The 72089-nt window shown below is 39.5% G+C and overlaps 1 pseudogene; it reads left to right on the top strand.

Annotated features, from left to right (window-relative positions):
* Positions 1-36631: 36631 nt before the first annotated feature.
* Positions 36632-38123, top strand: LOC148523832 (uncharacterized; annotated as a pseudogene).
* Positions 38124-72089: the final 33966 nt, after the last annotated feature.

Below are 72089 nucleotides of genomic sequence, written 5' to 3'. Positions count from 1 at the left end.
ATCCCCAGTGGTCCCCAGTGATTTATAGCCCTCTATTGTGGGAGGGCATTGCATATGGAGCCATTGGTATAGCCGGCTGCAGTGCAGCTGCTTGCCACGCAGTCATCAAGGCTGTGACTGACCCTGCTACACACAGGGGATCAGGGCACACTGCAGTTGGCAATGCACTACTGGGTGATAAATCCCAGTAGTCTATGCAGAGGGAACAGAGGAGCATGTGCTGAGCTCTGATTGAATGAGCACAGCACATGCTTCTCTGACCTGTGGAGACCAGCACCAGCATAGGCTCATGTGTGTGACTCATTGTGAGGCTGTGACTGCTGCTCTGCCAGCTCTCTGATCGTGCAGTGTACCTGTTGAGTACACTGAGTGGTCATTACAGTGTAGCATGATGTGTGGGCACTACAGTGTGGCATAATGTGTGGACACTACAGGTGGTATAATGTGGGGGGAACTACAGTGTGACATGATGGGGGAACACTAGAGTGTGGCATAATGGGGAGCACTAGAGTGTGGCATAATGTGTGGGCACTACAGGTGGCATAATGTGTTGGCACTATAGTGTAGCCTAATGTGTTGGCACTACAGATGGCAAAATGTGTGAGCACTACAGTTTAGCACACATTGGGGAACAAAAAAAATATATTTTTTCTTGCCAAGGATTTAAGATCGGTTTGAGAGTACACACAGGTCCTATTTTTGCATTAGATCTTCGCTATAGCTGAATTGGCTCCAGTTTTTTAAATTAATTAAAATTGATCAAATTTAATTATGTTCTCCATTTGAAGTACCTTACTAGTCTATGCCTGCTTTACTTAACAGACTCAACTTAGTTTTGCTCTATTAACAACTATCCGCTTTCAACAATAACAAGACTTTGTTTTATTTGTGATAACGTAGCTGGAAGTCACGTCTGAGACTCATAACGCATTCAAATCTCCTCACTAATGCTGGGAGGAGGCATGGTAGTGCACTGCTGAGCCTGCTGGGACATCCTCAGACCACAGCCATGCCCCCTCCCAGCATACAGAGAAGAGCAATGGAGAGGACAGAGTCACACAGTTAGCACACCTCCTGTTCCTTTGTTTGGCCCTCCCTCTGTCCCACCACAACCAATTTAACGCTGTTTGGGCTTGTGTTGTTCAGTGCATCCTCAGCTTTTGTTGGGAGTTAACACTGAAAGCGTGAAACAAAACATTTTTGCCATAAAAATTAGTTCTTCTCAGAGACAGTGTACTAACAACCCTAATGTTTTATGTTATATTTGTGGAAAAAATAGTGTTGCAAAAGAAAGAAAATATATAACTGTATTCGTAAAACAAGCATATCAGGCTTATTTTGGATGTCACATAAGCCAGCAAGACACGATTTGGGTGCCTCACAAAGTTTGTAATACCTGCGTGGAATCAGTCCGCAATTGGACTAAAGGTGATAGAAAAGGACTTCTTTTCAGCATACCTATGATGTGGTGTGAGCCAAAAGATCAGTTGAGTGACTGCTTTTTTTTATTCTGTAAATGTGAAGGATATGAATCAAATTAAGAAACATGAATTCTGCAAAACAACCGATACAACATAGCGAAGATTTAACTGTACCATCATTCAATTCTTTATATGAAGTTGTATGTGATGATGTAGAAATGTTAATTTCATCCAGTGCAAGTGACAACACAGATGAAAATTAGTTTAAATATTGTTCCTCTGCTCCAAACAAATTTTCTCAAAAGGAACTAAATGATTTAATTTGTGACTTAAATTTATCGAAGAAAAGAACTGAGCTTTTAGCATCCAGACTTCAAGAAAAGCACTGTCTTGAGCTGGATGTTACTATAACATTGTATTGAAATAGAGAGCAAGCCATACTGACTTTCTTTAGCCAAGATAACAATCTTGTGTATTGTAACAATATTCCAGAACTTCTCCAGATGATGGGCTTACCAGAATATTGAGCAGAAGACTGGCAGCTATTTTTGAATAGTTCTAAAGTAGCTTAAAATGCATATTACTGCACAATGGGAATAAATTTGCCTCGATTCCTATTGGTCATTCAACAAAACTTAAAGAACAGTATGAAAATATCAAGTTTATCAGCATCAGTAGTTTGTTTGCGTCAATTTAAAAATGGTAAACTTTGTTCTTTGGCAGGAAAGTGGATATACTAAGTATACTTGTCACACATAATTATGGGATAGTCGTGCAAAACATAAGCACTGGCAGCAAACTGTATGGCCTCCAAGAGAAGTTAGAACTGTAGGAGAAGCCAACATCATTCATGAGCCTTTAATTGACAGGAAAAAAATTATACTGCCGCCTCTCCATATCAAGCTGAGTTTAATTAAACAATTTGTAAAAGCATTGGACAAATCAGGCGATTGGTTCATCTTTATTTGTCGAAAATTTCCATCTCTTAGTACTGAAAAATTAATGGCTGGAATTTTTGACCGCCCACAGATAAGGAAACTGGTGAAGGATCCAAATTTTACCACATCTATGACTGAAACTGAATCTGAAGCATGGCTGAGTTATGTGTGTGTCATTCAAAAATTTTTAGGCAATCACAAGGCAGACAACATCATGAATTAGTCCACAACATGCTAAAATGTTTCGAGAATGTAGGTGTCAACATGAGTATTAAACTAAGTTTTTTGTACAGCCATCTATTTCACTTCCCGTCCAATCTAGGAGATGCGAAGAACAGGGTGAATGGTTCCACCAGGATATTCAGGTATTGGAAGAAAGATATCAAGGAAGGTGGGATCATAACATGTTGGCCGATTACTGTTGGAGTCTGCAGAAGAATTGCCTGCAACAAGAATACAATAGAAAATCCTACAAAAAACGGTTCTCATAGCTTCCTAACACTTATGTATGTAATTATCCTGTGTCTTTTTATAAAATTTTACAAATCAAATTTAAGCATAGTAAAAAAAATATCTTTTAACTATTTTTAACATTGATTAATTAATTTTTCATAAATATTAAAGACATACAGTATGCTTATCTCAAAGACTAAAGCCAACTGAAAAATAAGCATGGCATATTTATGATCAGGAGCACAAATTAATTGAAATCGACTCTTAAATCCCTAGCAAAAGATTATCTTTTCCCCAGTGTAATGTTTGGGCACTACAGGTGGCATAATGTGTGGGCGCTACAGGTGGTATAATGTGTGGGCACTACAGTTTGGTATGTGTGGGTACTACAGTGTGGTATAATGTGAGGGCACTATAGTGTGGCATTATGTGTGGGCACTAGAGGTAACAAAATGTGTGGCCACTACAGGTTGCTTAATGTGTAGATACTACAGTGTGGCATAATGTGTGGGACACTACACTGTGGCATAATGTGTGGGCACTATAGTGTGGTATAATGTGTGGGCACAATATTGTGGCATAATGTGGGGGTCACTACAGTATTGCAAAATGTGGGAGCTCTACAGTATGGCATAATGTAGATGGTCTACACTGTGGCATAATATGGGGAGCTCTAAAGTGTTGCACAATGTAGGGACACTACAGTGTGGCATAATGTGGGGGGCACTACAGTGTGGAATAATGTGGGGTCAATAGAGTGTGGAATAATGTAAATGCACTACACTTTGGCATAATGATAGTGCATGTGTAGTGGTCTTATTTTCCCACAACTGACAAACATTGAAAGGGTTACTGGGTTGCTCACCACTATCTCTCTCACTCTTTCATGCTTACCACTATCTCCTTAACCCCTCCATGCTCATCAGTACCTATCTGCACTATCCCCTGACCCCTCCTTATCAAACACTATTGCTCTGCATTACTTACCTGAACCCACCATACTCACAACCACCTATCTGCACTACCCCCTGACTCCTCCTTACCAAACACTATCTCTGCACTACCTCCCTGACCCCTCCATACTCACCACTATCTATCTGCTCTATTTATTTGCCTCTACCATACCAAACACTATCTCTGTTGTTTGTACTATCCCCCTGGCCCCTCCATAACTGACTGTCATGCACAGGAGTAGATCAGTGATGTTTCCCACTAATATATATATATATATATATATATATAATTACACAGCATTTAGCCAGCACTCACCACACCAGTATGACAGGGCCCAGGTGCTCAAACAATAAACAGCAAATACACAATCCATGGGATGGCACTCCAGGACTTTAAAGTAAGCAATTACACAGGATGATGTCAGCAATGTTTCTGTTTAATCAACAAACCATCATCAGGCAACAATAGAATATACAAAACTCTTACCTTAAATACCCCAATGTGCTAATGATCTCAGGCTGATGATGGAGCTGCATGCTGCTGGCGCTGATCATGATGATGTCAGAAGCACAGCAGCACCTCTTACTGATGTCAGAGGGGCACATACAGCACAAGCATGCATGAGAAAAAACATAAGTAGTGAACAACCCATAACTAATAACCAACAAAAAAGAAAATACATAAATTCTAAGGCATACATAATGAACCATGAATATATAAAGGTCACAGCAGGTGAATGAAACAAAAAGTTACATTTAACATAAACAGGCGAAATGCCACAAGCCAGAACTTACCCTCCTATAGGGCACAATGTGGGTTAAAAACTATGACTCCAGGCAGAATAATCTACAAGAGAGCACTAGTAATAATGTTTAGTCTAAGGAAACATGCCACAGTAAATGTGTGTATGCAAAAAAATCTTCCAAAGAGTAATAGTCTTAACTACCTGAGCAACCTGTGCTCTACTGCTAGAAATATATTGCACAGATGTATTTATCACAAACAGCAGCTAAGGGAGAGTGACTGATTGAGGCCAAAATGAGTATCCACCTGGCTTCAAGGCGCAAAAGGGCTTTAGCCCTATTCCCACCCCTCCATGAGAGAGGAATACAATCAATGATTTTATACTTCAAGGTAGCCAATCCATGAGCAAAAGATGACCTGTGTAACCTGAGAAATTACATGGATATTGTCATCAGGAAGGCAGACAAAGGGGGCTGCATAGTGGTACAGGATTTATCAAAGTACAAAGAGGAGATCCACTCCAAACTAGCTGTTCCCCAAGTATACAAATCTTTGCCATCAGATCCCACTTTGAGTATTAAGAAAGAAATAGATGGAATTTTGGACTTTGTGGTACAAGACATCAGCCTTTCATCTTCTCTAGCTAAATCATTACAGGAAGATCACCCAAGAGTGCCAATTTTTTACACTATCCCAAAAATCCGATTATTTTGGTTGGGGGCTCTTTGTATTATAAGATCTCCCAATATTTGGATTACTTTTTACAGCCTCTTGTGCAGGCTGAACCTACCTTCCTTCAGGATACAACTGACTTTTGTGAAGAAACTCTGGAGTGTTTCCCCAATTCCGATTAAAAGCTTCTTGTGCACCCTAGCAGTGGCCAGCCTTTATACCAAAATACCCCATGAAGCAGGACTTGAGGAAGGACGCCGCTTTGTGTCCAGCAATGGATTGTACCAAGGCCCGGATATTTCAATATTTATTGGTCTCCTTGAACTAACCCTTAAAACAAATTATTTTCTTATTGATGACTGGTTTTTTCTTCAATTGCTTTGTTGTGCAAAGGGTTTGGGCGTGACTACTCCTTTGCCAATATTTTCATGTTTCAAACTGATAGAAACCTGTTCTTTGAGGACCACACTATTGCACCGAATATCTATTTGTATACCCGCTACATCGACGACCTGTTCATTATATGGACAGGGTCTGAGGAGTGCTTTAAAGAATCTGTGAAACATATTAATAAACAAGATCCTTATATTAAATTTAAATGGGACATAAATCCATTACAAATTCATTACCTTGATGTGCTGGTTACCAAATCTGAATCTTCTTTGAAGACTACCATTTGCAAATCAGGAATATGCTCCTTTGGGCAGAGAATAATCATCCCCAATCTCTGAAACAGGGGCTCCCTTTATCTCAACTTCTGAGGGTCCACAGAATAACAGATGATCCCGAGGTGGCCCTCAAGGAGATGGACCTGATGCGTGCAGCTCCAGCATCAGCCTGCGATCGTTAGCACATTGGGGCATTAAGGTAAGGGGTTTGTATGTGTTGTTGCCCGATGATGGTTGTTGAATAAACTGAAACGTTGCTGAAATCACAGTGTGTATTAGCCTACTTTGAAGTCTTGGAGTGCCACTCCCATGGATCGTATATATATATATATATATATATATATATACCCTAGTCAATTATGATCACTAGTCCACGTTGTGTCAGAAAAAAACATACATGCACACTAAATAAAATTGCTAATTGCAGTTGAAAAAAATAAAACTTGCATTTATACTGTATTAACCTTAGAGAAATGCCCTAATTAAGGAATTGTATTAAATAATCAGCATATACCGATGGTTTGTAGTTTTGCTACTGCTCAGAACTGGAAAAAGAGATATCTTTAAAAAAACTAACAATTAATTTGGTTTAGCTTAACATTATTTATAAAAGAATATAATCTTGTGGCAAAAGTAAACAAAATGTAAATATCCTGAATTGTTCCCTGCGGTGGTCTTGGGTCTCCCAGAATTAATTAAAGTACTAAAAGCTCATGATAGACATCTATATGGAGAATTACATTCATAAGCTTTTATGTCTTTCAGTACAATAGCAAAAAGGCTAATATTGTAAATTGAATATGTGTTCTGAATATAAAGTTAATATCATATTGTCAGAATGTACTTTTTGTATTTATATTATTATCTATCCCTTACTCTGCTATTGCTTTTTGTACTCTTATCCCTTTTATTTACTTTTGAAAATCAATAACTTATTTACAAAAACAAAAAGCAAGGAAAATATTATGTATGGAGGTGAGATGAATCTGAAAAGTACTGGGATAAAGTGAAATGTGAGCCAGTAATCACGAATGAGCAACTGAGTCACCATGTCTTTTGTACTAGGTCTGGATTAAAAGATCTACAGTGTCTAGATAGTCACTGTCTAGATCAGCTGGTCGACAGGCAATAGGTAGACAGGGTCAAATTGTTGACAGAGTCTAATGGTCGACACAAAAGGTTTGCTAAAGTTTTTTATAATTTTAACTCTAAACATCACCCTAATCCTCCCCCTACATCCTATCCCTAACCCTCTTCCTGGAGCCTGAGCCTAACCCTAACCCTCCCCTTGGTGCCTAACTCTAAGCAGCCCCTCCATAGCCTGTCAACTAGGTGACTAAACCTAAAAATCATTAAAAATCATTTGTCGACAAATTCAGTGTTATCCATTTGTGTGTCGATATTTTGACCATGTCAACCTTTTAACCCTGTCGACCATGTGGTGTCGATCTATTGACTATCTAGTTACTTTAGATCTTCCATCCGGATACCTTTGTACTGCAATATTGCCACAAATTGAGTTTAAAAAAGTAGTCAAGTAAAAATCTTGGACTTAATTCAAGGGGTGAAATGTACTGTCTCAAATCTTATTTAGTTAGTAAGTCAGAAAAAAAATTGATATACTGTAATGGACATTATGGCTTCCCACTCGACTCTCAAATTCTATAACCAAAATTCTGTGACAGCCAGCCCAATCAGAACAGGAAATGCAGCTGAAGTTATGACCAAAGATATTGGGGCTAATGTGCATTTGGTCGAAAACTCAATTTGGGCTTTTTGTTTTCTGCAAATTGGATTATTTTCAACTGTGCATGTGCACCCTATATTCTTATGCATCCTAACATTTTCCACTGATAAACCCTTGGGCTATAAAGGACAGAATAGGGAATGAAGGGAGAGTGTACTCATGGCCAAAGTGCTGTAAGGGTATCTTCACACCCAAATCTTTCAATGCTAATCACAAAAAAGTTGTATATGAACCTATTAGGAAGTGGTTCACTTACAGATGCTTGACCCCCTGCTGAAAAATACAAATTGAATATGACAATGAGCGGCACTTCTGATTGGCTGAATGCATTTGAATTCCTTCCACATGTGCTCTATAGTTATGTGGCTGCTGCAATATATTTGCATTAATGCAGTGATATTTGCAGCAATTCACATCATTAAAGTATATTTCAATTTGATCTTTTAAAGTGGATAACTCTTTTTTCTTGTCTTTGCAAATTCCAATTTTAAAAATGTTAAATGCTTTTTACTTGTTATTAATAACACTTGCAGATGTTCTATATGGTGTCTGATTTGTGTACTGTAATTTTAGTATTTACTATTAACACTATGCAGCCACAGCACCATGAGTAAACCAAGAGCATAAACTACTGTTCAGTTCAGGAGTAAACCAAGAGCATATACTAGTTTTGCTGATCTGGATGCATCTTGCTTATATGACCAGCTCTGCAAATTAGGCTTTTTTTGGGGACACATTTTTGTACACATTGTTTAAACACAAGTTTTGCCTATTTCTCCATAAGGACAATTATACAGTATGTCTAATTCAATTTTAGTTTTTTATAGATATAGTTTCAGAAATTTGTCTCACCTTCCTTGGCTGATGGCTTTGTCCATGTTGTATACCTCACACATTGCCATGCTCCAGAGTTTTGTATAACACCATCTGAGGTATTACATTCTTCAACTCACTTCTGTGTCCTAGTCAGACACCTGTGTGTTTGCTCAAGCATTCATGTGGCACCTTTTCTATATTGTACTCCAGTATTCCAACTGAAGCAGATGATGGAAATTAAAGGTTTAAGAGCAGCATATAATGTAAAAGGAGGAGCACTACAGGACAGGTATTGTGGAATTGAAGTAGTACTGTAGTCAGAGATATAGCAATTGAAGATGTAAACTCTGAAGCTGAAATTGCTGATACTGTATAGGAAGAATACTGAAGTCAGCATAATCAGCTACTGGAGAAACAGTAAGTGAAACGATGCTGCAGTGTAGAATGCTGAGACCGTTGCCATTGCCTGGGCCCAACCAGAGGAGGCTGCAATCTGGTGAACTCTGCATGACAGAGAAGGGGAGTTAATCACCTTCTGGACCCAGGTTGAGAGGACCACAGTGCAGCAAATCTTTACAGTAATAAATCAAGACTGTGTATTATCAGCCAGATAAAGAGGTAAGAAAGTACTGCTCACATACATACTGTACAGTTTATAGGAAAATATACTCTTTTGTATCTTGTGACAATTTGAGCACAGAGAGTGGTAGGCAGATCAGGCTACAGCTCATCACTCAGCATTTCAGCAGTATCATCTCTTTTTTTGGTAAAGTAACCTAAACCTGTTTTTGCCTTAATAATGTAATATCACCTTGAGTTTGTGTATTAATGTTTTCAATACTGTTCACATGAGTATTTGGCCAAGTCATACATCACAAATGTTTTGTGTTCACCATGTATGCCCCATTAAATGTGACAACATAAACTTTTGTTGGGTTGCTTACTTGCCTAGGCCTCCTGCAAAGATATTACCCTGTCTTTGAAATAGCAGCATTGTTAAATACTTCTATTATGGCACAATAGGTTGGCTAAAAACATTTGGATGTGTCCTTGAACTAGGTTTGTGTGCATTTAAATCTATATAGATCAAGTAGTATGCATTGTGGTACCCAATATATCTATATTAAAAATAACTTAAGGCAAACCAAAACAAGACCTTGGTCAGTTCTCTTTATTGCAAATGTATTTTTGCTGATACTTTACCAGTTTGAAAATTGTCACATACAATACAAAAAAGATAATTATTAGTCAAGTGGTGCGAATGTTAAAGGGACAATATTGGCAACATTTTTTGACATAGTACATTATTTTATCAAGAAGGTTGTCTTTATGACTTAATCTATGACTTTTGATTCAAAATGGATGCTTAATAATATAAACATAATTTTATATAGACATCATTTTTACCAATCTTTCCCACAGCAATATGATTTGCAAAAAAGGTACATTTGTACTGGTTTACACCATATTTAGGAGGTTTTGTGCCATAAAAACCTTTAATTGCTATTTGACTGTTCAAAGTTTTAAGCTAACTTATTGTAAAATGTGTTATTACAAAGGGTGTGTGTTGATTAAGAAAGCTACATGTACCCTTTCGGACAAAAATATTAATCACAACATTGTGTACACTCACTATAATGTGGTTCAGATGTACACATAAGTCTAATTTGATACCATTAAAAAATAGTGTATATTCACAAAATGAGCCACAAAAAACATTTACATGTTCCCTTTATGTATGTGATACACATACATATACAATCAGAAAATGTAGACACAATAATGTGTTAAAATTATTAATCTTACAAATATGTTATACTCTCAAAGTAAAAACTGGAGATGTGCGCTGACCCCTCACCTCCATGTTTTGTTTTCATGTTTTTCTTTTGGATCTGGATTTTTTCTTAAAAAAAAATAAAAAAACAGCTAAAATCACATTAAATGGGCTTTTTTTGTTCCTACAGTATTAATAACCTCAATAACATTTATTTCCACTAATTTCCAGTAAAGTTTGCCCACCTCACAGCTCACAATATTGATTTTTTTATCTAGTTAAAGGTCCAAAAGGTTGCATCCAGCTTGCTAGCTCAAAACTGATTGATATAATTATTAATAGAGTTGAGGACTGTGCAAAGATGATGGTTGGGATACCCTTGATGATTGAATAATTGATAGTTGGTGCAGCCCCTGGCTGTAAAATTGATACTAAATTAATAAAAAAACAATTCATTGGTGCAGCCCCTGGCTGTAAATTGATAATAAATGAATTAAAAAAACATTTCATTGGGTGCAACCTCTGGCTGAATAATTAATAAAAATAAATTAATAAAAATAAATTCAATGGTGCAGCCCATGGCTGTAATATTGATAATAAATTAATTAAAAAACAATGCATTGGGTGCAGCCTCTGCCAGTTAAATTGATAATAAATTAATTGAAAACAATTCATTGGGTGCAGCCTCTGGCGGTAAAATTGATAATAAATTAATAAAAAAAATACATTGGGTGCAGCCCCTGGCTGTTAAATTGATAATAAATTAATTAAAAAACAATTCATTGGGTGCAGCCCCTGACTGAATAATTAATAAAAAGAAATTCATTGGTACTGCCCCTGACTGTAAAATTGATAATAAATTCATTAAAAAAAATAATTGGTTCCTAAACCAATTATTTAAAATGTCAGGCAGCAATGTCCCAACCAGCAAATGATGGAAAGGAAAAAGGTGCAAGATGGAATAGTCCTTGGGCCCTCCCACCCACACTTATGTTGTATATAAAACAGGACAGTTTAACAAACCAATCATTTCAGCGACAAGGACTGCCAATTGTGGCTGAAATGATTGGTTTCTTTGGAACCCCATAAAACAAGCTGCCAATGTGCATTGGACATGGAAATGAAAATGATCCCATACACAAACTGGCTTTCCATTACAAGTTGTTGTCGTCCTCATCATCCCCATCAGTGTGTACATCCTCTTCTTCACACAATATTAATTAGTCCCCGCTGGAATCCACCACAGGCGCCTCTGTAATTTTTTTATATAATTGTTGGTAGAGGTCTTTCTCGTGGAATTTGTAATTCATTTTAATGAACATCATATTTTCCACAGTTTGAGGAAGTAACCTCCTATGCCGATCACTGACAAGGTTGCCAGCTGCACTGAAAACTCTTTCGGAGTACACACTGGAGGGTGGGCAACTTAAGTAATGCAAAGTCAGTTTGTGTATGGGACTCCAAATTGCATCTTTTTCCTGCCAGTACTGAAAGGGACTGTCTGACATGCCTATTAGGATATTATCTCTGAAATAGTCCTCCACCATTCTGTGAATGGAGACTGCATCACACATAGTCACAGTAGAAGACATGTCACTAGTAGACAGTTCCATCAGGCCCAACCAGATGTCATTATTTGGTGAACGATCTGCATGACCAGCAGGCATTCTGTAAGGAAAATTGAGTTTTTTCCTGGCAGCTGCAGAAACTGAAGGAAGAGATGATGGCATTTCACGTGCAGCTGCAGCTGACAATTTTTTGACCAACAGCTCTTTGCATTGTTTTAGATTTCAGTCTGTTGGAAAAAAACCCACAAGTTAGGACTTAAACCTAGGATCCAGAATGGTCACCAAAATATATTTTTCAGATTTCAATAGATTGACGACTCTTGGATCCTGGTGAAGTGAATCAAGGGCTTGATCCACCAGTCAGACATACTTTGTGCAATCACTATGTTTCAGCTCCTACTTCAGTTTCTCCAGCTGTTTTTGCAAAAGCCTGATGAGGGGAATGACCTGACAAGGTTTGAGAACCTTGCACAACACGGAAATTATTCTTCACTAAGCTTGAGTAAGGTGCATTCCCCCTCCACGGCCTATGTTATAGGCCGTTGTATAGCCCTGGATGGCCTTTTGCTGTTCCCCCATCCGCTGAAGCATATAGAGGGTAGAATTCCACTGAGTTACTACCTCTTGCTTCAGCTGATTGCAGGGCAAATTTAATAGTACCTGCTGGTCATGCAATCTTCGACAAGTGTTTGCTGAATGTCTAAAATGTCTGGATATTTTGCGGGCCACCAAGAGCATCTTCTGCATGCTAATGTCATTTTTTTAAAAAAATTTGCACCAACAAATTAATTGTGTCAGCAAAACGTGGGATGTGTTGGAATTCACCCACATGTAATGCTCTCACAATAGTGGTGGCATTGTCTGAAATCACAAATCCTGAGGAGAGTGCATGTGTGGTAAGCCATTTAGCAATGATTTCTAAGAGGTTCTCAGTGGTATGCATCTTAGTGAAACCAGTTATACAAAGATTAGCCTGCCTCTGTATCAGCTGTCTTTTGGGAGATGTTGCTGTTGTAGGCAATACACCAACCCAGTTGGCTGTCACAGTCATGTCATACTTAGTTTGCCCTGTCCCACTTGTCCACATATCAGTGGTCAAGTTGACAGTTGGTACAACAGCATTTCTGAGGACATTAATAAGGATTTTTTTAATGTCCTTGTACAGACTTGGAATTGCTGTTCAAGCGAAGTGGAATCTAGAAGGGATCTTGTAGCAAGGACACAGGACCTCAATTAACTGTTGAAAACCCACTGCAGTAATTGCAGATATTGGACACATATCTAATACCAGCATAGCTGTTAAGGCATCAGTAAACCGCTGTGCTACTTGGTGATTGCTGTCATACTTCTTTGCCCTTACAAATGTTTGTTTGAAAGTTAATTGTTTTTTGAGGATGCGCTACAAGTAGTCTTCCTCCTGGTCCCCTTCTGGGATGAAGATCCACTCACAGCAACAGCAGCAGCAACAGTCATAGTCATCAAGGTTCCTTCTATGGAATCTCTGATAGGAGAGGAGTCAATCATGCTTCAAAATAACAACATTGGATGCAGCAGGACTACTCCCGATGATGAATGAGGATGTTGATGATACAGGTGTTGGTGTTGGAGATCAAAGGCACTTGGATCCCACAGAGAGGGAGGAGGTAGGTGACACGACTTGTTATGTTTTGAGTTTTGGAACATGGTGACATACACTTTGACATTTGATGAATGTGCTCCAAGTGACGTAACAAGGAGGAGGTTCCTAGGTGGTTTAGGTCCCTCCCTCTACTCACTTTTGCTTTGTAATGGTCACATATGGCTTGACAACTGTTGTCCGGATTGGGATGGAAATAATTCCACACGTGAGAAGTGGATTTTTTTGTCTTTTGCCCCGGCATGACAACAATGGGCTTTGGCTTTTTCAATCCATGGACAACAGCTGTTGCCATACTTACACAAAGGACATCCTCGGCATCAACATCCTAATTACCAACATCTTCATCATCAACATCCTCATCACCAACATCTTCATCATTAACATCCTCATCATCCTTAGCACCTTCAACTACCAAAATATCCTCCTCCTCCATGTGCAATTCCACAGAAACATCCTCGATGATTACATCTACACGATGTTGACTGCCCTTCCCCACATTTACAGAGGGCACACAAATGTTGGAACTTGGAGGATCCTCCAGTACACTAGTATTTAGGTTTGGCTCACACATAACAACACACTTGCACTCTCCTCAGGGAATTTGTCATTTTGATTTCTCAGGGCACACAGTTTTTCCCGGAGCTGTCTTACTTATCTTAAAAACTTTCAATTTTTTAATGGTACCACCACCACTACTACTACAAGCAGAAGTGATATCAGAATCAGAACCAGCAGTCTTCCTAAAGAAAGGCCAAGGCTTTATCCTTTCCTTGCCATTTGATGTAGTGAATGGCATATTGGCAATTTTTTGTTTATCTAAAGGCAAATTTCCTTTCAATTTTTTTTTCTTAACTTCAGTAAAAGTAGCTTTACCATATCAATGGTGTGACTTAAGCCCTCGGGCATTGGCCTTCATAGAGGAAGAGGAAGTTGATTGTCTTGCACTGCTGGTGGCAGCTACAACTTGTGGTTCTTGGCCTTGCTCTCCTGTCATTTGACAGCCCTCCATAGTTTCTGCAGTCTTGAAGCAGTGTCACAAGCACCAATAGTGTAGCCAAAGTGTGGTTACAAAACTCACACATGTACATAAATAAAATAAAAAAAAATTGACAATATATATATATATTTTTTTTTGATGGTCCAGAACTTGGGCCCAGAGCACCGATTGATGATGACTGGAGTCGGGCAGCACTAGGTTGCGTTGCTGTATCTTGTGCGGCTAAGCCTAACACGCGCACACAAAGAAGATAAATTGACAATATATGTTTATTTAATTATTTTGACGGTCCAAAACTTGGGCCCAGAGCACTGATTGATGACGACTGGAGTCAGGCAGCACTAGGTTGCATTGCTGTAACTTGTGCAGCTATGCCTAACATGCACACACGCACAGAAGATAAATTGACAATATATATTTATATATATTTTTTTTGACGGTCCAGAACTTGGGCCCAGAGCACCGAACATGCCTAATACACACACCGATTGATGATGACTGGAGTCGGGCAGCACTAGGTTACATTACTGTATCTTGTGTGGCTAAGCCTAACACACGCACACACACAGAAGATAAATTGACAATATCGATTTTTTAATTTTTTTTGATGGTCCAAGACTTGGGCCCAGATGGACACAGCAGACAGCACAGCACCAGCCCAGTTGGATCAGAACCAGCCCAGATGGATGCAGCAGACAGCACAGCACCAGCCCAGATGGATCAGCAACAGCCGAGATGGACACAGCAGACAGCACAGCACCAGCCCAGTTGGATCAGAACCAGCCCAGATGGACGCAGCAGACAGCCCAGATGGATCAGCAACAGCCCAGATGGACACAGCAGACAGCACAGCACCAGCCCAGATGGATCAGCAACAGCAGATAGACACAGCAGACAGCACAGCACCAGCCCAGAATGGATCAGCACCAGCCCAGGACACAGCAGACAGCACAGCACCAGCACCTCTCCCAGCCCTACATTACCCACCCTCCCTATTCAGTCTCCACAACTGGAATGAAATTACGTCCGCCGCGTGGTCCCTATATACTACATATATCATAGAGACGAAAGCTCACGAGTCATGACATTTCATCTCTATGATTTTGCCTCGCATTGAGATCTGGGGCCGGTGGAGGAACCGAACGCATGTTTGGTTCTCGCCCCGGATCTCAAAATTTGTGTGGGTTTGGATCTCTGGGATCCGAACCCACTCATCTCTAGTAAAAACCATACCTATAAATTTGGAAGCCTATAACAGTTTAGACTTTATACATAGTAATTTGTCTCTAAACATTTTTAGTCAAGTTGTAAGGCCACAACAAGTGCACATTTACATGGTTAGGGCCCAAAAAAATTAGAAGCAGGAAGACCAACTTACACACAATAAATAATGTATTTGGTTTGTGCCTAACTGTTCTTTTTAAAAACCTATCCCTAGGTGGAACTTTACCACCCCGAGCCACTTGCATTCCACCTCTAGTGCATGGTGTCCATCTCGGGGGTGTGCCTGCAGGTGTATTTGTCTGGGATGTGCTGACTCCCAAAGTGCGTACGTTTGGGTCAGGTAAGCGTCCTAAGATTTGTGTACCAAAATTAATCATTGTGGCATTTATGTCATGCAGAACAGTGTGTGCTGGTTCTTCAGCAAATGCAAGATAGTTGCACGAAAATGGTTGTTAGCTTCCTGATATCTTTCTTGTTTTTTCTGCATCATTAAAAGGTACTATTCCCCTCTCTAATTTGCAGTTGGCCACTCGTGTGTGTTGTACTGTTTGTCCTGACATGGACCTATTACACCTGTGTGAATGTTTGTTTAACATATTAATTTGGCTAACTTGGGTGGTCAGCAAATTGAGCTGCTGCTTCTGATACTCTAACATAGCTTTTTAATAGGGCAGGTTGGGCTGACAAGGAGGAGGTGGAGGTGAAGTAGGGGTTGGCAGTAGTTGTGGTGTTGAATAATGTTCTGTATGCTGAGTTTGCATGGATGGAGTAACAGGTTGTCAGAGAAACCACATCCTCATCTGCCCCTGCAGGTTCCAAATTACTTCTGTCTTCCACCAGATCCGCAGGTGTGTCATGCAAGCCTAACAAAGAGTTTTGGGTAAGTATTGCTTGCATCACACATAATTAAGAATAATACACAATGCTTTTAGACATAATTTTGCACTGCAAATCATAATTTAATGTTTCATCCTATTTAAAACACCACTGTGCTGACAATGGGCCTTATTCAGAGCCAGACACTCTGACCAGAGCGCTCGCTCTGAATCAGGGCCCTCCTCCATGAAAATGGAGCGTCCTCCTGGACGCTTGTATAGCTGTGGGTCACCACCCACAGCATATACGAGCGTCCACAAAGATGGTCGCGTTGGTCTTGACCATCGCGACCATCGGACTTGCGACGGAGACCCTGCGGTAGGGTCTCCCTGCCACAAGCCCTGGAGTGATTTTGGCTCTATCAGAGCCAAAATCACTCCCACTGACATCACTAGTGATGTCAGTGGGGCCGGCTTCAGATGGTAGGCATTCCCATGGGAATGCCTCCATCTGGCAGGCACGCCCCCGGCACACCCACCAAAGAGGGCATGCTGTCAATCAACATAGACAGCATGCCCCCTTTGGTGCGAGACCCGGAGCTCCCTCCATCGTGCGCATGCGCAGTGGGGAACATTGACCCACTTGCGAGCGTAGTTCCGCTCGCGAGTGGGTCTGAATGACCCCCAATGTTCTTTTCAGCCTTTCTTTTCTTTAAAATTCAAACCTAAATCTAGAGGCAACAGTTAACTTACAAAACAACAAATAAGCACTACAACACACCAAGCAGCAATCGAAGTCACTAGCATAAAACTCTCCTACACCACTAAACAAACTCCTCAATGTCCCTTTGCAAACTCCTACCAGCAAAACCCTGAAAGGTGTGTCTGTTTGGTGTGTTTCTATAGGAATCAGTATGATTCTGGCGGTTGGAATCCCGACACCAGCATCCCGGCAGCAGTGTAAATCCCGATCGTCCTCAAGTAAGTAATAGCTAACCTAATTCTACCCCATAACCCTAACCTCCCCCCAAGTACCTAACCCTAACCCCATCTCTAAGTGCCTAAACCTTACCCCCCTTCCCAACTCCCTAAACCTAAGTCCCCCTGGGGGGGTGCCTAACCCTAACCTCCCCCCTGGCAGTGCCTAACCCTATCCCCCTTCCCCTAGCCTAAACCTAACATTCCGGGGGGGTGCCTAACCCTAAGTCCCCCCTGGGAACCCTAAACCTAACCCTCCCCCACAAGGCTATCCACTCTCGGTGCCCGGCGTCCCATCGATTGTGATGCCGGGCGTCAGGCTCCCAGCATATGTCTAATGACAGGCATCGGCATATCGACATCTGTCTTTAGACACTTGCTGGGATATGACAGTCGTTAAGCCAGCTGTCGGGATTAGGTCCCCTGGCTTCCTGACTGCATACCGTTTTTATATGCATGACAAGTGTGTATATGACATGTGACAGATTCAACAATTACAGTACTTTCCTAGTAAAATGCATGCATTCTCGCATGTATTTTTAAAACTCACTTCTGTTCTCATATGTATTTCGTCTCGCATGTGATCTAAAAAACCATGGACATTTGTGCACGAGATTGTACTCGTGCAAGTTTGTACCAAAGTTTCATGACAAAACTCGATTATATACTTGATTTGAGAAAACTCGCTTCTTAGTAAATTAACTAATTTTGTTGGGGACAACTCGTGTGTGTTTGTGTGAACCTGTTCGAGTTTAAACTCACCAAAACATGATTCTTAGTAAATTAGGATCTGATTTAGATTTGCACACTTTTAGCATTACTGCTGTGTCCTTTGATGTAGCAGTGCTCCTAACCAAATGGTTGCAGACTGTCATATATATATATATATATATATATGTATATATGATTTTTTTTTAATTATTATGCTAATGCTGCAGCAGATGGGATTCATAAAGAGATGCCCAATGGCTGTGGCACTAATATGCCAATTTGCGTATATAACGTTACACCATCAGCCACACATTGGTTGCACCATTCAATTTTACACCAGACCTATGTAGGTGCTGAATGTCAATCTGAACATGGCTGCCAAAATTGGTGCAACTGCTGCAGTTGCTAATGTGACATGGCCACATCTGTCTAGCAACCAGTGGAGGCTCCAGAAGTGGGGCTGCTGCACAGTCCAAAATTAAATCAGGTAAGCCACACCAACTGCCAGTGAGTCCCAGCTGGTGATGTTTGGCAGCATTTGTGGTGTCAGTTGGTGTGGCTCCCCTATTTGATTTTTTGGACTGCACTGCAGCCCCACCTCTGGAGCCACCGCTGCTAGCAACCCCTCTATTATCACCCATGAATGCATACTTATATTGCCTCTCTCTGCATTTGGTTCTGCATCTTTTGATGGTAACCATTAGGATGCAAGCACAGACTAAAAGCATCACCCACCTTGCATGTGACATCAACTTAGTATGCATCTCTGAATCAGGCCCCTGTAGAGATTAACAGGATGGTTCAAGAAATTGATAAGCTTGCCTGTAAAAGGGAGTTTTTGAAGACCCCTAAACCCTTTGGAATGTGAGGGGTATTCCAAAGAATTGGTGAAGCCCCAAATAAATCATGTAACCAGGAATTGGAGCAAGTAATGAGTGGATGAGAAACAGATTGTGAGCAGAGAAGAAAGGTTGAGTTGGGAGACAAAGTATAATAGATGCTTTAGTAAAGTTTCAGTGGAATTAAATCTCAACTTGGAATATGTAGGAACTATAAGGTAAACTTATTAAATGTTGATTTTTGTTTTTTGGTTGATGTTGCAAATTAGAGATTAACTAAACTCAAAAAAGAGGGAAAACTTACCAAAGAACCTGACTTTTGACCAAGTTCAAACATCGAACCAACATCGATTTTATGTACATAGAAAATTATAAAAAAACAGAGATCTAGTAAATCCCAATGCAAAAATGATGGCTAATCCCTGTGGCAGGTGATATCCCCCCCACCCTTCACCATAATATAAAACCAGTCTCAAACTTGTCACCCCAGGGCTGGAAATTCTTGAAATGTGGGGACCACAAATATAAAATGGGGTCCCCCTCGCGAGGTTCAACTAGCCCTGGCCTGAATGGCAAAGTGTTTATTGGCTAATAGATGAACAGGTTCATATGGCAATAGCTGACATTGCCATAGAAACCATCCATCTCTTATCCAATAAGTGCTTTGCCATTCACTTCAGTTACAGTGTCCCCAGAGTGACCTGTCAGGACAGTCCATGGGAATGAATGGCTGGTTGTTTTTTCCTAAAGACCAGTGGACTACATTGTGGAATGAAGAGGACTGAGCACAGCCAAGGAGTTGAGAAAAGTATAAAGTGTGTGTTTGTGCGGGTTTGTTTAATTTTTGATAAAGGATTAACCCATTTGGTGTTTGTATCCTGTCATTATTTTAATATTTTCTTTACAGGTTGACTATATGTGCCAACAGGCCCTTAATGTCTGGACATGCTGACACTTGTTATTACAAAAGCCTGCCAGTGCAGGCTGGCTGGTACCTGTAGTCCATCTGTAAATAATAATATTAAAATCTATATTACACCCTTAACCTTGCACCCACCGCATCCAGGGGTGCATGGAAATGCACTTGACTTTCATTCCAGGGCAGGTTGATCCTCAGAACACCACTTTCTGAGTATTGAACTGACCAGTATGAGTCGGGTTTTACATTATGGCATGCTATGTATCTCTCTGCTTTATTGTAAGCCCCTTGACTGGTCCCGTGCTGGTTTTTGGAGATCCCACATCAGTTGTTCCCCTAATTTTCTGTTGCCAGAGCAGGCTAAAAGTTGCAGGGCTGGTTATGGATTTAGGGGGTACCCCACATCGTTTTTTCAAAACTCTTCTTTACTTGTAACGCACAAAGCCTGCACAGATCATAGTGATCTGTTTAGTGCAATTTTTTGGACAGGTATGCCATCTTGTTTTAGGTTACATTTCTTATTAACTTTGAGCTGAAATATCAAAACTAATTGAATTTACCTTTCAAAATCCATCTGATATCAACATCGGATTTCAATTGAAGTTGAAACCCACCGGATGATAAATATACAGATTTTGCCATTTAAATCCCGTCGCTGTCAATTGGTTTCAAGTGATTTTAAAAGCAATCTAAAATTGACATTTAGTAAATTTACCCATTAGAATCAAACCAAAGTGTGGCTTCAATCTTGAAAAACTATTTACAGATTTGACCTTTTCCATCTTGGTCAGCACTGCTCATGCGCAGCGTTTGCACCTGACATTTCATATGATCATATGTTTTAGGAAACTGTTCCTGAGGAGAGCTGGAAAGACAAACTGCAGAGGTGAAGCAAGTACACAGAATGACAAACAACACATAACATGTGTAAAAAGGCTTTAAAAAACAGTAGAACAAAGAAAAACAAGCAGTCATAATGTAGGATGACAACCAACCATGGAAGGTACAACACCTGGTGGGCATCCAGTATCCCCTGTGGAATCAGTGAAAGGGATTTATTGGTAAGTACCAAAATCCTGTTTTCTCCTTCATCCACTAGGAGACACTGGAGGCTTCATGACAGTGGGGATGTTCCAGAGCTCCCATCCCGGGCGGGAGAGCGGTTAGAACCCGGCAAAATAGCATGGCCATATTGCGAGCCAGAGGCCGCGAACATATCAAAAAGATAAATCTGGACAAAGGTATGTTGGCCCAACCAAGTGGTCTCTCGACAAAGTTGAGCTATGGAAACCCTGTGGTCAGCCACCCATGAGGGACCCACTGAGTGTGTGGAATGCTCTTTGATGGAAGCCAGAGGTTCCTTGGAGGAGGCCACATAGGCCTGCCTGATGGTCAGATGGATCCAGCGTGCAACAGTCTGCTTGGAAGCTGGCCAACCAGGATGAGCAACATCATTCCAGACAAACAGGGAATCTGTTGTCCATAGAGATGCTATCCTATCCACGTAGATCCTGAGAGCTCTAATGACATCCAGAGATCTGGAAGCTGGTGAGTCCTCTGGATGAACCGGCACCACAATAGGCTGGTCTATGTGGACCGCAGAGTTCATCCCTATCCTCATGGAATACCAAGTATGGAGAATGACAAGAAAGAGCCCCACATTCTGACACTCACCTGGCTGAAGCCAGGGCTAAAAGAAGTACCACCTTCCACCAGAGGTACTTAAACTCAACCGTATGTAAAGGTTCAAAGAGCGAAGACTGCAAGAAGGAGAGGACAAGATCCAAATCCTACGGAGCCATGGGAGGGACAAAGGGTGGTTGTAAATGGATAACCCCCTGCAAAAAAGTCTGAACTTCCAGGAGTAAGGCCAGTTTCTTCTGGAAGAAAATGGACAGTGCTAAAACCTAAACTTTCAGGGATCCAAGACGGAGACCGACTGATAATTCTGCCTGCAGGAAAAGGAGGTGCCTGGACACCTTGAATGTTGTAGGGGGCATTCCCCGCTGTTCACACGAGATCACAAAAGCCTTCCCGATACAGTAATAGTGTCTGGAAGTAACTTCCTTCTGGGCCCAGAGCATTGTAGGGATCACAGTAGATGGGATACCCTTTCACCTTAACTTTCCCCTTTCAATAGACATGCCATCAAGCATAGCCGCCTTAAGTCTAGACAAAAGGACCCTGCTGCCAGAGATCCTCTCACAGCAGTAGAGACCACTGATTGTCTATGAGCAGTAAATGCAGGTTGGAAAACCAAGCTCTGCAGGGAAATTCTGGAGCCAATAACAGAACCCTTGCCCTTTCGCTCTTGATGCATTGCAGAAGCAGAGGCAGAAGAGGAATTGGCAGAAATAGATAGATGAATCAGAACTGCCAGGGTGTTGTGAGTGTGCCTACTGCCATGGCCTCTGGGTCTCTTGTCTGAGAGCAGTACAGAGGCAAATGATGATTGTGTCTGGATGCCATGAGGTCAACTTGTGGAAGGCCCCTCCTCTGAATGAGTTGTTGAAACACCTGGGGATGGAGTGCCCACTCCCCAGGATGTATGTCCTGATCACTGAGGTAGTCAGCCTCCCAAATGTCCATGCCAGGAATAAATATTGCTGATATTGCCACAGCAAATTTCTCTGCCCACAGTAGAATGAGGCTTACCTACTTCATTGCTATTCAACTTCTGGTGCAGCCTTCTCAGTTTATGTTTGCTACCACCATGTTGTTGTCTGACTGGACCCTGACGGCTTGACCCAACAACAGGTGATGCACTAGTTGAAGAGCATAAAACACTGCCTATAATTTGGGGAAGTTTATGGGCAGTCTTGCTTCCTGTGGAATCCAGCAGCACTGAAAGTTGTTCTCCAGAGTCACTGCCCCCCACCCCCTCTGACTCACAGCTGTGGTGAGGAGAATCCAATCCCATACTTTGAACCTCTTGCCCTCCAAAAGGTGAGAGGAACTCAGCCACCAGAGAAGAGATATCACTCGATGGTGAAGGAATAGATGGGATTCCAACCACTGGAAGAAAAGGTCCAGTTGAAAAGGCCTAGAGTGGAAGTGGCCATATGGAATGGCTTCAAAGGTCACAACCATCTTCCCAAGGAGTCATATGAACAGGTGCACTGATACTCATCGATGAGCAGTACCATCTCCAGAAAGGAAGTTGCCTTTTTCCTGAGGAAGGAAAACCTTCTGACTTACCATGTCCAAAATCATCCCCAGAAATTGAAGCCTCTGTGTTGGCTGCAGATGGGACTTGAGAAAGTTCAGGATCCACCCATGTCATATAAGGAGCCTGTGAGTCACCAGTATGTTTTGTAATAAATGGTTCCTGGAAGGAGCTTTCAGGAGGAGATCATCCAGGTAAGGGACAATCATGACTCCTTGAGTCCGAAGGAGAGCCATCATCACCACCATTACCTTGGTGAATACCCTGGGAGCCTGAAGATAGGCCAAAGGGTAAAGCCTGGAATAAAAAAATGTGAGTACCAAATTACAAAATGTAGGAACACTTAGTAAAACAGTCAGATGGGAATGTGTAGGCAGGCATCCTTTATATCCAAAGACACCAGAAACTAATTTTCCTTGAGCCCCACAATGACAGATTGAAGGGACACCATCCAGATTTTGAAAACTCTCAGATAGGGATTGAGATCCTTCAGGTTCAGAATAGGACTGACTGATCTGTCCAGCTTTGGAACCACAAACAAGCTGGAGTAGAACCCTTACTTTAATTGATGTGTGGGGACCTGTACCAACACTCGTGCATTCAGAAGTTTGTCTATAGCTTCTTGTATCATGACCCTTCTGTCCTTGGAACCTGGCAAACATGTGATGAAAAACCGAGAAGGTGGTTGGATTTGGAAATTGAACTTGCGCCCCTGAGTGATGAGGTCCCAAATCCAGGCATGTGGAAAAGATTGTGCCCACACTGCACTGAAACCTTGAGGATGAGCTCCCACCCTGGGGTCCCCCAGGTGAGAGGGAAACCCGTCATGTACTGGGTTTGATGGAGGGCTTATTGTCCTGGTGTGTAGAAGTTGCTGCGGCTCTACCCCTACCCCTGGAACTATGAGAAGTGGTAGGTCCTAGTCTGAAACAGTCTCTAAATCTTCCTGAGGCATGAACATACTGAAATAATGGTCCTGAATAAGCCTTATGGGAAGCCGGAGCAGCTGAGGGGACATAAGTAGATTTTTCCCTTGTAGCCTGGGAGATCCACTTGTCCAGTTAGGGTCTGAACAGGATGTCACCAGTAAATGTAAATGCTTCCACCACCCTCTTTGATTCTGCATCAGCCTGCCACTGTCACAGCCAAAGAGCTCTGCGGGCTGATATTGCAGAAGACCTAGAAATGAGATTACATACCTCTTTTGAAGCCTCGCCAAGATAAACAGCTGATTTCCCAATCTGTTCTGCTAAAGGAATAAGATCCTCAGCTGGGAGTCCCATCTGTAATCCATCAGATAGTTGTTTAGCCCAGGCTTCAATCAATTATTGACCCAGCAGCCCACTAGAACAGGATGAAGAATCACACCTGCTACTGTGAAAATGGACTTTAGGGTATTTTCCAAATTCCTGTTGAAGTCTCTTTTAAGGAAAAGACCCCTGGCACTGGCAGAACCATCTTTTTGGACAGAGGAGACACTGAGGGATCTACCGAGGGTGGAGTCTCACATAGCTTCCTGCATTCTGTTGGGAAAGGGTAGGAGGACAAAAGTCGACAGGATACCTAGAATTTTTTATCCGGGTGTTTCCAGTCAGTGGTCAGGATAGAATCCATCTCTTCAGATTCTGGAAAGGAGGCAGCCTGTCTTTGCTTTTTACTAAAGATAAATGGCTGAGCAGAACCCTGGTTCTCTTTCTCCACATTTAATACCTTGCGTATTGCTAAAATCAAAGCTTCTATCCCCTGGGACAAAGGTTCTGGATCCTCTGGGACCTGTTCTTCCCAAGAATCATGAAACTCTCCCTCCTCTAGTGGGGGCATATGCACATCCTCAGAGTCAACTGACTTTTGGACTAAGGGTAACAGCCTCTTCTTGGAAACCTGTAGTGAAGTCCCCACGGAAGGGGCGTGGGATGTGGTCATGGCTTTTGTGAGCCCTTCCACTGACTTAGCTAGGGAATGAGCCCAGGCTGGTTCAGGGGAAGAGATGGAAGAACTCTGAGATCTGGAAACCTCTCTATCCTTAAGAGAGGCCTCCAGTTTTGTAGACAGGTGTGACATAACAGAAGTGAACTGCTCTGCCCAAGATGGTGGTTCCTGCATCTGGTGTGAACCTTGAGTCTACTGCTCTGAATCACAATTATAACACAACAGGGAGCTAGATGATTGTCCCTGTGTAAACTTTTCTGCGCATTTTGTGCAAGCAAAAGTTTTCTATGAAGCTTTAGACCCTCTTCCAGCCATGGTACCCAACACTGACATACAAACAATACAGTAGTGTAGTGGACAGTGTAAGAGTAGATACTTAGAAATATAGCAGGAGATAAGGTCAGAGAAGGAGGTGAGCCACATCCGCCCAAACAGCGCTGTTAGCAGTGCCAAAAGTGCTATGCATAAGCCACAGCATTATTTTACACTGTGCTTCTATAAAGCTATAACCCCACTTTAAAGCCTAAGCCCACTGGTAACTCACAAATCCCGGGGAGGATGTCTCAGCACTGTGAGAACAATCAGTGCAGTCCAGCAGCAGCAGAACTGTAATGGGAGCAAGGAGCGGACCTCACTGATATTCTACCCCCCTGCTATGGCACCCACTTTTAATTTTATATGGCGCCCATGGACTGCCACTGCCTAGCAAACACCACCTTTTGTGTGCCTGGCAACCCCGCTAATCAGAGAGCAAGGATAATACTCATAATACTGTAACTGCCGAGGCTGCCGGTGTGAACCGCGATGTGCACCACATGCAGCACATCCTGGTCTACCCCAGAGACAGTGGTCTCTGTAGCCAAGGACCCATGTGCAAGCAGCTGGGTCCCCCAGCAGCTCCATCATCACAGAAAGGCAGGGGCAGCCAGCTGCATGTCAAGTTCTTAGTGCTTGAATAGTATCTTCTCTAATAACCTGTCTGTTAAACTAAACTATGCCCTGAGGAGAAGCCCAAAGTATGACCAGCTCCCTTGGGCACAATACTAAGACTGGCTTTTAGGGGGTATAGAGGTGAAGGAGCTAGTCACACTTTCTAAATTTAAAGTGCCAGCTCCCATTAAAGTGTTAGCACATATCTATACCCCACTGTCATGAAGCCTCTAGTGTCCCATAGTGGATGAGGGAGAAATATATATATATGCTTAATTTATGAGGGGTTTGAAGTCTGATGTTTTTTTAATAACTATAACTATTACTTATTGTTAAATACTCTACAGCTAATAAGTGTTAAACAGTTAAAGAAAATCTGGTACATTTGGGTTCTTAGACAAACACCCACATAGCTTTGCCCTGCGCTGCTCAAATGTTGAAAACAACTTAATATCAGCCAAGAATGTATTCAAATATAATAATATAACTTTCTCTTTTTCTCATCACTTCTTTATACCCTATTTTTTTCTAAGCTACAATTGCAAACTACACATTAGCATAATGTACTGTGATATACACCTTGATAAGTGACAAATGTGAGTTGTGTAGTTAATATTTTGCACAGGCACAATAAATGATCCTATTAGCATTTGATGAATGATCTGCCTATGCTGCCCTTTCATATGTGCCTACAGAATTTTGTGCTTCCTGTAATGGACCACGACCCCTATTTTGTCCCCTGCTAGCTTGTTAATCAGCCTGTATTTTCTGGGAAAGAAATGTAAAGGTTGAAAAAGGTTAAACAAACAATTATTGAATATCCTGGTGAAAATTACACAGTGAATTATAAAAATAATATCCTTGATCATCCACATCCTTAAATCAAGGTTTTATGCTAAGCAGAAATTACAGTAGTGAAATGTGGAGGGCACTGAATTATATTTAAATTCTCATTGAAAACACTTTCACACTGTGTTTTAAAAAATGGCATCTTAAATTGCCTTCTTACTTTGAAGCTGTGCTAACTTCCAACAAAACTCCTTTACACTCAAGCACTCATTAATAACAAAAATCACAGAAAAATACAGATTAGATTTATTTGTTGTCAAGCCATGTTCTTCTGCAATTGCTTCTCACATTAAATGTTTGTGTACTGCATTCAGCTTTTCTTAAGATTTTGTTCTCTTCCTACATTACCATTGTTAATTTTGCTTTCACATTGCAATTTTTTACTTGGTAGAAGTGCCTTAGATTACATGATTTATTTGAACTTCACTTGTTATAGCCATTGAGTGTTACTGAATGCATTTTATTAATTATGACAGTCTAATGAGAGCCACATTAATTCATAAATTATTATTTACTAGTCCCTATAAAAACACAACATACATACATATTATACAAATCCAGAGACCTGCAGTGAAAGAAAAATGTCCTATTGTTTCAATAATTATGCCATGAGTGTTTCATAGAAAAAAAGTTCAATTGTTGAGCTTAATATTTCGAGCTTTGTGTGCTTCTATAGCAGGTAAAAAGCTATTTTCTTTCCACCCACTCCTTGTAGTTGAATTTCTGCTTTATGCTTCTGAACTCTTACATGCGTTCTTTGTATTTATAACAATTTCTGGAATTCATGATTTAGACTTTAATGCAATGCTCTTTTCGTAATAATCTCCAAAGAAAATTCTAATGTAATTTAAGGCAAAATGTCATTTATTCCACAGGAGAATTTCTTCTCTCTGTAAAAAGGGACTAGTATGCCTTGCAAAATATATTAATGCACTCATAGGTGATGAAATCCATGTAATGTAAAGTTTTTACACCTCTTGACCTATACAGTATTGCTAACTGAAATTTGATTTGTATACCAATTTCTGGTATAGATTAATATGGTAGACAATAACACATTTCAGAAAACAAGTTGCTTTTATGAAAAAGTGTTTTTTTTTCAGAATGAGCCATGTGGCAGAACATATAAAATTACTAGAGTACATATAAAACTACATATAAATTAATGTGTATAGTTGTAAAGAATATTTACATCATCTAAGATTTTTGGGGGGCCAATGATGAAGGAAGTTGGCTGTAGAAGTAATAAAAACAACAACAACATTATTATTATTATTACTATTATTATTATTATTATTATTATTATTATTAGTGTAACAAAATGTGTGTGGTTGGGGGAGTAGACTGTAGGAATTATAGAATCACAAAGGGGCATTTTTATAAAAAAAATATTTGCAGGCAAACCCCTGAAAACAACCATTTTTGGGGGTTACCCAAAAATACTAAGGACCCCCTGGATGTATGTAAGATGGACCATAGCACATATTTGACAAATCTGCTTCGATCCCCTATTTTCATTTGCAAAATCAGCCAGCATAGGTTTCTATAGGTGCTGCTAGATGTCAGATTTACCAAGCCCTCACCTGGTAGTTAGTGGCTTCTTCATATTATAGAGACCAAGAGCCAGTAATTCATAAATATGTCCTTAAGGCTGGTAAAAGCCAGCTATGATTGGTCTCACAGGGTGGAGTAGGGAGAAAACAGCACTCAATAAATTGTGTCCACTAAGTAGGCAGACAGAGAAGATAAGAGTCACAAGTGGTAAAAATGGAAATGGAAACATAATGACTGGGATAATGCTAGGAAGATAGAATTAAGGGACAGTCTAAGAAAGATAGAAATAACCAGTAGAAAGATGTCTCACTAATGTGGTATTTAACAAATAAAATCAGTATCAGCTAGTTCTTTCTGACCACAGTGAAGTTTATGTCAGTTTAGAGAGTCAAATTATATATGAACATTTATGAATGGGATGACAAACAAAACATAAATTATTAACAATGCTCTAAAGAGTCTGTTATTGGTGTTTATTTTTCATGTTGGTTGTCTGTCAGCCTATATGAGAAATCTTTTATGTAATTGGAACAAAAAAAAATTACATTAATTTAAAAATTGTTCTAATTACAACTTTGACTTTCAAGTTTCAATGTAAGTTTATGTTTTCCTACAAGCACATTAACAATGCGTATTTTAGAAAAAAAATTATATTTACCTATTCTTATTTTTATTATCATTGATTTGCAAGGTGCCACTTTGCTAAATAGAGTCAGACAATAGTGAAAATCAGACATACACAATATTGTAGAAGGACATAACAGCTATTTATTTATTTATTGACAGTTTCTTATATAGGAGCAAAAAAGGAAACAAGTATTGCCTTTAGTACAGTGCACTAAGAAGGGTAAATATAAATATAAAATGTAACTTTTGTTGATACTTTAATACCTAAAGGACAGCAAATATTAAAAGATAATTCCTCAGAAGGAGGCCACCCAAAGATAGGTGTGCCAAGCTAGTGGCATCATATTCAAAAAGACTTGAGGCTGTAATTGCTGCCAAAGGTGCATCAACAAAGTATTGAGCAAAGGTTGTGAATACTTATGTACATGTGATTTCTTAGTGTTTTTTTTTTAATTAAATTTGAAAAAATCTCAAAAAAACTTTTTACACATTGTCATTATGGGGTATTGTGTGTAGAATTTTGAGGAGAAAAATGAATTTATTCCATTTTGGAATAAGGCTGTAACATAACAAATTGTGGAAAAAGTCAAGCGTTGTAAATACTTTCCTGATGCACGGTATATAGGTAGGAAGGCTCTGCTCACAAGCTTACAATCTATAGGGAAATAGCCATTGATACACAAGGATTGGTGCTATATATTGCATTTTGGTCCAGACAGAATGCAGAGTTTCTTGGTGGGCTGCATGTCCCAGTCACACAGGAATGTCGGCCAAATATCAGGAAGATGTGAAAGAAAGACAACGTGTGAGGTTATATGTGAACTGTGAAAGGGGATGTAATTAGCTATACAACATACAGATGTGTCCTCATACATCTTTTCTTTTTTGCTTAGTTTGGCATGAGATGCCAGCACAGCTAGGATACTCCACGACGTGTAGCAATGGATGGATCCAAAATGTTTCCTGCAAAACTATTTGTACAAAGTAAAAGATTTAAATAGTAAATTTTAAGAAAAATCACAAGGCGTGGCTAAGACGCAGATTCAATGTCATGGCAAATTTGGCCATATTGCTAGATTTTAGGAAAGGTGTATGTGGACACATCTGTAAATACAGTCATGATTACAAAGATTAGGGAAAGCCCTGTATATGAGAGATTTACATTTAAATTAAAGAGCACATAACTGAAACAAGTGGGGTGTGCATTTTTGAGTGGAGCTTGGGAAAGATGGGAGGATGTATTAGTATGTATAGTATAGGTCAAAGTACAGTAAGCTTTAATAAATATATTGTTTTTTAAGAGAGCATTTAAACATTTGCAGATTGTGGGAGAGTCTGATTAGGACTGGTATATAATTCTATAAGGGAGTAGTGGCATGGGAGAAGTCTTTTAGGAAGCACTGAGATGTGGTTACCAGAGATGAGGCAAAAAACTGCTCAGTGGAAGATCTAAGAGGGTAGAAGGGAAAGTATTTTGATAATAAATTGGAAATGTATTAAGAGGCAGGGGCATATCTTGCTATTGGCCAGGATGGTACTCGCCAGGAGCGCTGGCCAAGCGGGGGCACCATTGCCACCTGGCTGTGCCACCCACACTCAGTTCTATCCCTTTGTGGGACACTGATTACCTGCTGCCTGCCCCAGTGATTTCTTGGTTACCCGGCGCTTAGTATAAACATACACAGTGAGTCTGTCACAATCGCTACAGAGTGACAGACTCAGTCTGAATTTGGCAGAGCTGGTGGCCCTGTGACCCCCTAGTGACTTGTGATGTCACACACCATGCGTGCTTTGATAGAGAGAACACACCTAATGGCAGCATCTAGATACTCTTCATAGCAGGGGTCAGGGAGCAGTCAGGGCACATGCTGCACTGCTGACTCTGGCAGCCAGGACATGTGTGGATGAGGACAAACAGGCAGATAGGACTAGTGTACAGCAATGTGAGGTATCAGGCTGGGAAAGTTGGGATCTGTCTATGCAGAGCCGTAACTAGACTTTTCGGTGCCCTGTGCCAGAGAGAGCATTGGCGCCCCCTCCCTCCATTTTTTAAATAGGGACATAAGATAGTGCACCTGATAAAGGGGCATGGCCTCAGGGGAAGGGCCAGGGAAGAGATAGGGGAGGCCAGGAGATATTGCTGATAAAAGAAGAGGAAGCTATAAGTAAGAATGATAATAAATAGGAAAATTGGCAGGCCCAAACAGTGCCCCCTGCCCAGCGATTCCCTATGCCATGGCACTGGTTACACTACCCTAGTTACAGCCCTGTGTCTGTGATGGGGTGATGGGGGCTGGCTGAGGGTGGTGATTGGGGCTGGATGAAGGTGGTGATGGGGCTAAGGAAGGTGATGGGGGCTGGCTGAGGAAGGTGATGTGGATGTGGACTGAGGTAGGTGATGGGGGTTGAAGAAGGTGTGGAAGGTAATTTGGCTGGCTGAGGAAGGTGATAGGGGCTGGATGAGGAAGTTGATAGGGGTTGGGGGCTGGCTGAGGAAGGTGATGTTACTCTGGACTGAGGTAGGTGATGTGGGCTGAGGAAGGTGTTTTGGACTGAGGAAGGTGTTGTGGGCTGAGGAAGGTGATGTGGGCTGAGGTAGGTGATGGGGGTTGAGGTAGGTGATGAGGGATGAGGAAGGTCATGAAGGCTGAGGAATGTCATGGGGGCTGAGGAAGGTCATGGTGATGGACCTGGCTGAGGAAGGTGAAGGGTCTGTGGGCTGACTGAGGTAGCTGATGTGGTCTGAGGAAAGTGACAGGGGCTGAAGAAGGTGTTGGGGACTGATGATGGTGATGAGAAGCTGATGGTGGTGATAAGTGGCTGAGGGGGTGATGAGTGGCTGAGGGAGGTAATGAGGATCTGAGGATGGTGATGAGGGGATGAAGACAGTGATGATGGGCTGAGGACAGTGATTAGTGGCTGAGGATGGTGATGAGGTGGGGAGGGAGTGGGACCAAGTTCCAACCCACTGGCCTGGTCTGGATTCTCTAGAGGGAGACACTCACTGGCCTGGACTTTCTGAAATGACTGGAGGTTGGTCTCCTGCAATTAGCTCTGCAACAATCTGTGACAGTCCATCAGGTGAGGTCACTCAGTCTTCTGTAGGGGGCTGGGGGAATTAATATTTGTTTTTATTTATTTTCTGGCTTTGGGGGCAATGAACCAGTGTGTGTTATTTTATTTCCTGTGGGAGCAATCATTAAATCATTGGAGGGGGCACCACTCCCTTAATTTGCCAGGGGCACTCGGACCCCTAGATACACCCCTGTTAAGAGGCTGTGTTGTTGAGGGTATGTGTGTGTAACATGATATTGATTTTTCAAGGCTCAGCGATCCAATGTAGGAATTTGTAAAGTGGTGCAGCAGATGTGAGCAGTGTTTGAGGAACATTAGTTATGCAGTAGTATTTAAGATGGATTAAAGTAGGAATAAATAGATAAGGTGAATGCCCAATAACAGGAGGTTATAGTTGTAGTAGTGAAGACATGTTGGTGTAAATTTATCAAGAACAAAAATGCACTTAGAGATGTGGGTAACAGTGAAAACAATCTCAATGCCCCCATATTGTTGAAAAATAAAATGTGTTCGCAATATTGGTGCAGTTTAATAATATTCTACGTGTTTAGTATTTAGAATGACCCTTATTTTGTAAAATTTATGTTACAGTGTTGACGGCATCTATTTTTTAATGTAGTGTTGCAGTCTCAGTAACTACTTCCTCTATTTCTTGATCTGATGTAGTCAAATAAAAAAATAAACAATAAAACAACATCAACTGCTCACACTGAGGGCCTGATTCAGAGCCGGACGCTATTTGCAAAAGGTCATTCAGAAAAAAGGGCCGGCTATTTAAATTGAGTGCTCGCTCTTTGCGGTCTGTTGACGCATGTGTCTGAGCGAGCGAACGAAACATGCGCTCGCTATTTTGTAAAGATGCCCCCTGGCCGTTCGCATCATACATCATCTCCGCTATTTATTAGATTAATCGAGTACATCGAAAGACATCTGAACTGCTCGCAGTGCTTGTGGTAGGTTTTACTTCCCGCAATCACTGCGAGCAGTTCAGGCTAAAAGACAACCAAGTGACGTGGTCGATGATGCTGCTTTGTTAATTATGCACACCCATTAAACGCCCATTTTGACAGTTTGGCACGCCTGCGTTCGGATCGCCACTCCCTGTTTTCAAGCACCTTCCTCTGTTACCACCCACAAACGCCTCATTCTGTCACTCAAATTAGCAGGCCCTCGCTGTTTTGCGAGCGCACGATTTCCGACCGCAATGACTGGTTGGCGCATGCGCATTACGACCCATACGCATGCGCAGATGTGCGAACATCACTCGGAGCGAGCAAGCGGCCGCTTACGAGCGGCTCTGAATCAGGCCCTGAGTCCCAACATTAAATGAGTTAATGTCCAGGTTCCCAATTACCTAATAAATGGCCAGCCAGTCTTTCATCACTGATGGAACAGTGGTTCAAATAAAACAAATTTTGAAAATAATTTTAAGTAATAAAACACTATATGTTTTACTTTATTTTCAATTTTGTGGCTGATAAAATAAATTAATCATTTGTAAATTTACCTTAAAGTTAATAATATTATTGCATTTAATTTGAATAAAATAATGATATGTCTTAATTTGTTTATTTATATTCTGTCACCATAGATAGTTTAACACTTTTCTTAACAACATTTCTCTGCAAGGTTGCTGAGGTTTCATATATCAATCCTCACAAATGACAACGCAACAATGTCTTATGCCACATGCCTGTTTGTGAGGTCAAAGCACAATATAAAAATCATATTTGTATCCATAAAAGTTGAATGGTTCACATTTCATTTTGTGCAAAATATGACACCACTTTCTAGGCTACTATTCTGTTCAATAAAATAAGAAAACTGCACATACAACTAGACAATTTAAAGATCAAATTGCACTTTCAAAGGCTCTATGTTACAACAGAGACCATCACAACATCGATTGCTCACCTACACAGTTGGCACTTGTAGTCTGAAAGAAATGTACGATATCATCACTCAGAACTCTGCAAGGAAGGCTTTTATACTGTTATTCCTTTCGTTGTCCTGTTGGTTACATTCTCAAGTATTGCAGTTATAAGAGCCCTGTGAATTTTCAACCTTTATAATGCTAGACTGAGATTAAATATGTTTTTTTTTAACCCATTGGCATGTATTAAATTAATATTGTATGTTATTTTAATTATTGTAATTAACAATTTACTGTTTTGTAAAGGTGATGCATATCATTAAATTAATAACTAACATCTAAAGTACTTGCAAATAGAAGAACTTGAAAAACATTGTTAATGTTATGGTAGATGAGTTTTTCAACTGTGCATTATAGTTTAATTACATAACAAGTAAAAGGTACGTTTAAACTTATTAAAGGAAATTATATCAATCCCTTCTCAATGACAAGATTTTTAAAAATAATTGCAACCCCTAGGCTCAGGGTCTTCAGTTACTAACAAATTAACTGTTATGCTCCGCAAAAAAATTCTATTTAAATAAAGACTACGCAAATTGCATGTGAGTAAAGCCATGTAAATTGTAATAGTTTAATTTCATACAAAATCATGTAGAAAGATGTTCGGTTTTATTAAAAAAAGAATTAAAACATACACAGTTTAATAATACTTTAATAAACAAACATTTTGAATATGTAAATGCTAATATCCAAAAGAAGACTACAAATAACACCTCATATTCAATAAAAGAAAAAGAAAAATACTATCATATTAATGCTAGTGTGTCTATAAAAGAAACAGTTTAGATGTATTTTTTTTGTTGTTAAACACTTTATGTTTGTTTCTTCATTTTTTCTTTCTTGACAAAATAAAAAAAAACCTCGTTGTAAAATAAAGTTTATGGAATTATACTGTATATGTTATGTGTGTAGCCTGATTGTGAACACGCAGAACAGACTTGCTGAGCTATTCACCTATAGCAGGCCCTTTTCTCGGAACCACTACTGTTCTGATGTATTTGGGTGCCCCTGGACTCATGCTCTGAGTAATGCATGCTCAAGATTGGCAATATGTGTAGTTAAAGGCAACAGAACACCACAATTAAACAGGAAGTTAGAAACAACAGCTAAATTCAGTAGATAGATGTACTTTGAAACGCGGAGAAACTGAATAGCACATAAAACTGGATAATGTGGAATGAATGCTGTAGCACTAGTGAGCAGGTATTCAGAATGACCCAGGTAGATGAATTATGTAGCAATGCTGAGCAGATTTTCAAGAGTTCATTAGGGCAGACAGGAATGGACTGATTACAACCAGCAAAGGAGAGTCAGAGAAGAAGCCCAATAAGGCTGAGCAACCAAACACTAATACTGTAGATGAGCTCAGCTCTGAGCCCAGCTGCAAGAAGCTTCCTGATCAGGAGTCAGAATGCAGTGCAGAGTGGCCACAGCTAGATGGATGCCAATAAAAAGACTGAAGCTAACAGCGTTTACAATACCAGGTGTTTCTATAGAGTGCTTACTCTGAATTCTAATAGTATGTTGCTTAAATGCATTTTTTCAGATGATCAATATTTCTTAAGGGAAGTGCCATCATAATAAGTCAGACATTTTGGTATTATCTCTTTTTAAGAGTAAACAGTCAAACATGTTTTCTGCCACAACTGGTATAAAGAAAAGAAACTAATTAAACAAAGCCTACTGTGGTATTTATTAAAATGTCAGGGATCCTTATATCACAATTTTGAGGTGAAACTGGCATAAAGTCTATTAAACCATTTTTACTATATCTATGGCAATATTTAAGAGAAATTAGACAATTTAGAGTATATACAACTTTGTTGTCATAAGAATAAATTATAATTTCAACTTTGAAACCTACTGAAGGGCCGTACACACTGAACGATCTTTATGAATGATAATGACATCTATGAGCGATATATTTCGTTCATATCGTCTAGTGCGTAAGTACTAAATGATGAATGATGCATGCTCCCATGGGTCGTTAAAGATGTCTTTTGTCGTCTGTACATGTAGCTCAATTTTTACTATGTCATTGACGATATTTCTATATTGTTTAGTATGTATGAGATGAACGATGAACATTATGGAAGTCTTTAGCCACTTCCTGGACAATCTTCATCCTCCATTTTGTACTCTACATGCAGAGCAAGAGGCAGCATTTGCTAGAGGAGCCCATTTTTAAAAAAAACTCTGTAAGTACAGTGCTGCCAGCAATGTTCCCACACCAATTGCCACCAATGCCCCCATTGGCCACCAATGTATATAGTCTGCCTGTCACTACTGCCCACCAATGCCCCCACTGGCCATGAATGTATATAGGCTGCCTGTCATTACTGCCCACCAATGTCACCACTGCCTGCAAATGTTTCCATACTGCCTTGGAAATAAATATTATCTTAATTTAAATATATTTTATAATGGTATTCAATAAATAGATATATAATGGTCTACAAATGTATTTAATAGTGACAAACTCAGGTAATGTAGTCAGGCAGATACCCTGTAAAAGACTGTCATTTTTCCAGTGCCTTCCAAAGTGTATAGGCCACATGTATCTACACACAACAATTAAGACCACTGTTAATTTTTTTTACAAAACTATTTTTGTGTAATGTTTATACGATGATATGTTCCTGGATTATATGTTAATATTAATGTTTTTTTCTCCTAACTTTTATTACTGAAATGTCTGAAAACAAGAACAAAGACTTCTGGACAGGATTCATTGATTTGTACAAGACAAACAAGTGTCTCTGGAGAGTCAAGAGCAAAGACTTCTCCAAAAGAGAGAAGAAAAATCAGGCACTAGAGAAATTGGTCTTGTTCAGTAGATACCAGAAGAGTGATGCTGACATATGCTGGGTAAAGGCTAAGATCCAGAATTTAAGAACTGTCTTCATGAAAGAGCACAAGAAATATATTGATTCACAATGTTCAGGAGCTGGGGTTGATGAAGTCCATAAACCATCTTTATGGTATTATGACCTACTCCTGTGTACCCTGGAGAAAGAGCCCAAGAGCCGGTCAAGCAGCTCACTGGATCCAGGCATGCCTGATGAAGAGGAGGAAATGGAGAGACAGGATCAGGTAAGTACACCCACAGTGCAAACACACTAAAGGTTTTTTTGGGAAAAAGATTATAGTAGTAAATTTTAGAGATGTGTGGGTTCTGTTTTATTCGGTTTTACTTGGATATGTTCGGATCTCAAAAACGGCATCTTATTGGCTTTTGGCTATCACATGTTTTGGATAGCCAATAAAATATATCTTAACTAATATGAACTTGCGCTAATTTTGGCAAAAAGAACCAGGTAAAACCAAACACGCACATCTCTAGTAAATTTGGGAAGCACGGACAAGAGTGGAGAAGTGTGTAAGTGTATAATTTGTCCATATTAACCATTCAGCTGATATATCAAATTTTCTATAATGCACTTGAAAAATTCTACCTCTAAGCTGATTGGTTAACAATAACAACTTCTCAACTGGATCACTTCTCCACTCTTGCCACTGGTTTTGCTATTCCTTTCCTCCTCACATAATAAAGGAAACTAGAATTAACTTTAATTAATTCATTATATGAACTAAACTACTTATTTTTTTCCAGTTCATTATTTCGGATGTGGATATTGACCCTCCTATCAGTGAGCTCACAGAACTTGAGGAGACCGATTTGGAGATGCTGCCACCTCAGGCACCCACCAAGAAGAGGAGGATGGCTTCCAAGACTCCCAGTTCTTGACCGTCTAGTACTGATGAATTTTTTAAACAAGCAGAGGAGGTTCTTCAGAAGCCCCTGGATAAATTTAAGATTTTTGGATGAAATCTTGCCAATGAAATGCAGGACATGCAGCCAACCCAAAAATTTCATTTCAAGTGTCTGGTATATGACGCTATGATACATTGGCTTCTTGGCCAATTGGATGAAAACACTGTTATAGTGTCAAATACCAGACTGCAGCCCACTCCAACGGCCTCTAACATTTTCCCCATACCACCTTACCCACCTTCGTATCCCACACTGCCAATACTTCCTCCTCAACCACACACCTATCCTGCACCATGAAGCCCTACACAACTACCCAATTTTCCCGGCACCTCTTCAAGTGGCATGCACTCAGTATGGCTGAGTGCACAGTCCAGTCTCCATGGTGAGCAACATTATTATAATATGTGATTTTTGTCTTTTAATTTTTTATCATGTTTCAAAAATGTGTCAGGCCTTTTACTTGGACTCTTGCTCCAGGATGACCAGGAGTTTGTCAGAGTACCATAGGAATGGTTATTGGACTTAATTTGCCCCTGTTACTAAACATTGTGACTCATTTTGTTTCTTATGCTCTTTCCTGAAGACCGTTTGCAAATTATTGATCTTATTCTTGATACTAATTATGTTGGTATCACTATTTTCGTCTCTACTGTACATGACCAATTGTTGAAGTGCCTGATTGTTGGATTAGTCTTTGCTCTAGAGGCACTTAGTGGCCTGGTATACATCAATGAATCCAGTCCAGAATTTTTTGTTCTATGTATGCCATTTTCTTTAGTTAAAAATGGTTTAAAAAAACTGTGTTGCGTTGTTATTTGCATCGTGGGCAACAATATATTATAGGACACCTATAGTTAATATAGGAGGGATAAGGGGGTACAGAGGTGATAAGTATAGGGGCCAGATATAGGTAATGCAATTTTCAATCATATAATGTAAACTCATGTAAAGTGAACACATGCCACCCAGTATATGGCACATAGTACTCACAGACACCAATTATGCATGCCTCCCACACACTTCTTAAAAATTATAATATATTGACACTAAATATATTTAAAATTACTGTAATACATTTTATTTATTTAAATAAATAAAAAGTTTGCACGCAAAGCATTCGTATAAGCGTGTTAATTTTAAGGTTTATTCTTTTTGCAATATGCAGTTTTAGAAAAAACATTTAGTTTATGCATTCTTCCTGCCATGACACTGCCCTCTCTCCATTGACATAGGCCAGGTACTCCTGACCTGTTTAGCATGTCCAGAGGCCACTTCTGGAAACTGTGCTTTAGCCAAAGAAGTCCACATATCAATATCTTGTATGTGGTCTGTAGGTTCAAACAGCAATGTACTTGGCGGCCTTTGTTGCATACTCTTATGCCTCAGGAAATTATGCAGGGCACAGCAGGCCAATACAACCCACTCTATTTTGTCCACACGTAAGTTGATGGCTGTGTGAAAAATCCTGAAGTGACTGCTAAGGATGCCAAAGGCATTTTCCACAGTATGTCAAGCCCTAGAAAGTCAACAGTTATAAAACCCCCTCTCCTTGGTCAATCCCCTTTGTGGAAACAGCTTCATAATGTGCTCAGGCAGTGCAAAAGCCTCATCAGCAACAAATACAAAATTGAGTCCATACTTGCATAGCGAAGCAGGAGGTACATTGAAGCTTTTAGACATAAGCCTTTAAAAAAACACAGTTTCCCTGAAGGACCCACCATCTGACACACAACCATTCTTCTCAACATCCACAAACAGAAATTCATTGATAGCATCGGTGGCCATGATGGCAATACTAAAGAATCCATTATAATTAAAGTACATGGATCCACTGTTGCCACGTGGAGTTATCCTCACATGCTTGCCATCAATGGCTCCCCCACAGTTTGGAAAGTTCCACCGTGACTTAAACTCATGAGCAATACTTTGCCATTCCTCTATGGATGAAGGTAACTAGAATGAGGAAAAAAAGTAAAAATGTTTAATACATGGCTTTTACATTGCAGTGTATACCATAAGGGGAGCAGCAAATAACACTTGGGGGGCATACAGTGGTGAACAGCAGTAAATATACCATAAGGGGAGCAGTAAATAAGACTTTCAAGCCATACAGTGGTGGCCAGCAGTGTAAACCATATGGAGGGCAGCAAATAGCACTTGGAGAGCATACAGTGAAGGCCAGCAGCAAATATACCATAAGGGGAGCAGCAAATAACAATTGGGGGACATACAGGAGTGACCAGCAGCATATAGCATTGTGGGACATCAAAAATATTCTTACCTTAAAGTACTGCTGCTTGAGGACAGTAAAGATAGCTTTCCAGGTCTCCAGGATGATGAGACCCAAATCATGAGGTGATATGAGGGTGCCAACTTGAGGTCTTGCAGAGATCTGCTAGTTGCCAGGAAGCGCAGGGTAGTGATCAGCCTCTCCTCAGCAGGTTTGGCCCTCCGCAGCCTGGTCTGGTATCTTACCTCTAGTTGTAGGGAGTCACCAGACTCAGCAACTCCTGGAAGGTGATGTCATCCCTTTGCAGAAAGGTTCGGTAGTTGTTCGGATTATTCTTGCAAATCTCCATAAGCAGTGGCATGTGAAAGAGTGAATTCATCCACAACAGCCACTCCTTCATCTGGCATGAGTGAATCTTTATCTGATTGTAGGTCCTCACCCTATCAGCCAGCAGCACAAGTTCAGCATATGCTGTAATCACTTGATAGCAAAAAGGATCCATCACAAGAGAAAGTATACACACTTTGTTAAGGCAAGCCAAAAACAAAGCAGAGCAATCTAGCAATGTAACAGCATTCAGCAGGTACAAACCTAACCAAACTAGCCACAGAGCAACAACAGCCTTGATGAAGAGCAGGCAAGCTCGAAAAGTGTTGGCGGCTTGGAGGTGCAGTTATTCATCCTGCTAAGAAACACACAGGAAAACCAGAGCTGAGATGAACAAGATGGACAGTAAAATCTATAAACAATAAAATAACATTTATTTATAAAAGGCAAATACTGTGTTGTGTTGTTATGTGCATCACCTGTGGTGATGCAAATTCACTGCTCTGTGTACTAGCATATATTTGAATGTGCATGGACTGAGTTGACCACAAATAATATAAAAAAGCCAATACTATGGGCATCACAATTCCAGAAGGATATTGTATATGTTCTGAAACATAAGTCTCTATATCTGTATAATGTAATAGGACCTAGGACTCCTTCCACTGCATCCAGTACTAAAGAGTGTTAAGCAGCAGTTAAAATCATGAACACATTGGTGTCAAAACAGTCTTTAGCATCCATGGTGCAGATAAGTATGCCCTATAAATCCACCTGTAATGTCTCCAATGCTGCACTCAGTCATAGGGGGGATATGGAAGTCGAAATTGTAGTCCAATGTATCACAGAGTTCTCAGAGTGGTACCTCAACGCATTTCACTTGGCAAATATACACCCAGCTTCTTCAGGAGTATAAAAATGAATGTGGCTAAGGATGGTTTAAATAACCTGAGATAATGGGTCAATTAGCAGCAGGAGTGCTAACTAATTATAAGAAAAACTGTCCATCATACATAATTAATAAACATATACACTTGTTAATAAGAAGGCACTCCTACTAACCCAAATAACAAAAAGAAAATAATATCATTATTATAACCAATCAGTCCAAATTACCTGATAAATGGCAGTATGGACATGTGAAATCAAGTCACATGACACCAATATGTTCACTAATTGGCCTTATGGGGATGGTACTTATGTACCAAAAACTCAGGTTATTAGTAACAGAGTCATGTGATCACTTAACAAGTGATGTAGTAATATCTGTTAATTTGCTACCCAGTCAACCTGGAGTGTATTTTGCGACGGTCCGGGTTGATCATGTGTCCAGGTCATATCACATAACATGATGTCACTGGATCACATAATCACATTTGAGCTGATAGTAAACCAGCTGGCAGATATGTTATGGACTGCAATTACCGGCAGTCTCCATTCCTGATCACATGACGCCAAGTCATATGACCAAGTATCAGTCGATCATATATCCATTGAAGGGAAAGTAATGGACTGAAAATCCCAGCCATCTCTGTTCCGATCATGTGAGATGAGATTATCATGATTGGATAGTATTGAGAGTAAGATAATGTTTTAGTGTCAAGATCAATTAACTAAGCATAGCCAATATTACAGGTAATCTGGCATTGTACAAATGTAGGACATACAGTATAACAAAGTAATATATTCTAATTCTATATTCTGAGAGCCCTAGTATAGATAAATGTTGAAGTCATATTCAGTTGATAACAGAATTAAGTTCAATTGCCTCATTGAGACCATCGGGGTATAAAGAATTAAATGTTAGCATCCAATAGACTTCCCTACTACATAGTTTATTAAATCTATTGCCCCCTCTGGCTGTTGGTGAGATTATTTCTAATCCTATAATTCTAAGGCAATATGGATCACTTTTGTGTTTGTAATTAAAGTGACGTGGAACACTATGTTTAGTGCTTTTGTTAATAATAGTTCTACAGTGTTACATGAATCTAGTCCTTAGGGGTCTAATTGTGCGTCCCACATAAAAAAGGCCGCAATCACATGTTAGTACATAGATAATAAATTTAGAGTCACAGTTCATAAAGGCACTGAGTATATATTTTTCCTTAGATATTTGTATCTCTATTTCCGTGGTACGTCTGGCCATGTGGGAACACATGATACATCTAGGTTTCCCACATCTATAGAATCCAGTTGGTTTTGAAGACAGCCAACTGGTATTTGCCGGATTTCCCTCAGTTGTTGTATTTTTATTTTTAATGTTCTTTAGATGACTTGGTGCAAGGATCATTTTTAATGATCTGTTCCTTCGATATGTGATTTTAGGTTCTGATGGTAGAATATCTCTTAAGATGTTGTCTTGTTTTATTACTCTGTAGTCTCATCCTGCTAAGGCCTTTAAAGGACTTTGCCTGTGAGTGTCCAAAACAGGGTGTAATCCGGAGCCCCTGCTTTTTAAGACCTGGAGTGACACTCACAGCTACCTTATAGTTGGGACTATTTGTATGCTTTTTATTGCTCCTTGTTTGAGCTACTTACATATGTATATGTTTTTATGCTTACTAAATCTGTAAGTAATTCATGCACGTTATATACATGCTTTTAAACTGTATTTTTATGAATACATTAAATTTGTTTTAATACATAAAAAAAATATTATATCTTCTAAATTACACTGTTAGCGCTGAGATCACTTCACCTTTCTGTATGCATTTCATATTGTTTGTGTAAAAGGGATACCCTAGATAGTGACTGCCAGCTGCTTATTAGGTGTGGTGCGCTAAGGGAAATGCCATCTATATTCATAAATGCAAGGAGTTAAAATGCCCACTGCCTATTTAACCTCTCCTGAAAGTCCTGTCCATCCCTCCTGAGACATTTGAAACATCTGCCCATTACTTAAATTAGCCAGTAAACAATCAATTTGGAAATCTGTAACGACAAACAATATATATCGTTCATCGTTGGTTAAATTGCTCAGTGTGTACACCCAATATTGTTTGTCCTGCACTCTGGGAAGTTCAAGGGAAATTGTTCAGCGATATCGCTCATACAGCATATCGTCCAGTGTGTATGAGCCTTTAAGGTGTATATATTTCAGTTAAAAAGAAACTTGTTTTAAGACAGTAAGTAGAAGAGTCTTGAAAAAGGTGCATAAATTTGTTGCTAAAAATATTTTTTCTTCAATATATTGTTTTTTGGTGTCTGAATCTCTTTTCCAGATTAAAAAGGTCTGGTATACAGAGTCCACTTTGACAGTGGCGTCACAAGGGGGGTGAAACTATGGGGGGTGGTCTGAGTTAGCTGGGCATTCGGCTGGTGACTGGTCAAGTGCGCTGCACGGCGTGACTGTGTAGTGAAGAACCAGAGTACCGAGCACCGAGGGGGAGTGGCACTCACTATCAGGAGGATGCCTCTGCAACAGACACTGAGAGATCAGCTGTGACACAGGTTGACAGCTGTCTACCGCTGATGAAGAGGAGAGCTGGGTGGATCAGTCAGCTTTAAGCACTGCTTAAAGCTATAAGGTAAGTTTTTGCAGCTGCAGGAGAGGGCAATGAAGTATTCATGGTGGGAACGTATATTCGTTTGTTGCAAGCTTCAGTGAACTTATGTGTTTGCTGATTGCTTCAAAGGAACATTTATATATATATATATATATATATATATATATGCACGCACATATACTTGCGAGTATCAAAATTGGTTACCTTAGTATGGGCCTGATTCTGAGTTAGACGCAGATGCTATCTCAGCTGTATATTTTTCAGCAGGTGTGTCTGCATTTTCACACAAATGGTGTTACAAATTCACTGCTTTGCATGCTAGCATGAATTTGAATGTGCATGTACTGAGATGCCCACTTGCAGCATCTATAGATGCCACATTACCGTCCTGTATGTCTTTAGACACATTATTGGCGTACCATTGGTCGCATCATTGAAATCTGCAATAGCCCTATATCAGGTGCAGTTTCTCCATCCGAGTATGGTCTCCTTTGTGAGCGGTTGTGCTTCTCCGTATGTTGCCACTTTTAGTGTCACACCTAGCACACTCCCATAAAACACACTATTAGAGGGCATTTTTTTTTTACACCCCTCTGTTACCTACCAAAAATGCACACTCAAATTCTCATCCATATCGGCACTGTTTCTGACTTCAGGAACAATAGTATGGGCTTGATTCAGATATGTACGTTCATCCAAGGATGACACACATCTCCGGTGTTGAAGGGTCTGCGCCTGCACAGGACCCATTCTGTGCATGTGTTGATCTTGCTCGTAGACCCTCCACACAGCAGCATGATTGACATCTGCATCATTTGGGGGGTGGAGCAGGAGGAGTGCCTGGGCTCTGTCCCAGAAACAGGGGAGTGTTCCATCCGTTTTCCAGGAGGGATGAGGCCAGGGTTCCTGGTCTCTTGCATGACCAGGCACTTGCCAGGCTGCAGGAGGCTTCAGCTCCCACTGCATCACCAAAAGAGCAACCATCACAACTATTGGTCTCAATGGTGATCCCAGCCTGCGACGGCTGTCACAGAGCTGGGATTGCAAATGCAGCAAGGAGGTGTCTGACACCTCCTTCTGCATTTGCATTTGCATCTGAGATGGACGTATATGTGCAGCCGCTTGTGTTCGGCTATGTAAATCCGTCCATCTCTGAATCAGGCCCTATGCTTTGACCACTAGCTATAAGGTAATGATCAGACGGTGTTGATAATATATCCGTACACCATGAGCAAGTTACTTTTAGTATGCTTATATAATCTGATTTTGCCTTCTATGACAGGTTATGAGTTGAAAACAATGAGTTGAATAAAAGAAAATAATCACTTGGGAAAAAAAGGTCCTTATACCGAAATTTCAAATGTGCAGGTAAGATAACATGCTTAAAGGCTTTATAAATGTAAAAAGGAACATAAATAAAAATGAAGTTACTGCAAGGTATATGACTGATAATCTGTCATATATAAAAGGCAATATCAGAATATATAAACATACCGAAGGTGATTTGCACACGGTGCACTGATATATTCACAATAACTTCTCATAATCACCTTTATAACTAGTGATCAAAACTTACTATGGCATCCAAATGCAATAAGAAAAATGGGAAAGGTCTATATATACTGTGTGTGTGTATGTGTATATATATTACAGTGATCGCAAGTATACAATATAGTGGGCTTTTTATCCTGAAATGGCTGCCTAGGACTCACTTTTAGGAAATGATCGTGTCCCACCAGATGCGGAAGGATCTTTATTTGTGTGTCAACACCACAGTCTCTACTTGCAATGTTTCATCAGCCAATCGCCACCTGCAGTGTCTCCCCAGCCAATTACCATGCCACCTACAGTGTCTCCCTCCCTCCCTGCCTGCCATGCGCACCACTCTACTAATTGAATCCAACTATCCAGCAGCGCCTCTGTATTCTCCTCCTTGGTTTCTGCACACCTTCCCCATCGCCCTTCCTATGAGTCTCCCAGCTGCGGGAGCAGTGTTGTTATCCACATCATAACCCTAACCCTTCCTTTCCCACAGTACTGCCCCAACTGCAATTTACCCTTACCCCCTCCCTGCCCACAGCACTGCCTGCCCCTAACCCCCTCCTTGCACCAGTGGTGCCTCATCTACTCTAACCCCCTCACTGCCCCAGCTGCTATATATCCTAACCCCAATCTTGTCTCCACTACTCCCTCAACTGCTATCTACCCTTATTCCCCTTTCCTACCCCAACTGCCATGCCCCTACCCCCATCTAGCCCCTCCCTGCACCAGCTTTCTTAGCCACCAATGCTACTCCAACTTCTGCATGCCCTTAACCAACTCTTTTTTTTATTTTGATGGAGGGGGATGTCACCATGCGTTACAGCACCGGGTGACACCAACCCTAGGGACAACTCTGCACTTTGAGACTTTGCATTTATAACACAGACAATTTTCAGACACAGTTTGTATAAATTATGTTACAATGGTCTGAACTCCCCCACTGTGGTATTTATTTTATTTGATTAAAAAAGGTGTTTTTAAGATGAGGATAATTTGGGGTCTTACATGGAATAAAGCACTGCCTAACAAAAATGTAGGCATGTAAAAAAATGAATTTAACCTGCTCCTTTATATATTGTATGTTTTTAAATCTTTTATTTTGTTATTATGTTGTTGTACCTCTGCATACTATACTGCATAAAAAGGAAATAAAGTACAGTAGTGTGAACCTACAGTAGATTATGAATCATTATTCTAGTTAAATTGTAAATGCTGTGACATTTGATGTTTGATGCCTTGTAACCTTAAACATATCTAAATTTTATCAACATTATTTTTCCATTCATTTCAGTTTATTAGTTATTTTAAACATTATTTGGTATTCCTTATAATTTTCCTATTCTTCTGTTCCTATTAGTAAGATATATTTTTTAGATCAAAATCATTGTATCAGTCTGGACATTTCATAACCACTAAACTTTTATTCCCCAGATTTTGCTGACATTATTAATATTAATAATACCCCATCTTTTACCTTCATGTTTACAATCACCTTGTTCACTTTTTTATGCATTTTTTGTCTATACCTCTAAAGCACTCTGTTTGTCTTTTATACATTGTTGCAAGAACACATACAGTATGCATATGATTGGTAATAATATTATTAGGAGTATAATAATGGGATGCAATCGGGAAGCAGGCTGACATTATACAACACAGCTGGCTTCCCGACTGTCATATCCCAGCGAGGGTGAAATGCCCGGCATCTAGATGTAGACGCCGCTCACTTCACTGACGCCGGGAGACCAGTGCCTGGACAGCCAATCTTAGGGTTCCTGGGGGGAGTTAGGGTTAGGCACCCCCCTGGGAGGTTAGGGTTAGGCTAGGGGAAGGGAGGGTTAGAATTAGGATCCCCCTGGGGGAGGTTAGGGTTAGGCACCCCCCCAGGGGACTTAGGTTTAGGCAGCGGGGAAGGGGGGGTTGGGTTTAGGCACTTAGAGGGGGGATTAGGGTTAGGCACTTGGGGGGAGGTTAGGGTTAGGCACCCCTAAGGGAGAGTTGGGGTTAGGGGGGTAGTTTAGGTTAGTTAATACTTACTTAGGGATGATCGGGATTTCCAGCGCTGTCAGGCTGCCACTGCTGGGATCTGTTCCAGTGTCAGGCTGCCATGCGGCCGGTGTTATTTCATACCGATTCCATAATAATAATAAACTTTTAATATTATATGCCTGGATGGTAATCTGCAGCCAATATTGCTGCTGTGGCACTGTCTGGAGCATTCTATGCACATTCCAGACATGGACACTGCAGCCTACATAGCTCCTAAGGATGCATGACATCATGCTCTCTGGGGGTGTAGCTTGCTCAGGGTACCTTTACACCCAGTTGCAGTACTGGTGGTTATTGTTAGGAAGCAGTAGCATCAGCCTCCAATAATACACAAGAAGGCAGTCAATGGAATTTGGCATTTCTAGGTAACTACCAGTGCTATGAAAAGACAACATGAACCAGTCACTGTGAAAAACTCATAACAGAAAGCTGCTGGCAACCATAAATGCTACTCACACCACACTACAACTGAGTGTATTCTCCTGTTGGCTCCATAAAAAGCCTTTCACACAAACATTTTGGTGGCCATCTGCCAGCTCCAAGCAACCTTGAATAGACATCTGCTCCTCATGCTCAATGGCAGCTACTGCACTGAGGCAGTGAACACCCCAAATTTTTAATACAAATTATCAGCCAGTATAGGTCAAGTGATCTAATAAGACTGCTCACTGCATTGCTCTGATCTTTGAAAAAGCTCCCAGAAAACAGAGCAAAACCAGTTAGAGACACCTGTTTGACCATATACAAGTGTGGATCTATTGCTTGGTGCCCGCAGTGGATGACAACTTGCCTGGAGACATCACCTTTGCTGACCACTAGCCACAGAGGTGTGGCCCTACACAGATGCTGCATGGTGACACCGGAAATTACTGGTTTGTGTAAGGGGGAGACTTCTACCACCCGACTAGTGACAAGTAAACACGGTTGTACATGCAAGCCGCTCATTGTCTGGGGACGTGGCATAACAAATTTTGAGTACACTGCTAAACAGCACTGTGTTTTATGTACCTGTGCTAAAGATTTAACATAGGTTCAAGGCAATAAGGCGAATCTAGCCCAGGAGTACAGTTAACCGGGCCAGCAATAACAGGACTTTGGAAATTAGCTCCTTTAAAAACGAAATAGTTGTTTACAGATGTACTTGGATACAATATTGATTACACCCAAAAATAAAAATACACACTAATAGCCATTAAAGGGGATCAATTTAAAGACCCCTGGAGTATAGACATAAGAGACGTTATGCTGTATTTTTCTTTTTGTCTTAATGGTATTTTTATCCCACTTTTATTGTGATCTTTTATAGGAATATACACTAATATAATAGTAGCCGACTGCAATTTTTTTATTGTTACATTGTGCAATAAAAATGTATATATATATTTTTTTTTTCTAGAGTATTTAATTGTTTAATTCACTTGCCAGATCTCTTTAATAATTAGCGCAAAAACTAATATATATTTATTGATCTATTATGACTGCTCACTGCATTGCTCTGCACTGAGGCAGATGTACAAATGAATACAACTAAAGTTCCCAGGGCCCGATTCAATACCAATCGTAACTGCAATTAGGCATGCAATCGACCGGTTGTTGCGTTCTGCACATGCATATGCATCGCAGTGTACATGCATGAAGACTCAATCGCAGTCCCAATCGCAGTAACTACACAGACCCATCGCAGAGTGATTGACAAGATGTACTGTTTGGAGGTGGTGATGGGGGTGGTCGGCGATATGCTGGCATGCCAGTGCATTTGAATGCTGTTACAGGGGTGTTCATAAAATAGCCACTGCAATGCCATACGCAATGGGCATTCCTTGCGTGCGATGAGGTTAGCAATTCCTGAGTAAGGACAGAGCTTGTGCAAGTGTGCATGAGGTTCTGATTGTACTCGATGTTACCAATGGTTTTGCAGTCTTGCAAAGTATTACGGATGTGTGTAAGGTGAAAACGGTGTCCATATGTTAGGCTGCATAAAGCATTGTGATTGCAGTCATCAGCATATTTTCGCGGTGAGACTGCATGGGTAATCACTATTGTGATCTCAATAGCAATCATTGCTGAATCAGGCCCTACATCCCTTAGTCTTAACTTCTGTGACCTGCTGGTATTCCAGGTTTGGCCCATACCAATTTATAAATGCAACTCTTATCCACAGTTCACTCACATTAGAAAAGTTAAAGGTTCTTTTCGTTGTGTACTACTGGCTAAAATGTATAAAATAAAAAATATACAGAATCTAGTCAATGCGCAGGAAGCTTCAGGGGGACAATGTAGTGTGTGGATCACCAACCACCCAAACATCAGATACACAAAAACATGAAACACTGTCCTCACTTGCGCTTCCAGAAGAATGATAGCAATAGTTCAAATTGTTCACAAAATCCTTTGGGATGTGGTTCTTTTGTCATTGGATGTAAATCAGATGGTAATTATTTTTCTCCAAAATGTATCCTCACATAAAGATATAAAAAAATAGTAGAAGAAAAAGACAAATGTGTTTTCGGAGATGATATTTCTATAATGGGTATTCTTTCATGAAGCAATAGAATCCCTGACTTAAATATGCGTATAAATAAGTGTCAATGTTTCGTACCATACTCACACTGGTTAGGTATGAGTTCCACCTATAAAGATATCTCTATAGATGTTTTCATATGGACCTAAGGCCGATAGTATCCCCAAAATGATTTCTGTGTGGCTCGTGGGGATGAATTCCCAAATATTGCCCGATGTTGACGATTAGATATTGAGATAGAAAAAGGATACAATTGTGTAATATATTTGGCACCAGGATGATGCTATTACTTTTAATTACATTTTATACTGCATCAAATTCTTGTCTATCATCCTACAAAACAATAATCACATGATGTACCATACTCACTCAATAGTGAAGTACATCAAATTCATAAAGATATCTTTATACCCTCCACGAAATACCATGTATCAACATGTTCCTAGTTGTCCATCTATTCAAAAGAATATTTGACATACCGTACTCACTCAATAATGATGTACATCACACTCATAAAGGTATCTCTTTACTTCACAACCGGTATGTCACAATTTCATAAGTCACACAAAAAGGACATAAAAACATCCAAAGGAGGTGTACCCAAACTCACAGTTTTAATCAAGTAGTCGTTCTCATAAAGGTATCTTTTCTCCTTTGTTTTTGTTCAAAACATTTCCTTGCCCCCGTGGTGTAAGGAAATATAATGAGGAAATAGAGTATTCTGTAAATATCACAACATACAACCTGAAGCAGCACGGTTTAACATATAATTTATTCCATAAAACAGTACAAAAAATTTCCAAAGTAAAAACTATAAAAAATATATAGCAGCTGGAATCCAATAAGGAACAGGGATTTTAAAGTACAAAATGTGTACATTACCTGAAAAGAGGTGTAGTCCGGTTCTGCCACCCTCTTAGGATCTATTTTAAATGAAAGTATCTATGTCCCAGGATTCTTTTTAGGGTCCACAGCCTCACCATCAATGTCTTTCGACCAAAAAGTCTTTATCAAGGTATTTATCTGTTGGCTCTGGACCCCTCTTAAGTACTCTCCAGATCCCTCCCTTAAATTGGGGATGGAGCTGAAGCAAATTGATTGGCTCCTATAGTGACTAATTATTACCTGGGTGCCTAGCTCTATTGATTCCCTAGTGAGTGTTTGTTTATTCTTGACAACACCATCCTCATGATAACCGCAATTCCCAGTTTTATATAGTTATATTCGTGGCACTGCTGTGGAATGCATGCCACTACAGCCGGAAGTTCCCATTCCGATGATTGTCAGGGAGAGGGAGAAAGAATTAAAAGAGTTAGAAGGTGAAATTGTGGTTTTAATAACTATGGTAAAACCTTTCACAGATCTTACTGATTTTAAAGAAATATAACAAGATATAATAGGTAAAATTGAAAGGAATGAGAGAGTTCTCATGGCTAAGAAAAGAAAAGTATATAAGGGACCTAAATGATTTTAAAGAAGGAAGGCAACATTTAATCACTAAGAAAGACGTGGGATATTTGAAATCTGTAAAATTGAATACTCAGTGGGAATCTGTCAGTGGCAACTACCCACCCAGATATATACTTACCTCCCCATTCAAATAAACCTTTTAGAACAGAGAATAGGCTATTTAAGGCTAATAAAGATCAACAGAGATGGGATGATTTTAATTGAATAAGAAGAAAAGATTATAATCAACATAGACCTAATGGAAGGACCATATATAGGATAAGAGACAACTACTTCAATACCCAATCTAGAAACAAATACTTCCCGAGATACAATTCATCTAGGTTCAGAGAATATTCCCTGACTAATAGGAGGAGGACTAATTCCATTTTCAATCGAATAAGAAAATGGAAACACCTAGGTTTTCAGTAAGGATGTCTGATCATTATGGCCCACTGAGAGATGATAGGGAGTAAGATAATGATGATTTTTTAGAGTAGAAGCGGACCAGTTCAGCAGTCTTGTTAGAACCAAAAGGGGAAAAAGGGGAGGGAACCGTACCCATAATAAACGCAACAAGAACCGCAAAAAAATGAAAATGAAGATGAAAAAAGCCATAAGTGGGTCCATTTCCAAAAACTCTATACCATCAGAAGGGGGATAATGGTAAATATACAAAAATTTTCAACCTTAGTAATCACACAATAAGTATCGATGATGAAGACATCAAAAAAAGAGGTCTGAATTTTACCCCTTCGATTAATTTGGACCGCTTTGGTGCCTACATTGATTTATAAAGTTTCATTAGGAAATTAACCTAAAAGATTTTTTTTTCAGATCAGCCAATGAATGCTGAATAGGATACACATGTACATTTTATCTTTAAACCCAAATCGGGTTTTTTTCTTTCGCAGAGAATTTTGAAAGATTGGTTAAAGAAGATATTGAAAATTAGGAATTCAAAAGAATATGGTCAAATAATTTAACTAAACAGAAGAGAGAGGCTCTCAAATATCTTGCAGAAAATAAATCGATAGTTATTAAACCAGCAGATAAGGGGGGGGGGAGTTTTCCAGAATACTGAGGATTATAATAATGAAATTAAAAGACAATTGGCAGATACTGTACAGTCACCTGTAAGAAACTGAGACCTAACCCTTCAAAGAAAATTCAAAAAAGTCAAACTAACCATGTTTTTAGAGAAATACATTCAAAAAGGGGAGATCACTGACACAATAAGTAAATATATCTATATACCAAAACCCATGATTCCAGTATTGTATACACTACCCTAAATACACAAAAATAAAGAAGTACCCCCCAGAAGACCAGGGTCTGGATCCTTTACTGATAATCTTTTATAGTATTTGGACTACTTACTACAATCCATTGTTGTTAAAACGCCTTCTTATACTAGAAACTTTTTTCAAGTCACTATCAATCTCAACAGCATAATCTGGCAACCCAACCATATTCTTATAACAGCAGCTGTCTCTTCACTTTACACTGTAATTAATCACCAACTAGGTTTATCACCCATTGCACATTTTTTGGATCAAGAAGATTTTGAGGCTGACAAAAAGTGCTTTGTAATTGTAGGTATAGATTTATTTCTTAACCACAATTTTTTCTGGTTTGACAATACTTATTATTTGCAAATTAAAGGAACCACGATGGGAACTATGTTCGCTCCAAGTTATGCCAACCTCTTTATGGTGTACTGGGAAAAATTTTCAGTGGAGGGGAGACACGAGTTTGGGGTGAACTTGGTGACGTGGTTCCATTATATAGATGACAATTTGTTTATTTCGAAGGGTAACCAGATGGATTTAGACAAGTTTTGCAATTATCTTAATGATAAGAATATACTATTGACTTTTGAGATGAGTAACCAAGAAGTACATTTCCTCTATTTGTGTATATTCATTGAGACTAATGCTATACAAACAAAAACTTATATTAAACCCACTGATTGCAACTCCTACATACAGGCAGATAGCAGTCACCATAGGAACTGGCTAGGTTCAGTCCTGAACAGTCAGTTCCAGTAATTTAGGGAATTTACATCCAGGTGGATTAAACTTGGATTATGAAACCAAGTGGTTTTTGTAGATGTTCTCTTCATTTATGAAGTAGTACATATATTATTGATTATTATACACAGGAATTCTTTATGGCAATAGGTGCACATGTATATTTTATCACAATTTTATATTGTAACCCAAAATTAATAGGTGCACATATATATTTCATCACCATTTTATATTGTAACCCATTATTATGGTTTTTATTTTTTCTATGTTCTTTGATGCATTGTTATATTACTGGATTATATTGTGGGTGATGTTTTATATATTCATGGATTGATTATGGATTGTATTGTTAATATGTGGAGGAATCTCCAGGGGTCAGCCTTTTTCTGTTTCTTAGATTACACATTCAGCTCTCCAGACATTACAGGTTTATATCCAGCAATAGGAGCAATGCCCCACTTCTGGCATTAAGTGCGGATGTGCCCCACTTCTGGTCCACAGAGTTCTGATGGGCCCATCAGTCTACATCACACTCCTGATGTCTGGTTCACAGACAGAGTGCCAGCGTCATTTCCGGCACGTGTTCCACAGCAGTGGAACACAATGCCACAAATACAGTAATATGTTATAGGAATGGGAACTTCCAGCAGAAGTTGCATGCGTTCCATAGCAGTGGAACGCATTGCCACAAATATAACTATATAAAACAGGGAATTGTGGTTGCCATGGGGATGGTGTTGTCAAGAATAAACAAACACACACCAGGGACTCTATAGAGGTAGGCACCCAGGTAATAAATAGTCACTATAGGAGCCAATCAATTTGCTTCAGCTCCACCCATGTTTTAAAGGAGGGATTTGAAGAGTACTTAAGAGGGGTCCAGAGCCCACAGCCTCACACCTTAATAAAGGCTTTGCAGTAAAAACGCATTGGTGGTGAGGCGGTGGACCCTAAAAAGAATCCTGGGACATAGGAACTTTCATTTAAAATAGATCCTGAGAGGGTGGCAGATCCGGATTACACCTATTTTCAGGTTATGTACACATATTGTACTTGAACATCCCTGTTCCTTATTGGATTCCAGCTGCTATATATTTTTTATAGTTTTTACTTTGGAATTTTTTGTACTGTTTTATGGAATAAATTATATGTTAAACCGTGCTGCTTCGGGTTGTATGTTGAGAAATTGACAGACTACTCTATTTCCTCATTATATTTCCTTTCACCATGGGGGCAAGGAAATGTTTTGAACAAAAACAAAGGAATAAAGATACCTTCATGAGAACGACTACTTGATTAAAACTGTGAGTTTGGGTACACCTCCTTTGGATGTTTTTATGTCCTTTTTGTGTGACTTATGAAAATGTGACATACTTGTTGTGAAGTAAAACGAAACCTTTATGAGTGTGATGTACATCACTATTGTGTGAGTACTGTACATCAAATATTCTTTTGTATAGGAGGACAACTAGGAACTAGTTGATACATGGTATTTCATGGAGTGTATAAAGATACCTTTATGGATTTGATGTACATCACTATTGAATGAGTATGGTACGTCATGTGATTATTGTTTTATAGGATGATAGACGAGAATTTGATGCAATATAAAACATAATCAGAAGTGATAGCATCATCCTGGTGCCGAATATATTACACGATTGTATCCTTTTTCTATCTCTCTTTATTTAATTGTCAACATCGGGCAATATTTGGGAATTCATCCTCATGAGCCAGACAGAAATCATTTTGAGGATCAGCCTGAGGTCCATATGAAAACATCTATAGAGATACTTTTATAGGTGGAACTCATACCTAACCAGTGTGAGTACAGTACAAAATATTGACACTTATTTATAAGCATATTTAAGTCAGGGATTCTATAGCTTCCTGCAAGAATACCCATCATAGAAATATAATCTCTGAAAGCATGTTTTTCTTTTAATCCTTCTATTTTTTTATATCTTTACGTGAGGACACATTTTGGAGAAAAATAATTACCATCTGATTTACATCCAATGACATAAGAACTACACCCCAAAGGATTTTGTGAACAATTTGAACTATTGCTATCATTCTTCTGGAAGCGCAAGTGAGGACAGTGTTTATTGTTTTTGTGTACTTGCTAAAATGTGTTTACCAATGTTAAAGCTAAGAGGATACGTTTCAAAAGAAAGTCCACTTGTCTGTATGAAATCTGCAGCCATATGGAATCCTTTTCTTCATTCACATTTCCCTCTCAGTACTGTAGAGAGTAAAGATGTAATATATATAGTTTACAAATTATTTAATCTTTACAATTTTTATGTATTGAGCTCTCACATCATCCTAAATGATTTATTAATTTGTCAGTTAATCATTAAGAAATATACAATATTCTAAAATAATGTAATATATTTGGTATTTTATAATGTATATGCAGATTATGTTCATACAGCATTCATTTTAAATGAGCATATGTATTCTACTTATAACATTTAATCAATATAGTTACAATGCTGCTAGATACCCTATGATTAGTGAATAGGCTGCCTGCAGAATATGCTAACAGTTGAAAACTGAAAAATAATGTAAGAAAATTGGCCATATTAGCTGAATAATAGAAAATAGCAATGGCTTCCATGTGTGAAGTTTAAAAATATCTCACACATTCATTTATTATTATTATACAAAAATAAGTCCTGCTGAAAGTCAAAAGCTGTATGGCATATTTACTGTACAGTGCATAATAGATCAAAAAGTAATAGCCATGTGGTAAATTGACTTTAGCAAACAGAACTTTTTAAGCATGTACAAATGTCAGGCTTTGCTTTTTACTTAAAACGTACAATACATTTATTTTATACATTTCTAAGATCACAAGACTTATCCCCATTATTTCCAGATGCATTTTCTCTAATGAAGTCTACAATAGCAAGGTCTATATTTTGTAACAATATCATTTAAGAATAAAGTACATAAGTATTGAGATACACTATAATTTATTGCAAGTATATCCAGTTGCATTATAAAATGTATTTAAACAGCACATAAAATAGTGTAAAAATAAAGGCTGTGCTAGAAACCACTTTTCTATATTTCAAATTAAAATTTCTGGCTACATCCTGTTTCTACTGAATTTCTTTGTAAAATCTGTAAAAAAAATTAGGATCAACATCATCAAAATATAAATTTTATTCTATTTTGTTTAAAATTACATGATATAATGTGAATTTTTAATGTGGGTTTTCAATTTATATAATTAGATAAAAATAATTACTGTTATTCCTCCTTATTATATTGTGTGTTATGTGGGACCTTCACTTAGTGAAACTTCTCCATCAACATAAGTATTGAAAAATTAGGCTTGCAATATTATCAAAATGAACATATTGAAGTAAACATATTTTCACTATTATATTTTTATTGATATTCAAAAATATGGGAATAAATGAGGAAGGGGTAGAGGAACAGGGTAGATGGGGAGACACAGCATTCTGAGACAGCATATAAAAATAGGACAATCACAAATGACCAAATTCAAAAAAGTGTACATACAAATACATATGAAAGGCAGTGGCAGGGAGACTCATTTAGATTAATGGGATGTGGAATACTGTACTTAGTGGGGCATGTTGAAGGAGCATCTTTACCCTTCATTATGTACAGTATATATAATCAGGGGTGTCAATTCATTTTGTGAGATGATGCACTTGTGTAATATGGAACATCTAGGGTATTAGATTTTAAAAAATAATTTCTCTAGAAGGGGAAAGGACTTCATTCTGAAATATAGCAGCCCTAACTGATATCTAAATATGACCAGGGACATAGCAGGCCATATGACAAAGGACATAGCTGGTCAATTTGGGAACTACACGGGGATATCAATAGCGATATCAATAGAGTAGATCCAGCACCATGTCAATAGAAAGCATAAGTTGAAAAATATCAGTTGCCAAGACATAAACCTCCCTTCAGAATGGATTCAGGACATGACAGTCCCAGGAGACATGCACAATGGCACTTTCAATGTTGCATTGGCACCAACAGAACTTTGACCATAAGGGTCACATGCTATGCATTCTAGTGGGATCCAGATAAAGTCTGTCTAGCAGTTTTATATGCATGTTGGTGTGGTGAATGCACTGTGCAATGGTGTAGCAGGTAGGATGTATAGACTCCCACTGCATTGTGCTTAAGGTGTAGAGAAGGTCTCCCTCCCACTGTGCTTTAGTTTAGTTTAGTTACTTGGTAAATCCAGAGGTGATGGAAGTTGGCACCAAAATAAAATGACACCACTGGAGGAGGTGCTAATCATCCTGGTTAGGATCTGGGTGGGAAGTAAATGAAATACGGTAGGGGTAATGGATTAGGGCTACCACTAAGTGCTGGATCTGGAGGTATTTAAACAATAACAATAAATTAGCCAAGAATAATGAAGAAATTGTGACATTCCCCAGCAAGGGTGCAGAACGTGCATTTCCCCAAACGGGGCCTGGCCTGTTCACCTGTCAGCCGCGTTCCTGACCAGGAGAATGCCACAGTCTGTACCAGTGGTGGATTCTACTTAGAAGCTGCTGAACTGTAGGCCCCCTGTAAAAATCTGGCCCTGCTATTCCCACCAGTGAGCTCTGCCCTAGCTTTGGCACCGCCCACTCAACTGCATGATCATCAATAACAGGGCAGGCACAGCAGGGAGAAGGAGACTCCCTGTGTAGACCTGCCATGCTTGTTGGCACTGGCAGTGCAGTGACTTCCTACCTGCTAATATCACACAGGTAAATCAGTCTCAGGGTAGGAAACTCCTCCCCTTGAGGGACTGCCAGTCCAGAGTGTGATCAGCACAGTAGGCTTCCAGCAGGAAGCCTGCTCTGTGCTGATTGCTGGCTGTAATGTGCTTCTAGATTAGGGACTCTAGAGTACAGATCAGTGCTGCCCTAAGCTGCAGCCTGGACAGCCACCCAGCCTGGAAAAGGTAAGAACCACCACTGGTCTGTACCCTTGTCTTCTTCCCAACCAGGAGAAGGCCGTGATCAGCAGTAGACAAATACTTGCACTTTGTATGCAAGGTATTTCGTCTTTCAGGGGAAATCAAACTCCTGGCATGGGATCTGATACCCACACTTCACTATACTTTCTATCAACACTATCCCAGGTCTCTCTCTAATTGTCAGTCCTATCATTGTGTAACAACAAAAATCAGAAGAGACTGAAACTTCCTAGAGTTCTACTTACTCTACAGATACAATTATGGGTTTGAGAAAAATATATCTGTTTTATAAATATGTATAGAAATGACTTTAGGTTTTAATAAGTGGATTTACAAATCAGTGAATATACTTTGCATTCCAAACCTGGTAAAACAGCTTGTAAGTCATAAATATGTCCTTTGTTGAATAAGCTTTTGTGATGTTAAAAAGGCAAAATTGTTCTAGCTTTTGTATGCTACATTATATGTCATACTGCACTGCAGTTTGTTTGGGTTAAAGTCATTACTCAGGTGTTGCAGCACATACACAAAGTTGTTAAATATATCAATAGTATACTTTGCATTGCACTGTAGTTGTGTGAGAAATCTGTGCTGCAATATAAATCTGTATAGCGTATGGAATTGCTGTAAAGATTAAATACCTGTGGATAAAGATATATATGATATATTATCAAGAAGAATTATCCACAATTCGGTTTACTTTGTTATCTGATCTTATTTGAAATTGTTATTTAATTACACTATTGTGACCATTATAAGTTAACTCACTAAATAGACAACAATTTGTTTTTCATATTGATTTCACCTCTGACTTAAAAATAATATATAGTACATGACATGTTATAGTTTATGTTTTATGTAGGGCAGACTAATTATCTATTAAGTCTGTACACCCTATTAGTTTAGTGAAGGCAAAATATAAGAATATGTTTTAAATCTTACATGTAGATATGGTGTAATGGTTAGCATTACTGCCTCACAGCACTAAGGTCATGGGTTCAATAAGCATTATGGCCCTAACTGTGTGGAGTTTGTATATTCTCCCTGTGCTTGCGTGGATTTCCTCTTGGTGCACCGATTTCCTCCCACAATCCAAAAATATACTGCATGTTAACTGGCTCCAACCAAAATGTCACCATAGTGTGTATGTGTGTGAGCATGTGGTAGGGAATATAGGGCTTGATTCAGACCCGCTCGCTAGATGCGTATGCACGTTCCCAGCATATGCAAATTTGGCTTAGTAACGGCAAGGCAGGCGATAGCAAGGCATAATCATGCCCACTATTTCTTGGTGTGCAAATGCCCTGAGTATGTAGATGCCCACCAGCCTGTCTTAAGATGCCCACTTGCACATGTCATCTACAGGAAGTGTATGCAACCATCGGTACATCGAGGACCATCGTTTGCATTCACAGTGCTTGAGGTTGACTATACCTTTCTACAAGCACTGCGAGCACTTCAGTGTAAAAAGCAGGCAGGTGATGTGTACTATGACGCTACCTACTAATTATGCATGCCTCTGAAACGGCATTAAGATGGTCAGGCATGCCTACATCCACATCTCTACTCCCCCATTTCTAGTAGCCTGCCCCTGTTACAACCCAAAAACAGCTTGTCCTGTCACCCATTCAGCAGGGCTGTCTATGCTTGATGAACGTATGCTTCCCGATCGCTCGGAATAGTTCGCGCACGCGCATTGTGATGCATATGCATGTGCAGAATGCAAACCATCGGCAGCTATGAGTGAACGCTTCCTTGCAACCGGGTCTGAATCAGCTCCATAGATTGTAAGCTCCACTGGGGCAGGGACTGATGTGAATGGCCAATTATTTTCTGTAAAACTCTGTGGAAAATGTGTGTGCTATAAACAACTGGTAATAATAATATATGAGTGCCACAAAAAAAATAATGTTCTGCATTAGCCTTGGCTAATTTATTGTTACTACATACGAAGGGGAATATTCAATTGTGTACGAGATTAGCGAAAAACCCGCACCTGCAAGGTTTTTCCTGCAGGTGCATGTTTTTTGCTATTCTATTAGGTGCATGTTTTTTTAAAACATACATCAGGAGGTTTTTCTTCACGCCCCTCCTGAGCAAGCGTGATTTTTCCTTAAATCGATGATTTATGAGAAAACACCGGGACTTGCTCTGACACCCCCGCGGCACCCCCCTTAGGACTAATTAGGCAATTGGAAGTAACCAATTAGCTTAATTAGTCCTTAATTACTCACCTTCCGAAGCGTTGTCTTCTGCATCTTCTTCTGCATCCAGTGTTGGGAGCTGGCTCTTCTGCAGCAGGGTGAGTATGTCAGTGTGTGTGGTGTATGCAAGTGTGTATGAGTGAGTGAGTGTGTGTATGTGTGCATGAGTGTGTGTGTGTATGGCCCCCTCGGAATGGGTGCTTGGAGAACTACTTCTCCCAGCAGCCCTTGCTCCTCTCATCAGCCCCATGACTCCCAGCAGCTCCCTCTCCAGTAAGAAGAGAGAGGGGAAGCCACTGGGAGCCACAGAGACCCCCTGCCAGGTAGGTGTTTTTTGTTTTGTTTTTTTCATTTTACACCGCGCTGGGTTTTCAGAGCTGAGAACCCGTGACCACTATTTTTTTAATTTAATACCGTGCATAGTGGGAGCACACATACCCATGGTGTTCCAGAATTGGGCACGAGGTGCGCAAGGTTTTTAACTTGCTAAACCTCGCGCCCAATTGTATATGCCCCCTAGTATTCATTTTCTTAGGAGCACCACAATAAGTGAAATTATTTGTTGAATAAATTGTGAAATCATTGACAACATGTTGGTTATTTAATATCTGTAATGTGATACATTTAATCCAGTGCAGAATTACTTTCTTATTTATGTGGTATTTCAACAAGTCAGGGGGTGGGAGATCAGATATGGTACAGAGATCATGAAAAGAGTGGAGGGAAGAGGATAAGAACAAATCATCCAGGGTCGTGAGCCCCCTGCAACACCAATAAGAGGTATGGAGGTTAGGCAACAGCATGTCCAAGGCCTTAAGGGATAGTATTCTTGTGGGTAAGGCAAAGTCAAAGTGGGTCATGAGTTTAGCATCTAATAGCTTCATAGAGACCAGAAACTCCCATTCCTCCAAAAGTTAATGCCAGCATCCAATGATGAAATGACATAAGTGGACCACCCTGAGAATGTCTTCCTTAGCATAGAAGAAGTGGACCCATGGGAGAGTATCATGAGGTAGTTTGCCAGGGACAGACCCTGATTTTGCGAGCCAATGAATCTGCCCAATGAGGAGGCTGCATTCATCCATAGAGTGGAGCAGCTTCTAGTAAAGAGCCACAGCGTAGTCCTGGAGTGCATCATTAGACACAAAGTCAAAGATTCCTCTGATCTTAATGTTGTTTATCCTGGACCTGTCTTCAAAGTCTGAAAGCTTATCTTTAACTGCACAGAGCTTCTCCAGTACCACATATAAAATAATTAATTAGGGGGAATCCACTAAAATGTGCACTCCAATCTTCAGATGGTGCTATGGTCCCCCAAACCCCAACTTTGCCCTTGACCTGTTGGACCAAGGCTTGTAAATACACTGTTAAATCTTCTCAGAAGACTTGAAGCATATGGATAGTGAGCAGACTGTCTGGTAGAGAATCATGCAATGGAGCAATGGCTGATGTAGAATTGGAGGAGGTAATGGAACTGGTGATAATCCTGACAATTTGGAAGCCACCGAGTCAGACTGTGTTTTAGCAGGAAACTGAGGGCAGACTGTTTATTCTTCCTGTAGATGGCATGATGAGGTGGGCCATGCCCTGGACAAATAAATGGCACAAACCAGCAGGGGCAGGAGCAGAAATGAGATGGGCTTTCGGACAGAGGATAGCATATCAGCCAGGTATCATAGGTGTTGGAGGATACAGTTAAACAAGACTCACAAATAAATCAATGATGGCCGCCCAGTTGTGAGATGAAAGCCTATATAGTGAGTGCTGAGGCTAATAGCCCTGGTGCAGTAGAGACATTTGTCAGTGGCACAACGGGGCTCAGGCCACTGCTCAGGAAGTAGAACCTTCAGAAAAGTCCTGTCCTAAGGGCTGCAGCATGGTCTCAGCATTGTCTCAGTCAGGGACAGCATGGACTGCCATAAAGGCTGACTGCTGGATCCATCATGAGACATCACAATAGCAGCTGGTCCTGGAGACAACTGTGGATAGTAGTAGAGGAAGATAATGCAAGCAGGGAGTGGGCACAAGGCACCAGAAATCAGCATGTTTTGGCCCACACTGTAGGTGCTCGCACCTTGAAGGGTCATGAGTCTGGAGTGCAGCATGGCAGACCTCCCTGCCAAACCAGTTCATCCCCAGAACCCTCTATGGTACTAGCGGGGTAGAAGGGGTCTGAGAAAAAAGTAGCACAATGAGGAAAAAAGTAGCAAATTTGATCAAATAAAATAGCCAAGTTGAGGAAAAAGTACACAATCCAGGTTAAACAGGCAAAAGACAGGTCCCACAGGTATGACTATCGCCATGCATATTTTGTGTCATCTGCAACTTTATAGCAATAAAAAAGTAGCACAATGAAAGAAAAAGCAAAGTAGAGGAAAAAGTAAGCAGTCTGTGTAAGATGGCAAAAACAGGTGTCATTAGGACTAATATACATCATGCATCGGTATAGAAAAAACTGTTTAGCAGTAAGGAACTGCAAAAATCCCGGCGCTAATTACAAAATGGATATAACAATCAGTGCCAGCTGCAAGTATTAAGGTTATGGTCAGTAACCCAGAGACAATGGTCTCTATAGCAATATGCAAAAGAAAAACAAAACAATACTGCGCTATGCACTGGTATATTGAATAATGTAAATTATATGTCTATAATAGGTTTGCTGTCTGTTAATAAACAGGAGGCCTTGTGAATAAAATTAATGTTTTTAATCAACACAATATGATTCACATATATACCAAAATTACAATCATGTGCACATGAAAAAATGGATCCTATAAATACATAAAAGCAAATAAATAAATCAATATATAACTTTTAGGCTGTAATAAATTGCTAGATGCAAAAAAGTATTATTAGACTGAGGTATCACAGCATACCACTCTGGAGGAAGCCACTATCGTAACAATGTGGCTAGAAAGTAACAAGTATATCTTGTTAAAAAATAGTCAGAACAGCTGAGTTCCGCCACTGTGTAACAATCACTACTGGCATCCCAGAGGGAAGTGCAGTGGAATAGGAGAACATACAGTGGAAAGGTGGAGAAGGTGATACCTCTACCTCTGGATGGCCGTGTCCGCACCAGTAGCCGTCCCGGCTTATCTATTTGTTGTGTGGCCGTGGGTAGGTATTGTCAGCTGCCGTACAATAGGAGACCAAATGTCTGTAAGGCGGTGAACGTGATCCGGCAAGCAGTGACCCGGAGCAGGTAATGTACCGTAAGTGGCTGGATCCACACTACCCCCCGCTCTGACTTGTCCGCTCGCTATAGACTCGCGGCTGAGTGGGACCGACTTGCCATGCAGTGGGAGATCAGATGGATCTGTATGATGAATGCCGTGTGCGGCTAGCAGTGCTCCCGGAACAGATGGATGGCTCCATATATATCGTCCAGAGTAACAGATGGTAAGTGGTAATAATGCTGTGAGCAAACCTCAGATGCCTGGGTGATGACGTCAACGCATTTCATCCCGCAAAAACCGGAACTTTTTCAAGACTTAGTGCCATAGCCAGTGGCACTTCCTTAAATCCTTCCAGGCATTATCAATAATTATTTAATTAATTAGGAAAACCAGATCAACATATTACCTTTGATTTAGTTTTACTTTGTGTCAGATTTACAGCCCAATGGTACACAATTAAAAGCATCACCTTTAGCGATACTTTCACAATGAAAATAAAATAAATTAAATAATAAAAATACATTTATTAAAATTCCATCATTCAAAATACATTCATTAGAAAGCCTCCAGTTTAAGTTATTTGATAACATCGCCGAAAAAAATGTAATTATATAACATCAATTGAATATTTTTAATATCTGTAATATTTTTATATTACCGATGTTTATCAAAGACCACATCATCAGATTTTAAGTATAAAAATCAATAATCTGAACCTTAAAGATAATGGTTGATATCTATATTCTTTTAACAGGGTTCTATATTTTAATATATAAAGCCTATTGTGATTTTATCTAAATTATACAATCGATTTGTCTTAGCCATATATCTACACCTGCATTCAATTGAAGAAAAATTGGAATTAAAAAACATATGCATTTCTTCTCAGAGACCTATAAATATATATATATATATACATATATATATATATATATATATATATATACACACGCTAATTCTGTATACATATAGATTAGTAACACATGCACACAAACGACGCGCGTGCAATGAGTAATGACACAAATCAACCTCTATTGCAAAATATCTTTGTTATTTATTTATATCTATTTTAATTGAAGATAGACACTATAAGGAAAGTTTTGAAAAATCAAGCAAAATCGCCCTTAATAGTGTCAGGAGCCCTATCACATCCTCCTGACTCAATACCAAGAATGGCATCAATAGCTAACTTGAAAAGACTAACTTGGTTACTTGAATACTGTATACTGTTATTCAAATGAGACATGGTCAAGAGCCTCATTTAAACCTGAAGGATGCAGAGTATCCAATTTAAAAATCCAGGCTGACTCTTTCATGCACAACTGATGGAACCTGTTTCCCCCTCTTGTGGTGACTTTGATTTGTTCTACTCCTAAAACTGATAGACATGATGGATCACTTTTATGGAAATGCAAAAAGTGACGTGAAACACTGTGTGTGGATAGTTTATTTATAATATTGCATCTATGTTCTCTGAATCTACATTTGAGTGATCTCGTCGTGCTGCCTACATACTGTAGGGAACAAGAACATTGTAGGACATATACGCAAAAAGTAGATTCACAGTTAATAAATTGCTTAATCGGGAATATATCACCATTCACATTAGATGTAATGCTAGTCGCACGATTTAGTGTATATTTACACATTAGACACACTCTTTTGTTACATGTAAAATTTCCCATGTGTTTGTCCTCTGATTACTTTTAAGTGGTTTGAGTTCACTATGTGCCAATAAATTCTTCAAATTTGAGTTCTTTTTAAAGATAACTCTAGGTTTATTAGTTATGCAAGTTCTTAAAACACAGTCCTCATTTAATATAGAAAAATTATTATAAATAATGTTCTTAATATTCCCTGATTTGCAGTTAAATTTTGATATATACAATAATCTTTCTTCTTCTAAACCATTGAGTTCTTTAAACCCCTTTTTCTTGCCCCTACTTCTCTCTGGTTTATCTATGAGAAGATCTGATCTATTCAGAGTTTTTGCGTATTCCCTTGTTCCATCGAGCAAATCTTGTGGGTAACCTCTTCTTTTAAAATGGAGGATCATTTCTTCCATTTGGTTGAAAAAATCCTCATCGCATTGACAATTGCGTCTAAGTCTTAGTACTTGGTTTCTGGGGATATTTCTTATCCATGGTGGGTAATGACTACTAGAAAAATGCAAGTAGTTGCTGGTCCCTACTGATTTTACATAATTCAAATAAACAATATGACTCTCTCTGAATGAAAATGCAATATCTAGAAAATTAATAGTATCATAACTAAATGTGTAGGTGAATTTAAGATTAAAAGTGTTAGTATTAAGGTGATTAACAAATGCCAGTGCTTTCTCTATACCCCCATCCCAAATAATAAATAAATCATCAATGTAACGGCCATAGAGGACCAGATTATCTCTATATGGGCCGCTCCAGATATATTGCTCTTCGAAGCGGCCCATATAGAGATTAGCGAAACTAGGCGCAAATCTGGTCCCCATGGCCATCCCAAGTGCCTGTAAATAATAGGTGCTATCAAACAAAAAATAATTGTGAGTGAGAATAAATAAAATCGAATTAAGAATAAAGTCACGACGTTCTTTAGATAGTTTCATATCCATATCTAAAAAATATTTTGTTGCTTCAATCCCAAATGAATGTGGGATGTTCGTATATAATGCTTGGACATCTAGGGTTAGGAATCCAAGCCCCTTTGCCCAAGATATTTCAGTATTTTTTGTAATATATGTTTAGTATTTTTCACATATGACTGTAAATTAATGACGTGACTTTGTAAATGTGCATCTACAAACTGTGATAAATTAGAAGTGAGGGAACCTATACCTGAAATAATGGGACGCCCAGGAGGTGAAATAAGTGATTTGTGAATTTTTGGTAAATGATAAAAAACTGGCGTGAAAGGGTGTGAACAAATTAAAAATTTATAGATGTCTTCTGATATTGCATTTTCTTCCAAAGCTTCATCCAACAAGTTATCATATTTCTTTTTAAACTCCATAGTGGGATCTTTTGATAAAATAGTATAATATTTATTTTCTTGTAACTGTCTCATGGCTTCCACCATAAAGTCTTCCCAATTTTATCATGCATCGGTATGCTTCATCTGCAACTTAATAAAAATGTCTTTGCAACTAAAAACTAATCCTAAGTACCTAGTACAATATTTGCATAGTAAGATGCAAAATTAAGGAAAAGTAGCAACAATGAAGGCAAAACTAGCAAAGGGGATACAATTTATTACCCTCATATCCAAATTATATCCCCATTCATTCATATTGATAGTGACCAGAACTAAGCCATCCCTCATGATGGGGCTCTGTAAAGTTATACGTTTTTTTGCCAAGGCTCATTTGATGCATACATGGAACGAAGAGGACATCATCCCTGCATAAGGGATGTGTGGATGTGTTTTTTTTTATAAAGCACTTACACAGTTGATATCTGTGTCATGTCTTTTGTTTAATATTTTTATTTTTGCTGTGGAGACCAGGTGACAGCGAGCCCGTAATCTCAGGGAATGCTGATACTTGTGGTATACAAGTGCCATCATGCTGGGGCAGGCTTGCTGGGACTTGATTGTCACCTGTAAAAAACAATATTATTTAACTATTTAATGACCCCTATTTTTGGGGGTTCACAATTTCCTAGGAATTTTAGCCCTGGGCTGACCAGATTGTGGTTGGTTGTCATTATGGTAGGGGGACCCCACACTCTGTTTCTCCCTGCCAAAGCATCAGCTCCCCAAGCTGATTCAGTCAAGTGGAAAATAGGAGGAGCCTCACACATATTTTCCATATATTTGTCAATACTAACCTAGTGTCAGGGACCTGGGAATGGTTATGGGTTTGAAGGGGATCCCACCCTTTTTTTTCTATTTTTAACGAAAGCACATTTTGCAGTGCTGAAGCCTGCAAATATCCTTGTGACCTGTGCAGAGGATCACCCAAACTCACCTGCAGCAGGCAGGTCTTTTGTTTGGGCAGGTTTGCAATCATAATATGGTCAGTTTTCAGTAGGTTTGCTTACGAGCCATTAATAAATATGTGGATCATATACTTGTGTATGTGAAAACATCAATAGTTGCTACAATGTTCTGAATTGTTCTAATGTTGGTATATGGACAGTAAAAATAACCAACAGAAAAACAACAGTATCAGGCAACAAGCTTCTCGTAGTTTTCTTTTTATCTTCAATATTGTAGCTTATTTTTTCCATGCTATAGACAGCTCATGGAAGGCAATTATGAGATACTTGGAAACTGAGTAGCAGATCCTTGTTGCACTTCTGTGGCTTGTATGCACTTTTATCAGAAGAGTGTCAGGTAGTGCATGCTGTTCTGGTATTTAATCATGAGTTTTACAATGATCTCTCATTAATCAGGTCCCACCTGTTCTGCTTGCTACTACACAAATTAATATAGTTCATAGGCTCTGAAGTAGATAAATTAAAATAAACAATGTATGATAAAAAAGTAAAAACAAATCAAATTAAAATATCCTATTATCTATTGATCCGACACACTTTAAAATATATAAAAAAGTAAATTAGATTAACTTAATTAATGTCAATAAAATGATTATGTGCTTTTAGTAGTGGCTCATTTCTGAAATGATAACTAGACAATGTTCTGTGACTGGATCATGTAGCCCACAATGAACCTTTGCAACCTATTCACAACTTGTATATCCTCATGTACAGCATCTAATTGCTATATCCCTATAGATTGTAAACTTTTGAGTAGGGCAATCTTACCTCCTTGTCTGTATGTTATTACCCAGTCTTGTTTTATTACTGTTTTGTTCCCAATTGTAAAGAACAACAGAATATGTTGGTGTTATATAAATAAAAAAATGTGTATGTCTGCGCTTGTACCCACTAATAATAAAATACTTCAGAGCTGTCAATCACAATTTAATTTGCAACAATATACAATATAATAACATACATAAAAAAGAACTGCAGTTCCTAGGATAATAGATACAATGTTAATTCAACATTTAAAAAAATTATCAATCAGTGCACTAATATAGGCTGAAATATGTATCCATTTAATCTGATAGTCCCAACTGAAAACAAAATTCCTTCAATAAATGACTTGCAAACAATAATTAAATGTCCAGCCAATTGGGATAAAGGTGCATATATCCACTCCTGATAGAAGACAACACAATCAGTATATGTGAATATGCGCTATATCCCTTCCCCATGTCCAGGGAAAGAAAGCTGTCAAAGTAGGACTTAAATGCAAATGTCACTCACCACTCCTCTGTGTAGTAACAATATGGGTAACCCGGAATCCTGGCTAACAATGAACACTAGCTTGCAGTGTAGCACAGTGTAACCCATGTGGTGGCAGGGTGGACAGTAATACAGAACGGTCAGCCTCCGGCAGTATTCAGCCTGCTCATAGCTCCATGCACTGTGTTGGCAGAGTGAACAATGACACAGTGTGATCTGACTCCGGCAATGTTCAGCCAGCTGAATTCTCCATGCTAATGTCACCATGCACTCGAAGGCAGCTCGTCATGATATTCACCAACAAGGGATCCAGATATCTGAACCACTGGTTAGCTGTATGCGGGTATAGCAGGGTGAGCTATGGTGAATTGAATATAATGTGGCTGAGTGAAGGAATTCACTAGACAGCCTCAATACGTCCCAGAACCACTGCATAATCTAGTTGCTTCCCTTGACGCATTTCTCCCCTCTCACAGTACCTATTCACAACTTGTACTTTCTCATTTACAGCATCTAATTGCTATTTCCCTATAGATTGTAACCTTGTGAGTAGGGCAATCTTACCTCCTTGTCTGTATGTTAATACCCAGTCTTGTCTTATTACTGTTTTGTTCCCAATTGTAAAGAACAATAGAATATGTTGGTGTTATATAAATAAATGTTTATAAATAAATAATTGCAGACACACAATATGATCTCAAAGGATAGTAGTCCTCACATGCATTTAAATCAATTAACTTAATGATTTAGTCTATAATTTCTGTATTTTCTCCTAAAATGAAAGTCTGAATGATAGTTGTTATAGCTCTCAAATGAAATATTCAAGATTTTCTAGTTGATCCTCCTAATCCTCCTGCCCAGTTGAGATGTCAGTGTTTGTGGTTCCTACAGCAAGTGTACAGGCGGTTGGCAGGTCATCCATATACACAGTCAGATGCGCCAATTTATTTGCAAGATATATCAGCATTGGCTGTGCTGCAGGGCCGACGAGATGTGTTTGTAAACAATGTAGTTTACAGACATATCATCTGTGCACATGGACATAAGAACGAACAAAACTTTGCATAGTGTGTACCCAGCATTAGCCACATTACAACATCGAGCAGTGTTTTCTGTCTACATTTCTCTATGATTCTTTAACATGTCTACTCTGATGTTCATCAGTATTGCCATATACTATTTATTGCAGTAAACTATTTATCCTCATTAACCTCTGCTATCTGCTATCAATTTACTACTATTTTCTCTTTTCAATATAGATTCTAAGCTCTCATTGACAGGGCCCTCTATACTATACCTTACAGTATGTCTGTCCACTCACTGAAATCCTTTTTTGTCCCTGTCATGGCTTACAATAATCTGTTTCTGTATAATGTGTGATTTGTTCCATTAACAGCATCCATGCATTTATATTCTGCTCATACAGTATGTAACCATGTATTGTATTTATCATTCTACCTCTCACATTTCAAGCTTAATTGCAGCTTTGGCGCCTCCTATAGGTATCGTATATGGCAAATGAAATAGTAATCATAAATTAGTATTAAAACAAATGGTTTATTTTAAGACACCATGAGCATGCTTATGTATGGTGATATAGAACAATGTAAGATAGGCTTTAGCCAATTAAAAATTACAAACTCACTAACAACATATAACATGAAACATAAAACAGATACAATGGTAGATAGGAGAACAGAAACGCTATATATGCGTTTTACTCTGTTCCTAGAGACCTTTTATAGATAGTCCAAATATGAGGAGGTAAGATATATGTAGATATCCTCCTAAGTGGTATAAGTCTCAAGTGATAGTTCCAAAATGCATATGCACATGTGCTTACTGCACTGGATGATGTTCCTCCAAATAGTGGCTTTCTCGGGCGGTAAGTTAGTTTGAAGTAGTTTGCCGGCAAACTTGGGGTGCTCTACGTATATGGACGTGAACCAGGTCCCCCTCCACTGTCATCAACGTGTTTCGCCTACTACTAGGCTTCCTCAGGATGGTGTGCGGATGTCCTTCTTACTGACCTATTTATACCTCCTCGCTCTGTGTTTCCCACTCTGCCGCATGCACTTCACTTCCGGCCGGCGGCTCCACTGTGTTCGCATCACTTCCGGTTATTCTCAATCGTTGGATGGGGCAGGGCCAGTCTCGCGTCAGCTTCCGGTCCATTGTGTCATGCTGTCACACGTCACTTCCGCTTTATGATCGTGGAGTGAAAACGAGCACATGGCTTTCCATCTTATTCCCATTTGAAGTCAACGCTTTCCTTATAAGTACATAAGGGATTGGATATCATTGAAATGTCACATGTTGTTCATCATTCCGGGGTTGGCTTCACTGATGGCAAGTCTTCTAATTTAAGTTTGAAGTAATTATATATGGAGTGACTGGACAAGGGACATTCGACGAACATAAGAAACAGACATCCTATATATTAAGAGCTATACATACAGGGCAAGTGTTATCTCATATATATGGGGAGGTTATTATAGTAAGCTATAAACAGTAGTATGAGGTTAGAGAGATAGTCAACTATAGACTTAGGTTTAGGATTTGAGGAATGGTGTCAGCTCGAAATCAATATTAAGGCCATGAGGTTGTAGTGTTCCCAATTCAAAAATCATTCTTGTTTCTTCCTTGAGTAAGCTATCATCCAGATTCCCACCTCTCCAAGGAGTTGATACCTGTTTCAGACCCACAAACATTAGTCCTGATGGATCGCTATTGTGTTCCTCCTGAAAATGTTTGGAAACGCTGTGATTTTCTTTGTTATTCCTTATGTTATTCAAATGTTTATTTATACGCACAGACAATTTACGGATTGTCTTCTCTATATACTGATAGCCGCTAGGGCAAGACAGTAGATATATCACTCCTTTTGAGTGACATGTCAATTTTTGTTTTATTTTATAATTTCTCTTCGTAGTATAAGATATAATCTCCACAATAGGTTTGGTAGTGTGGCTATTGGTTTTTTTACATGCACTACACCCTCCACATTTGTAAAATCCCGGGATATTTCCCTGTAGCCATGTGTTTCTCCCTTTTTCTTTCTTCTTATCAAGATGGATTCTTACTAGAGTGTTCTTTATGGTAGGGGCTCTCCT

The sequence above is a fragment of the Taudactylus pleione genome, unplaced genomic scaffold, assembly GCF_031769625.1.
Source record: "Taudactylus pleione unplaced genomic scaffold, aTauple2 ptg000127l, whole genome shotgun sequence".
In the NCBI taxonomy this organism is placed as follows: Eukaryota; Metazoa; Chordata; class Amphibia; order Anura; family Myobatrachidae; genus Taudactylus; species Taudactylus pleione.
This window is presented reverse-complemented; position numbering and strand designations above follow the sequence as displayed.